Source organism: Bufo gargarizans, chromosome 9 (genome assembly GCF_014858855.1).
Source record: "Bufo gargarizans isolate SCDJY-AF-19 chromosome 9, ASM1485885v1, whole genome shotgun sequence".
Lineage (NCBI taxonomy): Eukaryota > Metazoa > Chordata > Amphibia > Anura > Bufonidae > Bufo > Bufo gargarizans.
The window spans coordinates 104,876,785-104,948,873 of NC_058088.1; the positions used below are offsets into that span (position 1 = coordinate 104,876,785).

General features: G+C 43.9%; 2 protein-coding genes across 3 annotated transcripts in view; both read left to right on the forward strand.

Annotated features, from left to right (window-relative positions):
* Positions 1-595: 595 nt before the first annotated feature.
* Positions 596-17,112, forward strand: LOC122946426 (ankyrin repeat and SOCS box protein 12-like). Of its 2 annotated transcripts, none has more exons than XM_044306052.1 (3): positions 596-708; positions 8,956-9,722; positions 14,634-17,112. In XM_044306052.1, the coding sequence occupies exons 1-3, from the start codon at positions 602-604 to the stop codon at positions 14,822-14,824; spliced, it is 1,065 nt and encodes a 354-aa protein (XP_044161987.1). In that variant the 5' UTR covers positions 596-601; the 3' UTR covers positions 14,825-17,112. The 2 variants fall into 2 exon arrangements, with proteins under 2 accessions (XP_044161987.1, XP_044161988.1); XM_044306053.1 differs by lacking the exon at positions 596-708 and adding an exon at positions 3,380-3,515.
* Positions 17,113-65,168: 48,056 nt separating this feature from the next.
* LOC122919373 (APC membrane recruitment protein 1-like) overlaps positions 65,169-72,089 on the forward strand; it is a 13,625-nt gene continuing 6,704 nt past the window's right edge. The window contains exons 1-2 of the mRNA XM_044268364.1: positions 65,169-65,270; positions 70,444-70,594. The gene's annotated coding sequence lies outside the window, so the exon portion shown is untranslated. The remainder of the gene's footprint in view (positions 65,271-70,443; positions 70,595-72,089) is intronic.

Below are 72,089 nucleotides of genomic sequence, written 5' to 3' on the forward strand. Positions count from 1 at the left end.
GGCCTGGCATGCCACTATGGCTGACATAATTTTATCAGTTTGAGGCATATCATCAGGTTGATTTGTAGCTGTGTCCTCCTCCTCTGTTTGACTCATGTTGTCTATCAGAAGTTTGCCAGAAGCATGGGAAGGCATTGAAGTTGTTTTTTGCCCCATATACAGCTGTGTGTGAAGTAAAGAATCTTGCAGAAGGACACTAGTAACTGAAAACCATTCATATACTGTATAGCCTATGTCTGTCAGCTTTATCTCGTAGTAACCCGTCCCAGTAACTGTTTGGCTTAGCACAGCAGGTTTCTCAGCACTATAGGGGTTAATGCAGCTCAAAGCTCTGAGTGATGTGCCCAAGCTGCTAACTTTGTTTGCACTGTTATCTGCAGCCTCCTGACCCTGCTGATAAGATGGCTGGTCTCAGTCTCTGCTCCACCTTATCTCCAGAGAGTGATTATCTCTCTCCCCAAACAGCAGGAACAGTTCTGTAATGTCCCAATTACTTTTATTACAGTAGGAATAGGTGGCCTCTCACCCCCTCCACACTGTTCCTCCTCTGCTTGTCTTTCTCTCTCCTCTTCTCCTGCAATGGCAGGCACAGTATCCTCAGATGCAGTGCATTTGGTGTGGACCTCCTGTTCCCTCCTCACCACCGATCAGCTCAAACGCCACAGGCTTTTCAGGAGGTCTCTTCCAGGGATGTAGCACAAGTAGCAGGTAAGATGGAGATGGGAATGAGCAGGATTATTGTCTTCAATGCATCCTCACACCATGCCTGCAAGGCCACTCCCCTAATAGCATTCTTTCATTCAGAATGCTATGTAAAAGGTCCATTGTGTTGTTAAAAAATAAAATAAAAATGTAACTCACCTCATCCACTTGATCGAGCGCAGCCGGGCTCGTCTTCTTTCTTCTTTTTCTTGCAGGACCTGGCTGGAAAATGACCTTCGGTGACGTCATCGCGCTCACTGCGTGGTGAGCACGGTGACGTCAGTGCAGGTCCTCCTGAATGAAGATAGAATTTGTCTATCTTCATTCAGCAGGACCTGCATTGACGTCACTGAAGGTCCTTTTTCAGCCCACCAACTGTTCAGGAACATTACTTTTGGGGGGCATTACTGTGGGGTAGGTATTACTGTTAGAGGGCATTATTGTTGGAGAGCATTACTTTTGGGGTGCATAACTGTTGGAGGCATTAATGTGGGGAACAATTACTGTGCGGGGGACATTACTGTGGGGTACTGTGAGGGACATTACTGGCAGCACTATAGGGGGCATTACTGGGGGCACTATGAGGGAATAGCGACAAAAGGATTTGGCTCCATTATGACATTTATTGCGCGACATGAATGTCACGCAACATTTCGTATAATGTAATGCAACAAGCTGCATCTTTGATAATTTTTTTCCGACTGTTTTGTCGCAGTGTAGAAATTAATTGGGAGATCTCTGGATCCATGTGAGGTACAAGGCTGGTTCTAGCTTTGTTAGAAAGAGATTGTCGTGTACTATATGATGTCTGATTTTTTATTTTTTTACATTAATCATGGGAAAACCCTTTGAATGTAAATGTGCATCAGTTGTCTCATGATCAGGTTATTTTGGGCATTCAGGTGAGGGAATAAAGATTGAACTGAAGTCTGGGTTTCCATATATGCCAGTTGTTTTATGCTGGAGCTGGACACAATTTGTGACATTTGTGTGCATACCCCCAAAGTGCTTGGCAGAAAATTCCACATGCTACATTTTGCTGTCTTGCGCTGGGAGATACCCACAGTTAAAACTGAACTATCCTATAAAAAACATTGGAACAGTTCTGGCATATATAGGAACCCAGCCTTAGTGTGCTGCCCGTGCTGTGAACTGGGGACTGTATTGCCAGCGCTAACTTGTCTTGTCTAGTCTGCATGTGAGATGGGAAACAGCTCTCATTGTTTGAACACTGTTTGTGTGAATTAAATTAATTGTTATGGATTGACATTCTGCTGTTTGGCCACAAGATGTCACTGTTTCTTAAACAGCTAACAGACTGCAGATATTTGAATATTCAAAGAAGGTGGGGTTTTGAGAACCTGCTAGCATGGAGACACAGCAGCCATATTAGAATCAGAGCTGAGACTGAGGAATGATGTGTGAGCAGAGAATCTGATGGATCCAGTAGTGAGAAGACCCTTCAGTGACCACAGCCGCAGCTGAGTAAAGCTGATAGTTGTCCAAGACCCAGATCCTGTCCAGGGAAAGTAAGACGGTTTACAGGAAGGCTGATAAGAGCTGAGGAACAAGCTGCATACCCTGCAGGACCTCATGTTTGCTGGAGAGACTGGTTGTTCGGTTCAGAGTCATCAGTGGATAAAGAGCAGACCCGGGTCAGTAAGATCGTGCACGCACCTCATTGTGAGTTGCCGCTTAGAGACGGAGACCAAGTCTGTAGTTAGCTAGTCAGGGTCTCTGACCCAAAGTGTTGCTACTGTTACTACAAGGACTCCAATACTTAAAGGGACATTGCACATTTGAGAGCTGATAAACACCCCCACGAACTCAATCCAGTTCAACGTTTTGCTCAGGAATAATAATCAGGCACATGCCACCAGACTAGTTATGGGAGGGGGAATACTATAGAGCACGGTAAGATTGTAAACTGTTGTGTTGCACCACAGGCTAGCATGTAATAATCACCCAAACAATTGTTCGTGTTTGCTTTAGGGTAATAATAGGTACGGCAAGGCAGTTTTTATTGTGCCCACCAGTAGGTAAATTACCTCAAAATTTCCTCCGGCATCCATCAGACACAGGGGTCTCCGCCTTTAGGCTGGGTGTATGTAAATTTATTTTATGTTCTTAGAATTTGTGGTTGTGTTCAGTACCACATGTTAGTAAAATTCTGTTTTTGCAAAACGGGTGTCGGAGTTGCTTTCCTCGTTCGTGACTTCGCTGTATCCTGGGTAGCCAACCCCAGTACACGGCTTACATGCACTGCAAAAAAATAGAGCATGTTCTACTTTTTGCAGTGCAGAAGCATGGAAGCATGGAACGAAATGCCACGGAAGCGCTCCCTAGTGCTTCCGTGGCCTTAAGCTCTGTGCCTCCGATCCGTATCCTATGGATTGTGGACCCATTCAAGCTGTTTGCAGGATGCAATACGAGCAAGGCCGAGACACGTTCGTGTGCATGAGCACTTGTTCAGTCATTTTCTGAGGTCTGTATTAAGACGCACAATTAGGGACTGACATAACCTCAGACAGATGGAAATGTTAGTAAATTGCGCCATCTGCTGGGAAAACCTGTAAGCGTATAGTTTCTATATCTGACAATGTGTTGTGTAGGCAGACTCCTGTGTGAAGCAGTGTATATAATAGCAGAGCCGTACACAGTCCTGAATGAGGTCATGCAGCACTGCCGGCATGTGATGGGTAGCTGGCAGGAAGCAGTCAGATGTAATGCACTTCCTTTCTAAATGCTCATTGCTTCTTGTTGCTGTCAGTCATTGGGACCAGGAAGTGCTGGGACTGCTGCATAGGATTCAGGTATGTAGAAGACAATCACTACAATTAGTGTTGAGCAAATTGACCTTCAGATCCTAGATCCGAAGTCGATTTGCTCCAAACTTCATTTTAATGCTGTACGGACATGGGTCTGTGTACAGCACTAAAATGTATGGGCTCTGGCGAGGCAAAGTGAGGTATTCCTGAAGTCTCTCGAGACTTTGGTGAAAAACTTCGACCATTGATTTTTAAACTTTAAAACCATTTTAAAACATGGATCTGAAGTCGGCTTCGGTACCGACTGGTATCTTGGTACTGAAGCTGACTTCGGATCCATGTTTTAAACTGGTTTAAAACTCTAAATCCTGAAGTTATTCACCGAAGCCCCGCGAGACTTCAGTGGTAACGAATTTGCCTCGCGGAGCTCATACATTTGAATGATGTGCAGAGAAGAATCACCATACAGCAATCAAACAAAGTTTTAAACAAATCGACTTTGGATCTATGATCCTAAGCTCGCTTTACTCAACACTAACTACAATATTCTTCTAGAAATGTTCTCAGAGTGACCTTATTCCACACGGGGCAGATGCACTACAGATTTTCTGTCTGGATTTTCCAGACACTGTGCATCCCACATCACGGATGCAGACCCATTCACTTAAATGGGTCCACAAATCCGGAGTTGCAATGCGGAACAGAACGTAAGCACAGAACAGAACCACTATGTAGTGCTTCTGTGGTGTTCCTTTCCGTGCTTCCGTTCGCAAAAAGATGGAATATGTTCAATATTTTTGCGAAACGGACGGGTTCCACATGCGGCTGCCCCACGGATGGTGCCTATGCATTGCGGACCGCAATTTGCGGCCCGCAGCGCGGGCACGGAGCCCTTGCATTCGTGTGCAAGAGGCCTTAGGGTACCTGCACACATTGTGGAATATGTGCATTTTTTTTATGTGGAAAAAATGCAGTGTAGTGAAGTACCAACAAAGTGTATGAGATTAAAAAAATCTCATGTGGGCTTTGTGAATTTTTTTCTGCACGGAAACTGATCTGCAAGGCGGATTGCCAAATATTTTTTCGGTTTTAGATGCGGATTTCACCCTTTTCAAATAAAGGGTAACACCTGTAGCAAAATCACATCAAATCTGTACCAACAAACACTATTAGAAATTACGGTTTTTGGTGCTGTCTGGGTGACAAAAATGCATAGAAATCCTCACAGAAATTCGGGCGGATCTTCTGTGCATTCACCGCACACGTGTGCAGGTACCCTTTTTCTGTCCCTTGCATCAAATGCGCAGCTGCAGTCAACCAGGTGAGATTGAATACAGGGATCTCAACTCTCCCGGAGGTTCAGGGAGTCTCCCGCTATTAGATAGTGGCTCCCTGACACCCGCATGTGAAACAATATCTCCCGGAAAGGTTTATCTCAGTCAGATAGCAGAGAAGTGACAGGACAGAGTTTAGATTACAGGTTGAATTAACCCTTTAGGGTCAAATTGGCTTCTCAAGGAGATATATATGTTAAAGGCATCCCTTCTGTCTCATTCAGTAGCTATATAACTATTGAGAGAGATGCTTTTTTTTTTTTTTAAATACATTTACACATTTAACCCTCCATTTTAATTTATATTATTTACCCCAGTGTTAAATTCACACCCCCTGGATGCTTTAATCATATATATAAATATGATAATTTGGGGCAGGGTAATGAGCCCGGTCCTCCACACCATAGAGCAAAGTGTGCAGATACTTCATATGTTTGGAAAATGTAATAAAAAGTTCGTGAAAAAAAACAAAAAAAAACCTCCCTGAAATGAGAAGTGCACCTCCCTGAAATGAGTTTTTGCAGGTTGGGATGTCTGTGAATAGCAGGTGTGCTGTACTGCTGCCTGCACTACAATGTGAAGCAATACTAGGAGAGATTTATCAAATTGGTGTAAAGTAAAAACTGGCCTAGTTGTTTATAGCCACCAATCAGATTCCGCCTTTCATTTTCCAAAGGAGATTAAAAAAATTAACGGTGGAATCTGGTTGCTATGGGCAACTAGGACAGTTTTCCTTTGCACCCGTTTTTATAAATCTGCCCCACTCCACATCATGTTTGCTCTGTACAGGCTCAGGGGAGTTGTGAGTACTAGCCTCTGGATGATCTACATTACATTGGCCCATCAGAACCAACCAGGCCAACAATGTCCATCCAGAGCAGAACCTTTGTTTGACTGGGGTCCAGAAGTTCAGAACAGTGATAATTAACAGTCACTGACACAGACAGCCTGCCTTGTTTAAACTGTTGGGGTCATTTATCAAACTGGTTTAAAGTAGAACTGGGTTAGTTGCCCAAAGCAACCAATCAGTTCCCACCTTTCATTTTTGACAGCTCCTTTTGAAAATGAAAGAAGGACTCTGATTGGTTGCTATGGGCAACTAAGCCAGTACTACTATACCAGTTTGATAAATGACCCCATATCTGCTGTGTACAACCTCATGCACACGACCATTATGCAAAACACGGATAGCGTCTGTGTGCGTTCCGCCATTTGCGGAACGGCACGGACAGCCATTGATATAACTGCCTATACTTGTCCGCAAAACGGGCAACAATGGGACAGGTTATATTTTTTTGGTGGACCACGGAACGGAGCAACGGATGCGGAGTGCTATCCGCATCTTTTGCGGCCCCATTGTAGTGAATGGGTCCGCATCCAAGCTGCAAAAACTGCGGCTCGGATGCGGACCAAAACAACCGTCGTGTGCATGAGGCCTAAGCCTCATTTACACTTCAGTGATTGTGAGCTAGAACCAGGTGTGGCTCAGAATAGGTGCAGATCTTTCCCATAAGCTTCATGCACATGACCGTTCTGTCTTTTGAGGCCCGCAAAACACAGATACCAGTCGTGTGCATTCCGCATTTTATGGAATGGAACGTCCCCACTTATGATAGAAATGCCTATTCTGGTCTGCACCTCTGGTGGTTCTTTTTCAGTTAGGCTACTTTCACACTTGCGTTGCCCGGATCCGGAAATCCGTATGCAAATGGGTAGCATTTGCATTTGAAATACCGGATCCGTCTCTCCAGTGTCATCCGGAAAATGGCTCCGGTATTATTATTTTTACATTTTTAAAGGTAGACCGGATCCTTCAATGCAGCAATTTTAATGCACTACGGCACTAAATTTACAGCACTAATACATTACATTCTGCCAAATGTTCCAGAATTTTGACTGGAGAGAAAAATGCAGCATGCTGCAGTTTTTTCTCCGTCCAAATACCGTAAAAGAACTGAACTGAAGACATCCTGATCCATACTGAACAGATCGCTCTCTATTCAGAATGCATTAGGATAAAACTGATCAGTTTTTTCTGGTATTGAGCCCCTAGGACGGAACTCAATACCGGAAAACTTTAAGGCAAGTGTGAAAAATTAGACTGGTGTAATTTATTTGCAAATGAAAAAAAGGCGCAAATGAGCTTTAAGGCCTCATGCACATAAACGTATTTTCTTTCCACGTCCGTTCAGTTTTTTTTTTTTGCGTATACGGAACCATTCATTTCAATGGGTCCGCAAAAAAAGACTGAGTTACTCTGTGTGCATTCCCTTTCCGTATGTCCGTATTTCCGTTCCTCAAAAAAATAGATTGTCCACATTACGGACAAGGATAGCACTGTTCTATTAGGGGCCAGCTATTCCGTTCCGCAAAATACGGAATGCACACGGATGTCATCTGTATTTTTTGCAGATCCGTTTTTGTGGACCTCAAAATACATACGGTCGTGTGCATAAGGCCTAAAAGTCGCATGTCTCCTGGAAAGTGCGACCTCTAATGCAAAAAATGTTACTCTTTACCACTAAAAACAGACGAAGAAAAGTAAACAGAAATTAGACTGTTTTTGTGACAAATTCAGGCACATAAAAGGTTCACCTAGATAACTAGGTCGAAAAGAGTCACAAAAGTTAGAAAACTTCTGAATTAGGGCTCTCTGCTTTCTGGGGTTCCGTTCGGTGCCTCTGCACCGCAAAAAAGATAGAACATGCTCTATCTTTTTGCGGAACGGAGGGATCGCGGACCCATTCAAGTGAATGGGTCTGCGATCCCCATGCGCCTACCCAACGGAAGGTGCCTGTGCATTGCAGACCGCAATTTGCGGTTCACAGCACGGGCACAGGACACCAACCTTAGTCTAAAAAAAAATCTATATAGTCGAACGAGGCGCGAAAGCCTCCGAAACAGGTGCAATTTCAGTAGTAAATGCTTCTAAAAAAAATAACACTGTCTAGGGCCTCATGTACACAGCAGTTGTTGGCCGATTCCCGTGCCCCGCATCACAGATGTGGACCTATTCACTTGAATTGGTCCGGACGGTGTGGTGCGGAATAGAGGCACGGAACCGCATGGAAGCACTACGGAGGGCTGCTGTGGGTTTTCTGTCTGTGCCTCTTCATGCACTACTTTTTTGTAGTGCGGTCCGTCGGATTCAGATCAGGCGCAAACACTTTAGTAAATGTGCCCCATTGTGTCAGGATCTGTTCAGGGAAAGACTGATGGGGACAGATTTATCAAAACTGGTGCAAAGAAAAGCTGGCTTAGTTGCCCATAGCAACCAATCAGATTCTACCTTTCATTTTCCAAAGGTGGTCTGAAAAATCAAAGGTGGAATCTGATTGGTTGCTGTGGGCAACTAAGCCAGCTTTTCTTTGCACCAGTTTTGATAAATCTGCCCTATGGTTTTGAAATGAATGGGTCAGGATTCAGTCCGGGTGCTATGAGTTCACTGCACACATTGCATCCGCACGGAAAACTCACTCATGTGAAAGAGCCCTAAGGCTCTTTTTAATTATGACCTGTGGCAGTGCTTGTTTTAGGCTAGGTCTACACGACGACATGTGTCGCGTCAATAAGTCGTGCGACATTTAGGGCACAACTACACTGCAACATTTGTCGCGCGACATTTTGTCGCACCAATGTCACGCAACAATTTTTATAATGACAGTCTATGGTGTCGCAATGCAACATGCTGCGACACGACAGTCGCTGAAAAATCCATCTCAAATGGATTTTTTGCGACTGTCGCAGTCGCAGCATGTCGCATGTTGCATTGCGACACCATAGACTATCATTATAAAAATTGTTGCGCAACATTGGTGCGACAAAATGTCGTCGTGTAGACCTAGTCTTATTCTTAATTTTAAATTCATTGGGACAGTAAAAAACTGACAAAGCCTCTAATATGGAAAAACAATGGCTGAGATTTATCAAAACCGATGCAAAGGAAAATTGTGTTAGTTGGCCACAGCAACCAATCAGATTCCACCTTTAATTTTCCAAAGGAGCTCTGAAAAATTAAAGGAGGAATCTGATTGGTTGCTATGGGCAACTAAGCCAGTTTTCCTTTGCATCAGTTTTGATAAATCTCCCCCAAGATCTTGTTCCTTTTTAATTGTAAATGATGTGACCTGGTTACATTTTTTTCATTGCAGACTCTTTATGCTAAAATACAGAGGAGATGAAGATGACCATGCAGAGAGCTGTGAGCTCCACCTTGCAGTGCAGATGGACAAACCACAACACCTATCTGAGTTGCTGTGCCAGGACAGATATAAGAAGTATATTGAGAGCAGAAGTGGGTGGGGGGTCCCAGTAACTCCCCTCCGCCTGGCGGCTTCTCAGGGCTCTCTGGGGTGTGTGAAGATACTTCTAGCCAATGGAGCAGAGGTGGACTGCTTAGATGTTAAAGCACAGACTCCACTCTTTGCAGCTGTGAGTGCTGGGCACTTTGAGTGTGTGAGGGCATTATTAAAAGCTGGTGCCAACCCCTGTGGCAGTCCTTATAATAACTGCTCCCCTGTGCTGACAGCATCTCGGGAGGGTCGAGTCAAAATTTTGGAGGAACTTCTGGATTATGGTGCAGATACTAATATTAGATCAAAGAAAACACCAAGGAGGGCATTATCTAGTACAGGATGTAGCGGACCCTTATACCTTGCTGCTGTGTATGGCCACTTGGAATGCTTCAGAACTCTTCTTCTTTATGGAGCAGAACCTAATTACAACTGTACAGACAAGGTTATTTTAGGAAGAATGAAGCACCCTGTGTCTGTGCTAGAGATATGTCTGAAGCATGGCTGTGACCCAGAGTTTGTAAGTCTTCTCATTGATTTTGGAGCACATATATATCTACCCAACATGCATGCATACCAGTCATTGGCACTCCGCCAAGCCTTGGAGCTTCTACAGAGAGAAAAAGGTAAAGCTGCTTAGTATTCAACACATTCATAACTTTTAACAGGCAGTCTGTTACCCTATTTTAGTTGGATTCACACAATGTTGTCTATTTATGAAATCTCCAACCCCTTTCTTTTGGTGTCAAAAAGTCACACATTTTGACACAAGCCCACATGCAAATAAACTTGCGACCTACAGTGCCTTGCAAAAGTATTCACCCCCTTGACTTTGTTCGTATTTTGGTGCCTCACAACCTGGAATTAACATGGATTGTTTGAGGATTTGCATCATTTAATTTACAGAACATGCCCACAACTATGAAGATTTTTTTTGTGAAGCAAACAACAAATAGGACAAAATAACAGAAAAAGTCAATGTGCATAACTATTCACCCCCCTAAAGTCAATACTTGTAGAGCCACCTTTTCCTCCAAGCCGCTTTGGATAAGTTTCTATGAGCTTGCCACATCATACCACTGGGATTTTTGCCCATTCCTCCTTCAAAACTGCTCCAGCTCCTTCAAGTTGGATGGTTTGCGCTTGTGAACAGCAACCTTTAAGTCTGACCACAGATTTTCTATTGGATTGAGATCTGGGCTTTGACTAGGCCATTCCATCACATTTACATGTTTCCCCTTAAACTACTCAAGTGTGGCTTTAGCAGTGTGTCATTGTCTGGCTGGAAGGTGAACCTTCATCCTAGCCTCAAATCACGCACAAAGTGGTACAGGTTTTGCTCAAGAATATCCCTGTATTTAGCACCATCCATCTTTCCCTCAACTCTGCCCAGTTTCCCAGTCCCAGCTGCTGAAAAACATCCCCAAAGCATGATGCTGCCACCACCATGTTTCACTGTGGGGATGGTGTTCTTTGGGTGATGTGATGTGTTGGGTTTGCAGAAGACATAGCATTTTCTTTGATGGCCGAAAAGTTCAATTTTAGTCTCATCAGACCAGAGCACCTTCCTCCATACATTTTTGGAGTCTCCCACGTGCCTTTTTGCAAACTCACAGCGTGCCTTTTTGTTTTTTGCTGAAAGTAATGGCTTTCTTCTGGCCACTCTGCCATAAAGCCCAACTCTATGGAGCGTACGGCTTATTGTCGTCCTATGTACAGATACTCCAATCTCTGCTGTGGAACTCTGCAGCTCCTCCAGGGTTACCTTAGTTCTCTATGCTGCCTCTCTGATTAATGCCCTCTTTGCCCAGTCCGTGAGTTTTGGTGGTCGGTAGTGATGAGCTGCATAGGCAATATTCAAATTCGCAATATTCTGCGAATTTTCAGCCGAATATTCGCCATAAATTAGAAAATTTGAGAATTTGTGATCTCCAGTCATTATTTACTTGAAAATCGGCAATGTAATATATTTGCGATAAAAATTGGCAATTAGAATATTCACGATCAACACTATTCGCGAATACAAATATACAGCACTATATTTTAAATATTCGCGAATTCTCGAAGTGGTGATATTCACGAATAAAATTCACAATTCGAATATTTGCGCTCAACAATAGTGAGCGGCCGTCTCTTGGCAGGTTTGATGTTGTTAATGAGAGTTTTTGGAACCGCGCTGCTCTGGACTATAATCTCCGGTCAATGGTGGATGGTGCCGGGCTCCAACACCTTTCCTTTCCACCCAAAAAAGGTCCAATCTTCCACAGATGGTTTCCTCTATAGGGTTCAAGGAAATTGATACAATAGTGAAGCACCCTTTGGCTTGATGTTATTAAAAGGTTTTATTATACTCACAAGAGTCGATCAACAAAAGGCATATATCAATAGATACAATCGTCTGGTTTCTGCCCGACCCGGGTTTCGCTGCCTCGCTTCTTCAGGGGCGACCCTGAAGAAGCGAGGCAGCGAAACCCGGGTCGGGCAGAAACCAGACGATTGTATCTATTGATATATGCCTTTTGTTGATCGACTCTTGTGAGTATAATAAAACCTTTTAATAACATCAAGCCAAAGGGTGCTTCACTATTGTATCAATTTCCTTGAACCCTATAGAGGAAACCATCTGTGGAAGATTGGACCTTTTTTGGGTGGAAAGGAAAGGTGTTGGAGCCCGGCACCATCCACCATTGACCGGAGATTATAGTCCAGAGCAGCGCGGTTCCAAAAACTCTCATTACCTGCATTTCCAGTGTGATACACCTACCACACTACTCCGGAACCAGCAGCAGCACAAGCAATCTGTCCGTGTGAGGATACAGGACTGACTCTTTTATTGTTGATTTAGGTTTGATGTTGTGCCATGTTCTTTCCATTTGGTTATGATAGATTTGATGGTGCTCCTGGGGATCATCAAAGATTTAGATTTTTTTTATAACCTAACCCTGACTTGTACTTCTCAACATCATTGTCCCTTACTTGTTTGGAGAGTTCCTTGGTCTTCATGGCAGTGTTTGGTTAGTGATGCCTCTTGCTTAGGTCTTGCAGCCTCTGGGGCCTTTCAAAAAAGGTGTGTACATGTAATGACAGATCATGTGACACTTAGATTACACACAGGTAAATATCCTTTCACTAATGATGTGACTTCTGAAGGTGTAATTGGTTGCACCAGAGCTTTTTATGGGTTTTCTAACAAAGGGGGTGAATACATACGCACATGCCAATTTTCTGTTTTCTATTTCTAAACAATAGTTTTATTTATATATTTTTCTCATTTCACTTTACCGACTTAGACTATTGTGTTCTGATCCATCACATACAATTCAGATTAACAAAAATTCAATTTAAGGCTGTAATGTACCAAAATACGAAAAAAGTCAAGGGAGGTGAATACTTTTGCAAGGCACTGTATTAGCGGGTTTGCACTTTGTTCGCCACATAAAAAAAAAATTGACATGTGGGACCTAGGGGTACAACACATTTACTATAATTTCTGGTGTACAGACATCCCAAGATCCGCCACAATTATTAGGAAGCATGCACCTCTTAATAATTGCGGTTCACAGATTATGGCCAATGTATATATCACTGACCCCCACAGTGTTTAGTTAGTTTTTTATGTCTGATATTTATCTATGCCCAGATGTTTTCTGATAGCATAAGTACAGTCATAGTAGCTATAGCAGCTGCCATGGGACCTTAAGCTCTGGGGGCCCATGCAAGTGCAGGGGTGTCATTCTTTTGTGTGGTAGAAAACGCAATCATACATTTGTAATGCTAGGTGTGAACATGTAGCCATAATTTATTTACAAATAACAACAGAGTTGCATAATAACTGGCATATAATTGTAACAATAAGGGTCTATTCACACGTCCGTATGTGTTTTGCGGATCCGCAAAACACGGACACCGGAAATGTGTGTTCAGCATTTTGCAGACCGCATATCGCCGTCACTCTCACAGAAATTGCCTTTTCTTGTCCACAGTTGGATATGTTATATTTTTAGCGGTAGCGGAATGGAAGTGCGGATCCGGAAATGAGGATCCGCAAATGCGGATGCGGACAACACATTCCGGCCCCATTGAAAATTAATGGGTTCGCACCTTCATTCCGTTTCCATATGTCCTTTTCGCAAAAAGATAGAACTTGTACGTAATGTGGACAATAATAGAACAAGGATAGTACTGTTCTATTAGGGGCCAGGTATTCTGTTACGAAAAATACGGAATGCACGCGGACATGATCCGTTTTTTTTGCAGACCGCAAAATACATACGGTCGTGTGCATGAGCCCTTAATTTACAGCTTTTTCACACGGGAATCCACACAGAAAAACTGTGCATATTCCGCAACATGTGCAGAGACCCCTTTAGGGTATGATTTTTTAAATCCGCCTACAAAATTCTGTGTCTTTTTTTTTTTGCATTTTCTTGTGGGGTTTTATTTAACCAATGGGTGTTTACTGCAGCACAAAACTACATTTTCAGCTTGTGACTTTTGGTGCAGATCAATGCCAAAAACCATGCAGAAGATGTGCAAAAAACATATGGACCCGTATGGAGCGTTTTTTTTTTTTTTTTTTGCTGCTTCCCATTTATTTCAATAGGAGATTCAGCACAGATTCCGTCTCAAGATTATGCTGCTTCTTTTTCTATGCGGAAATGCGCCAAAATCAGTGCCAAGAGTTGCTGCTGCTTCTCCTTGCACACGGATGAAAACATCCGGTGTTGGGGGGAGCAGCCAACTAGCATCGCTGGTGACACTAGGGAGGCTCGTCCCCGCCTGCCATTGGCTGCTCCCCCGACAGCGGGTGTTTTTATCCGTGTGCAAGGAGAAGCAGCAGCGTCGGTGTGGGGACCAGGAGTGGCGCCGGGAGCAGGGTAAGGGGCCCGGAAACGGGAACGGGACGGATCCGTTTTGCAGCTGATAGACTTCTATTATGTCGGAATGAATAATGGAATGCCTCTAAAGCAGGCATGTCCAAACTGCGGCCCTCCAGCTGTTACAAAACTACAACTCCCAGCATGCCTGGATAGCTTACAGCTATTAGGGCATGCTGGGAGTTGTAGTTTTGCAACAGCTGGAGGGCCGCAGTTTGGACATGCCTGCTCTAAAGGCATTCCGTTATGCATTCCGTCCTAGAATTGCGTTATGGTCCGTGGTAAGGGAATCAATAACGCAATTCACCTTTAACCAACAAACGAAGTGTGAATGAGTTTCTAATTGTGAGCCAAAACCAGGATTGGAGCCTCCACGGAGATAAGGTATAAGGGAAAGATCTGCACCTGTTCTGTGTTTAGAGCCGCACCTGGTTTTGGATAGAAATCACTTACTAAAATACTGACGTGTGAATGAGGCATTAGTCTGGGTGCTGTCCGTTCTGTACTTGGACAGCACCCAGATGTGAACATCGCCTGTCTGAAACAGTCCTTCTGGCAAAAGAATATAAAAGAACATAAAAAAAAACTATTAAATGTATTGAATATAGATGAGCGAATGGACTATTGAACCTTGATTAATATATGTATATTACTTTGCAGAATATCCCAGATCCCTGATGTCTCAGTGTCGTCTCTCCATAAGAAGGCAGCTAAACCAAATGGGAAGGTTACGTCTCATTGATCAGCTGAAGATCCCACTAAGGATAATAAAATACTTACAGCATCAAACTGACTACTGCTGGGAAGAGACTGTCAGGGGTGATAAGGAATATGTGGGCAACAATACATAAAAGAAACGTTTTTTAAATAGTTAAGTTGTCCGATCATACATATAGGAAGAGGAGACTTGTTGACTTTTTTTCAACAAGAGAAATATATTCATATGGGATTTCCAACATAGAAATGTGCAGGCATTTCATTTTGTTGCAACTGTGCTAAAACATCAGTCATTTGACCGTTACGGTTCACGAAAAGTAATTGGCCAAAGTCTTGTGACTGCTTTATGGTACGGAAGGTTCACATCGCAAAATTCACAGCAAAAAAAACTCTGTAGCAGAATCAGCAGCTGAAAACAGGTGGTTTTTGGTGGCAGATTTGTAAGTCACTGGTAGTTTTAGTGGCGTTTCAAAAGGGTTTTTTAAATGAGGTTTCTCTGATTATTCTGAGCTTAATGGTCATATGGGCAGTGGTATCAGTGATTGCCAGCCTTCTCTGGATGACTTGTGCAGATAGAGATAGAGATACTTACTCAAAAGGGTTTTAACCTAACTTTCCCAGGACACCGAAAGCCAAAACTATGACCCTTTTTGGGAGTAAGGAGAAGAATTTATTTAGGTAGTCTTATTATTTAGCAGTCCCAGTTACAGGTCCACATAATTTGTTACCCACCTTTCCTGGGAGCCTGAATGACAAATCTGTCTAGCTATGCTACAGCATGGAGGATTAGTCACAGGATTCTTACTTTCTGTGGGGCAGTGATGGGGGGACATATGGGTTACATAAAATGTACATAATACTGCCCTCACACATTATGTGAATCTATCATGTGGTACCAGAGCAACGTAATCTGCTGTCACCAATGCAGATGTACAGTACTGTCACCCAACTCTTCCTGGACCCTGAACGCAGAGGTGGTCTAGCAATATGAAGGGAATTCATCAGTCTGGGGAAGCTGGGTAACAACCTCTGAAGAGATGTAATGAAGATGCTTGGTATATACATTCTACATATATACTACACCATAAGTATATGAGGACATACTGTATATACTGTACTACAGTATATGTAGTTTGGCCTCCAGTAGGCAAATCAAATCAAGCTTCGTATCATAGATCTGAAGTCGATTTGTTCAAAAACGTTGCTGTTAATGATGTTTCCGTCCAGCATTAAAGGGAGTCTGAGCGTTTAAAACCCCTCAGATTGCATCATAGAAAGTTTGCCCCCATCTCTTGTGTCTGTCTCTTGTAGAGATCCTAAACAAAATTACTTTATAAAGTTATGCAAGTTAGATGTTGCAAGTGCCCAGGGATGGAGTTACAGCCGCAATTGCCCCGGCCCCCCAGCTATGTGCCCAGATAACAGCTTCCCTTGCAGTCCTCTGGCCCGCACTCCTCTCCTACTTTTTTTCCTCCTCCTCTGGCTTGGAGATCTCGTGCGAGTGCTGGCCAGAGGAGGAGGACTGCAAGGGGAGCGGTTATCTGGGCACATAGATGAGGGGCCTGGGCATTCGCGGCCATAACTCTGTCCCTGGGCACTTCTGACAGCTAATTTGCATAATGTTATAAAGTACTTTTTTTCAGGATCTCTACGTAGGACAGAAACAAAAGAGGTACTATTTTAATGGGGGGCAAGCGTTCTTTAACACAATCTGAGCAGTCTAAAAGTAGGTGACAGACTCCCTTTAAAATGCATTGGCTCAGTGTAGCCGAACTTTGTTTCACCCAAAGTTGCGCAGGACTTTGTTGAATTACTACAGTATACCTATGTGCATATTGAAAAACATTTTAAAATAGGAATTGGAAGTGTGCTTTGGTACTGAGGTAACAGCCAGTACCAAAGCCCACTTCGGATTCCTATTTTAAAATGTTTTTAAATACGCAGATAGGAATGCCGTAGTAACTTACCGAAGTCTCTTGCAACACTGGGAGAGAGGAAGTTTGGCTACATTAAGCCAATCCAATTAATTGATGTATGAAAACAGCATTAAAAACAAAGTTGTTGAACAAATCAACTTCTGATCTATGGTCCGAAGATTGATTCGCTAAAGCCTAGTCTCCAGCATATGTCCACATGCTAGTCAGCTTACCAATGCTGCTAAAAGGCACATCTGTACAATTAAGCAATGAAGCACAGAATTATCACTGCATAACTAGGAAGAGTAGCTATTCAGCTGTAAGTACTATAACTAGTATCATATATCTACTCTGGCTGGTAGTATGTAGTGCTTTGCGCAAAGCATCCAACTTGAAGGAGCTAGAGCAGTTTTGCAAGGAGAAATGGGCAAAAATCCCAGTGGTAAGATGTGGCAAGCTCATAATAGAGACTTATCCAAAGTGACTTGGAGCTGTGATTGCATCAAAAGGTGGCTCTACAAAGTATTGACTTTAGGGGGGTGAATAATTATGCACATTAACTTTTTCTGTTATTTTGTCCTATTTGTTGTTTGCTTCACAATATAAAAAAAATAAAAACATCTTCAAAGTTGTGGGCATGTTCTGTAAATTAAATTGTGCAAATCCTCAAACAATCCATGTTAATTCCAGGTTGTGAGGCACCAAAACACAAAAAAGTCAAAGGGGGGGGGGGGGGTGAATACTTTTACAAGGCACTGTATGTACTATCACTGGTACTATTACCAAATAGGATTTTTCTTCCAACAAAATGTCCATGCTTACAGTGCAAAAGGTACACATCCTCAGCCACCTACTCCTAAATGTTCTGGCTCACGTGCACTAGCATCAGAGGGAGGAAACGGAGGTGGACAAGACATGGTTGCAGCCTAAGAGAAGACTGTAATACATTTCTGTTTTATTTTTCATGGTCAGAAATGTGATATCAGAAAAAACAAGAAATATAAGGTGTTTGGTCAGGTTTTGTAGGATGTTCTTTTGTTTGGATTCTGTGCTTAGTGTTCCTTGAATAAATAAAGTTTTGGGAGAGCTGCATATTAGGTGCTGCATGTTGAATGTTTTTTATGCTTTTTTATTTTAAAGCCCGTTGGTAAATAAAATATTACATGCTTCAATTAACTAAAGAAAATGTAAACACTTTTGTGCGTATAATAAAACTTTTAAAGATTTAATCTTTGGTGGTTCTTCAATATGTGCACGACTCTAACCTCCTCAGAAGAATCGTTTTGTGATGAGACTATCCCTGTTGGAACTCGGATGTTCAGTTGCTGTCACGGATGGTGTTGCAGGAAGCTGGAACTTATAAACAATCATCCGACTGGCTTGATCCCAAACTAAGGAGCATATGGGTGAGCCCTATAAAACCCCTAGAGCTCTTCCTGACTGCTATGCCCATGCAAAGGTCTTAATGGTAGACAATTGCATGCCCTCGTACCTTATACTATGTGACACCTGAAAACCCTACAATAGTGAGGGGACACGTCTCGCAGGCACCCACAAAACCCTCAACCGTCTTACGAAGAGCCGGCCACCAGAATCTCCGAACAATGAGATCCACTGTGGCTCTACTCCATGGGTGCCCAGCAAGGACAGTATCGTGGTGCTTCTTAAAAACCTTGTGTCGTAAAGCGAGAGGCACAAACAACCTCCCAGGGGGACAAAGATCAGGAGCCTCTGCCTGGGCTGCCTGAACCTCTGCCTCCAAATCAGGATAAAGGGCAGAGACGACCACCCCTTCAGCCAAAATGGGACCCAGGTCTTCAAAGTTCCCCCCTCCCAGAAAACAACATGACAGGGCATCCGCCTTCACATTTTTAACCCGAGGGCGGAACGTAACAACAAAATTAAAGCTAGAAAAGAACAAAGAGCATCTGGCTTGTCTCGGGTTCAGACGCTTGGCCGATTCCAAGTAGGCCAGATTCTTATGGTCTGTAAACACAGTAATAAGGTGTCTGGCTCTCTCTAACCAATGACGCCATTCCTCAAAAGCTAATTTGATGGCCAACAACTCCCTATCTCCCACATCGTAATTTCTCTCTGCAGAGGAGAGTTTTCTTGAGAAAAAAGCACACGGTCGCCATTTGGCAGGAGAGGGACCCTGAGATAAGACCGCACCCACACCCACCTCAGAAGCGTCCACCTCAACAATAAAAGGTAGAGAGACATCAGGTTGTACTAAAATGGGAGCGGCAGCAAAACTCTCTTTGATAGTAGAAAAGGCTTTAAGCGCATCTTAAATTTTAGTCATATCAGTGAGTGGCTTAACAACAGAGGAATAATTCAAAATGAACTTTCTGTAATAATTGGCAAAACCCAAAAACCGTATCAGTGCCTTCTGATTCTCAGGAAGCTCCCAATCAAGCACAGCGTGGACCTTCTCAGGGTCCATGCGAAAACCAGAAGCGGAGAGAAGAAAACCAAGAAATTAAATCTCCAGAGCCGCAAACACACATTTTTCCAGTTTAACGTACATTTTATTATCCCGCAAAATCAGCAAGACCTGACGTAGGTGGTCCCAATGAGTTATGAAATCAGGACAAAAAAATCAAAATGTCATCCAGTTACACCAGTACAAATTTCCCCATTAAATGATGAAAAATGCTGTTCACAAAATGTTGGAAGACGGCCAGAGCATTCATCAAACCAAAAGGTATAACCAAATTCTCGAAATGACCATCAGGGGTATTGAAGGCCATCTTCCATTCGTCCCCTTCCCTGACCCTGACTAGGTTGTATGCCCCTCTTAAATCCAACTTAGAAAAAACCTTAGCCCCAACAATCTGGTTAAACAGGTCCAGGATCAGAGGAAGCGGATATGGGTCACGAAGTTCCGTTTAAAGGCTCTCACAAGCGGGCCCGAACGCATCCGTCCAGCCCTAATGCATTCTGAGTGTATGCGGATCCGCTCAGAATGCATCAGTCTGGCAGCGTTTGGGCTCCGCTCCGCTCAGCAGGCAGACACCTGAACGCTGCTTGCAGCATTCGGGTGTCCGCCTGGCCGTGCGGAGGCAAACGGATCCGTCCAGACTTACAATGTAAGTCAATGGGGGCGAATCCGTTTGAATTTGACACAATATGGCTCAATTTTCTAACGGATCCGTCCCCCATTGACTTTCAATGTAAAGTCTGGACGGATCCGTCTGCGGCTACTTTCACACTTAGTATTTTTTTTACAATATAATGCAGACGGATCCGTTCTGAACGGATCCATCGTCTGCATTATATGAGCGGATCCGTCTCAGACGGATCCGCTCTGAACGCAAGTGTGAAAGTAGCCTTAGAGAACCATCTTTTTTCTTAACAAAAAAAAACCTGCATCAACAGGTGACTTCGAGGGTCGGATGTGTCCCTTTCTCAGGCTCTCAGAGATACGCATAGCGACTCTTTCAGGTTGGGAGAGATTGTATAAACGTGATTTTGGCAGTTTGGCGCCTGGGATGAGATTAATAGAGCAGTTGTATTCCCGGTGCGGGGGCAACTCCTGGACACCACTCTTGGAAAACACATCCAAATATTCAGAGAGAAAAGATGGCACAGTCTTGGTAGAAATCTCTGAAAGAGACGCCGTGAGGCAATTCTCTCTGCAAAACTCACTCCAACCATTTATTTGCCTTGCTTGCCAATCAATGGTGGGGTTATGTTTAGTGAGCCAGGGTAGCCCCAACACTAGAGGAGTAGGTAATCCGCTTAAGACGAAACATGACATATCCGCAACATGAGCGTCACCCACAGTCAAACAGATATTGTGAACTATGCCCTTTAACGATCTTTGAGAAAGTGGAGCGGAATCGATAGCAAAAACAGGTATATCCTGGAAACCATGCGTTATTGCAAATTGATTATCAATGAGATTGACTGCTGCTTCACTATCTACAAAAATCTCACAATGTTCTTGCTGTCTAGCGCCACCCTGGAAGGTAGGCGAAAACGGGAACTACAAGTAAATGACAACCCTTCAATTTCCGCGTCAACCTTGCCAATAGTAACAAATGGAAAGTTTTTAGAGGGTTTTTTTTTTGGTTTTTTTATTACCCTCAGAAAACTCCATGAATCTCCTAGAGGGGCAAACATTAGCCAAATGATTTATACCCCCACAACAGAAACAAACCCTCCTCTGAGAGCTGAATCCTCTACTATCAGAGGCAAGCAAACCCAGCTGCATGGCCTCCTCCTCAGAGGGGATTGAGAGAGACTGAGACCCCTGTGCACTCAATGAGACAGCGCCACTGTCCTTGGACTGAATATGACAGGAAGGAGTAGTCTCCTCTCTCTCTCTCTCTCTCAGACGCCTGTCAATACGAACAGCTTGAGACATGGCAGATTCTAACGAGGCTGATCTCTCACGAAAAGCAAATGCATCTTTCAATCTTTCCGAAAGACCATTGCAAAATTGACTTCGGAGTGCAGCATCATTCCAACCAGTATCAGCTGCCCATCCCAGAAATTCTGAACAATATATCTCTGCGGACTGTTTACCCTGGCATAAAAGACGCAGTTTAGATTCAGCCAGAACAATACGATCCGGGTCATCATATATCTGTCCCAGGGCTACAAACAATTAATCCACCGATCGGAGGGGCCGTGCCCCGACCGGCAGCGAAAAGGCCCAAGACTGAGTGTTATACCTGAGCAGCGAGATGATGATTCCAACCCTCTGCTCCTCATCACCAGAGGAATGGGGAAGTAGGCGAAAATGGAGTTTGCAAGCCTCTCTAAAGTGAACAAAATTCTCACTAACCCCAGAGAACGTATCCGGAAGCGAGATCTTAGGCTCGGAACAAACTTCATGAACGCAAGCAGAACCGGTCACCTGAAACTGAGACACAGTTTTACGGAGATCTGCTACCTCCAGTGAAAGACCTTGCATGCGGTCAATCAAGGCTGAAACCGGATCCATGCTTAAGACGGTTATGGCGGTTTATAATGTCACGGATGGTGTTGCAGAAAGCTAGAACTTATAAACAAACACGACTGGCTTTATCCCAAACTAAGGAGCATATGGGTGAGCCCTATAAAACCCCTAGAGCTCTCCCTGACTGCTATGCCCATGCAAAGGTCTTAATGGTAGACAATTGCATGCCCTCGTACCTTATACTATGTGACACCTGAAAACCCTGCAATAGTGAGGGGACCCTACCACCGGCTCCCTGCACTTAATCCGGACGGAGTCAGGGTCACCTACAATCAAGCCAGCAAGAAAACACAAATAAAGGAAACAGACTTATCTGAGGAATCAGGAGCAGGAGCAGGAGCCTCCAGCAGTGAACACAATCCAGGAAGAAGTATAAACCACAAAGTGAGGCAGTATGGGAGGGAATATAAAGGGAGACAACCAGTGCAAATAGATGACAGCTGGGAGAAAGAAAGGAGATAGAAAGTGAAACCAAAACAAAGAACATCATACAACAGGTAGAGAAGAACGTCTGCCAGATCTTCTCACAGAGCTGGCGGTGACAGTTGCATAAAAAGAGCCTGATTTGAATCTGATCTATTTTGAAGCCTTTACTTATATCTGGCAGCGCGATCACCTTTATGGAATAAGTACTGTTGAATGTGAACTGAGCCTACTTCACATGGACATCTGCAGCACCCAAAGGACACCATTTCCAACATAAAAGAGGACTTTAGTCTTTTTCTTTTTATTGTTTTCTTTTTTTATTATATTTTTTTGCCTTTATTTTTTTTGCCTTTTTATTTTTATTTTTTATATTTATTTTACTTATTGTGTGTGGGTTTATCTTACGTTGAAATATTTGTGACTTTAGAACCAACTTTAGATGTGATATATAATCTCTGTTCCCCTAGACATGTGGAGAAAAAAGTCCTGATTACTTGGAAGGGATTTTTTCAGAGCTTGAGAGAGATCTCATTTAGGAGGTCAAAACCACCTGGGATATTAAAGCCCTGAAAAAATATCTTAGTTAAGAAAAAATCCCTGAGGGTCTCAGATGGCAGCTGCCCCTGAATTCAGAGGAAAGGGGTGATCTTGAAGAGTGGGAAGCACTCATGAATGAATGCGGTTTAAAAGTGATGCGATTCATTATAGAAAAAGGGAAAAACAAAATGAGATAAATCCATGTAAACATTGAAAATCTCAGATGCACTTTGGAACCGCATAGGGATAAAAAGGAATATGGTGATTTATCAAAAAATGTCAGGATAGTCTCCTAAAAACGAAGGTACGGAAGAGGTACGTATAGACCTAGTAATTATTTTAATCATACCTATCCTAGGTATCTATATAAACAACAGTGTCATTATAATAGTTATGATCCCCACAAGATAGTGAATACAGAAACATAACCAGGCCGAAATGAGACCTGTTGCGAATACCCCGCAAAATTTTCCTCATCAAGCCATAAAGGGGGTACAAAGGGACACTGTGATAGAGAGAAAAACAATAGGGACCCCCGGAACCAAAGTGAGCACTCCATTGAAAAGAAATCTAGTAGAGGAAAAAGGAAAAACCAGCCCCAAATTAAAGAACAGCAGGGAGGGATAAAGGGTATTTATAACCTGAGCTCCTATCAATTAACAGAAATGGAGGAAAAGGCCTTAAATTTGCCCCAACAAAAAAAACTTATAAATTTGGCTTATTTCTTGATATACATAAATATATCAGGAAACTTTATATGGCTAAATATGCCATTAATAATTATTAATGCAAATAACACTTTTTTTTTTTTTCAAGAGCTGTTTTGCTTATTCCACATAATCTTTATGTTTTCCGGTGCGCTGAATCCGAAAATGACCTCCATTTTGTCATAGAACATCACGTTTCCTGACAATTTAGGTAACTATGTTAAACAAGCAATACCTCAAAATAAATGGAGTTGAAATGAGCTCACCTACACACACTAAACTCGATTCTTCTTCCCTGTGAGGCTCCTTTTGGTGCATTTACGCTTGTGAGTAGCATCTGGAATGTCTCTCTGAAGCATCCAACAGTAGTCTGCCATCATTGTAATGCTTCATTTTCCCTGGTATCTCTTTAATGTCTTGGTGGAATCGTTCACCTTGTTCCTCCCTCACAGCCCCCAAATTTTCAGGAAAGTAGTCAAGGTGGGACTGGAGGAAATGCACTACTTTTTGTAGTGAGGATCTTTGTTATTGCCTAAAAATTTCTGTACGACTTCTTTAAATGCAATCCACCCTTCTTTTTGAGGATCCGTCATGGTATTGACAAACTCTTGATCAACTATAAGCCTTCTAATGTCTGGTTCGACGAATACACCTTCCTTCAGTTTTGCCTCCGACAGGCCTGGAAACTTGGTGACCAAGTATTTGAAGCATTCTCCATCTCTTGGAAGTGATTTTACGAATTGCTTCATCAATCCCAATTTTATGTGGAGAGGTGGTAGAAGAACTTTATGGGAAGGTACCAAAGTTTCTCGGTGGACGTTTTTTTCACCGACTGTTAGCCCCCTCGGCTGCCAACTCTTCTTGGTCCAGTGATTTTGTCGGTCTCGACTGTCCCATAGACACAGAAAACAAGTATACCCAGCTTGTTGCCCGAGCAGCATGCACAAGACCTACAAGTCCCCACACACTTGCCAACCATGGTCTTCATATTTAAGTTTACAAAGAACCAATTCCAAGTTCTCATAGGTTTCCTTCAAGTGTACGGAATGACCTACAGGTATGGAAGAGTAAAAACCACCGTTGTGGAGTAAAACTGCATTAAGACTTCTTTTTGTAGAATCTATAAAAAGACGCCATTGCTCTGAATCATATTGTATTTTAAATTGACCCATCAGACCTTCGACATCGATGCAATAAACCAACTTGTCTTCCTGGGCCAAGTAAGGAACAAACTCCTTTTCATGATGTCTGAACCATGAAGATGACACTCCTGGCAACAATAAATTCCAGCTTTTCAGCCTTGATCCGAGTAACTCAGCCAAATCATATCTTACCAAATCTTACCAAATCATTCATCTCCTCCTGAGAAAACAATTTTGGTCTTGTATCATCTTCAAAGTCAGATTCTTCAGGAAAGATTAACCCCTTCTACCATTAGAAGCACATACTCAGGGCTGAGGCTTACACATACAGCATGCTGCTGAGTATCCCACTAGTCAGAAATGTCACTCAGAGCAGCACTTGTATTCACCTCCTTTGCAGGGGGGGGGGGGGGGGGGTGAGGGGCAGAGATTGTTTACCTGCAAATAACAACAAAGGGCCAAGAAGAGAACTAGGGAAATGAGGAAATATAATTTTTTTCCCCTAAAACTTGCTTAGCTTATGTATATATTGCTGACCATCAGATTTACAGTGCTATATTATTATTATTTTTTATAACTCGGACAACCCCTTTAAGTTTTTTGGCATTTTATATCTTAAATGCACTTATGAGAATTAATTAATAGTAATTTGGACTTAAATTTGGTTAAAAAACAATAATATAAAAAAATACCAACTTTTTTTTAAAAATTGATAAATTTGAAGACAATTTAGCATCTTGTGACAAATCATGACGTTTATGATTTTTTTTCAATATTTTATTTGTTTTCAGCACAACAAAATACATGGAAATTAGATGAAAATAATCAAACAGCTTTTTAGTCACAGACCTGTGTAATCAAAAGATCAATGTGGAGGTACCCCAATCTGTTGACTCTATAATACACACGAATCTATGGGAGAAAACTAAATTCTTTCCTCATAATAAAGAGAATGACTGTATAGAGGCATTTAAAAGGGGCTTATTGAAGGGACTTGAAAATCTGGACGATGACCCTAGATACCATAAGCTTACGTTGGAAGAGAAGAAAGCCCTAAAAAATTTCGAATTAAATTCTAATATAATAATCAAGCCAGCAGACAAGGGAGGAGGAGTAGTGGTGCTGGTAGGTAAAGAAAAATATGAGAGGGAAATGCATAGATTGTTGTCTAATAGGAGCACCTATATGATTATGAAAAAAGACCCTACTACAGACTTTAAATACGAACTAGACAAATTGCTTCAGGAAGGTTTTAAAAGGGGGATTAACGAAAGGGAGTTTGATTACTTGAAAGTGAAATTTCCCAGAGTCCCAGTGATATATCAGTTGCCAAAAAAGAGTATGATAGACCCACCGGTAAGACCGATAGTGTCGGGGATCGGCTGTTTGACAAGCAGACTGACCGAGCATGTGGATTATTTCTTGCAAAAATACGTAACTCGAATGCCATCGTATTTAAGAGACACCGGTAGTGTGTTGGACATAATCAACAACTATGGTCCGATATCTAAACATACCTGGCTGGCCACAGCAGATGTGGCATCCTTATATACTGTTATCCCTAAAGGGTTAGGATTAAAAGCGATAAAATAACAATTGGATAGTGATCCGGCTATGTCCGAGCAGTAGGGGAATTTTATTTGTTAATGTCTAGATTTCTTTTTGAGTAAAAACTATTTTTGTTTTCAAAACTCTTTATTTAAACTATTATTTACAGCGCACTGGGGCAGTGAAATTCACGCCCAGTTTCGCTAATCTTTTTATGTCATCATGGGAAAATGTCACTATTAACCCCCTTTTGCAAAAGGTACAACGGGGAGGCAGACTTATGTTATGGAAACGCTACATAGACGATTGCTTGATAATATGGGAGGGCGACCGTCAGGGTCTCGAGGACTTCATAACTGACATAAATAGAAACAATTGGAACTTGTCTTTAACCAGAGAAATTAGCTCAGAGCACATTAATTTTCTTGACCTCACTTTCTTTGTTGAAAAAAATAAGACTAAAAGAAAACCTTTTTTTTTTAAAACAGATGGATGGATATATCGACGTAAAAAGTTGCCATCACACTCCTCGGATAAAGGATATCCCTAAGGGTCAATTTGTTAGAAAACGTAGGAATTGTACAGATACAAAAGATTATAATGAGCAGAGCCTGACTATTCAAGAATGTTTTGAGGAAAAAGGGTATAATAAGGAGGATCTAAATAGAGAATGAAAAGAAGTAGAGTTTTGGGACAAAAATACTGCTAAAAAAACTAATAGGGAACAGAAAGATTATAGATTTACTTTTTTTACCCAATTTAATGCCATTATAAGACCCTTGAAAAACACTCTTGGAAAAAATTGGACAGTCTTAAAAAAAGGACCCCACTCTAGGCACCTTGATTCCAGCTAGACCAGAAGTATTATACAGAAAAGCTCCTAATATGTGCAGTGGCGGATCCAGAGCCTGGTCTCAGGAGGGGCACTTCCAGATTATTTTCTGTCCGTCGCCACAAAACAATGGTGCTTATAGAACAGACTACACAGTGTAGAGGTATACTGTATATTATGTGGCACAGTGTATGCTATATGTATATAAAAAACATATTTCACATGAAAACTTACAACTACTTGGGTTGGCCCTTGGGGATCTCGGACACCACTTCAAAACTTTGGCTGGGGGGCTCGACGGAGCTGATGTGTTTTATTCTAATGAGAAATATTTCATAATAAGGATTTGGAGAAGGGACAAAGGAATAGCAGAGCAGGGAGAGGCTGGTGCTGCTACTAGGGGCCTCATACCATGGGGGAGTAATAAAGCCCACCATAATGCCCCCCCCAGTAGAAATAATTATCCTTATAATGTGCAAAAAATACCCCCTTGTAATGCCCCCAGATGAGCTAATGTCCCCATAGTGCCCCCATAATGTGCCAGTATAAAATACTCCTATATAGTGCCCCCATAGTGATCCTCTCCCCCCTACCTCCTAGTGCCCCCCATAATGTACCAGTATAAAATGTCCCATATATAGTGCCCCAGTAGATGCCCTCAGTATCCGCCATAATTTGCAAGTTTAAAATACCCCTTCTTAGTGCCCCCTGTAGATGACCCCATAGTACTCCTCTCCCCCCTTCCCCATAGTACCCACTATAATGTGTCCCAGTATAAAATGCCACTGTACAGAGCCCCCCATATAAAATACTCCTTCTTTGTGGCCTCAGTAGATGCCCCTATAGTGCCCACCAATAATGAGCCAGTAAAATGTGCCACCATAGATGCCTCCCAATCATGTGCCAGTAATAAGAGCCCCCCATCATGTGCCAGTAATAAGAGCCGCCACATCATGTGCCAGTAATAAGAGCCCCCCATCATGTGCCAGTAATAAGAGCCCCCCATTATGTACTAGTAATAAGAGCCCCCCATCATGTGCCAGTAACAAGAGGCCCCCCATCATGTGCCAGTAACAAGAGCCCCCCCAATGTGCCAGTAACAAGAGCCCCCCAATGTGCCAGTAACAAGAGCCGCCCCAATGTGCCAGTAACAAGAGCCCCCCCAATGTGCCAGTAACAAGAGGCCCCCCCAATGTTCCAGTAAAACTATTGGACACATCTAAAAAAAAATAAAACACTTATACTTACCTCCATGTCAGCGATGCGATGCAGGCCTCTTCTGGCCTGTGGCCCGTGCTGTACGGCTCAGGCGGCACGATGACGTCAAGGCGCCGCCTGCACCGGCCTCTGATAGGCTGCCGGCCTAGTGCCTACTACAACCTATCATAGAAAGGGGAAGGGACACGCCTCTCCCTCCCCTGCCCCACAGCACAGGCATCTGTATCGGTGTCCTGAGTATGGCAATACAAATGACTATGGAGATGAGTGCTTGCATAATGGAAGCGCTCATCTCCCTGTGCCCTGCCGCCGCCGCCCCTACTTCTGAGCAGCTCAGGGGGAAGGGTACTTGCCCCGTTGCCCCCCCCCCCCCCCAATCTGCCAGTGTATATACGAGACCACACACAGCCACATCCCCATGAAAATAGAAAAGAAAGAAAAAATACAGTTCACATGCTGCAGTTTTTGCATTCCTTGCAGAAACCGCACCATGAAAGATAAAAAGAAGAAAAATATGCAAGTACTACAATCAAAGAAGGGGTTAATTTGTAAAATTAAAGGAGAAATGACCTGTGAGCATATGGGGGTTGTTTACCTATTGGAATGCCCTTGCGGGCTCCAGTATGTAGTGAGGACTATGCGCAAACTAAAAACTAGGATACAAGAGCATATTAGAAATATAAAGAAAGGCTTCGAAATTCATAGCGCGTCGTTGCATTTTAAAAGATTTCATGGAAAAGATCCTAAAGGACTGATGCTTGAAGGCATTGAAAAGGTGAAGACAAATTCACGTGGCGGGGATCCGGTGGCTAATATCAACCGCCTCGAGGTTGAATGGATATACAGAATGGATACTTTACAGCCAAACAGGCTGAACATTGATTTTGACCTAAAACCCTGCTTAGTGGAGTAGATAAATAGGGGTAATTTACCTGTAACATTGTAGCTGTGTCTGTACTATGCACTTTGAGCGAGGAATATTTCATTGGGTGAAAGACATTATATGACTAAATCATGAATGAAATAAAATTGAATGGTAGTAGAGACGGACTTAGGGTTGAAGCGGACATGTGACCTTTTCATGAATGAAAACCTAGGGGTTTTAGAAAACAGATTTTGCAATGTTTGCATTACAGTATGGGTGAAGTGTTTTCTATATATAAAATGTAAAACTTTTTAAATCTATTTTGTATTTAAATGAAGGTGATATGTAAGAAAAAAGAAAAAATAACTGTGAGGAGGGATTTCCTGTGCCAAATCCGTTCCTATATAAATATCACGCCCCTGACAAAGCTAACTGGGTGAAACCTGGGTCAGACGGGTCCACAATTTTGGATGTTTGTTCACTCTTGTGAGTATAATAAAACGTTTAAAGATTTAATCTTTGGTGGTTCTTCAGTATGTGCACTACCCTCTAACCTCCGTAGAAGGGTCGTTTTTAGTGTTAATCGGGCACCAAAGTGCTTGTGTGCTCGAGTAGAACACTTCGCAATGCTCTGGTGTTCTACTGAGCACCCGAGCACAATGGAAGTCAATGGGAGAACCCCAGGCACCCCCTGCTATGAAGAGGGGAGGGTATCAGGATTCTAGTTGGCTTAGGAGTCCCTGCTCTGACTCCATATACAGCTATATCCATATATGGAGTCTGTGCTTGGGGACACCCCGGTGTATTTAAATCTAATTTCTGAAAGGTTTCTGACAGGATTTGAACTCCCAACATTGTACATTAGAGGCAAGGACCTTATCCACTCAGCTATAAAGATGAATGCTAAACTGTGTCAGAAAAACCTCATAGTAGTTTCTGATGTAGTGAGTATTCCTATTTAGAGATGGCCTTGCGGTTCGCCCGGCGGTCGTTTCGCGGCGAACTTTGCGTGTTCACGATTCAGCGAACATGCGGACATATGGAGAAATTTGCGTCCGCCATATTCTTTTACATTGTGAAGAACTTTGACCAATAACACATCCATCAGGTGGTACAGGACAGCCAATTGAGACATTTCAGCACATGGACATACCCCCTACCTTATAAATAAACCTGATCTGGCCGCCATTTTACATTCAGTGTTTTGCCAGTGTAGGGAGAGGTCGCTGTGTGGTGCAGGGACAGTTAGGGACACCAGACACTAGCTAATAGGGCCACAAAAGTCATTTTAAACACTAGTATAGGTGTGCTATCGATAGGTGTGATACACAGAGGGGTGCGATATACTTATAATATACTTTTATAATGAGTTAAAAACACATAGATCTATATAGTGATCACCTGGAAGTCAAGGGCCTAGGGGCTTACTAGGGCCATTTTTATATAGGGTAAGGATCCGGATGGGGTCGCTCTTATCAGGGCGGGTGGTCTGTGGTTAGGCTATCAGGGCCAGAATAGCACCCCCCTGTAGGGCAATATCAGGGACAGTTCTTTGTCCACCCTGTCCTTCAATACCACATCATCATCTAGCCCAGGGATGAATGTTTTTTTGCTTTCCCTCCTGGATTCATCGATGTGCACTGGAACCCCCTGGATTGTGGTAGGACATATGGTTTCTGATTTGGTGCCGCCGAGCACCTGATTTAGTGCAGTGCCGCCGAGCACTTGTTATTGCCTACCACATCTATGTTTTTTGCTTAACTTTAATAATTTATTTTCATTTTGAAGGATATCTTTTCCATTCACACGTCCGCAAAATGGGTCCGCATCCGTTCCGCAATTTTGCGGAACGGGTGCTGACCTATTCATTTTCAATGGGGCCAAAATGTGCTGATATTTCGCATTGAAAAAAAAACATTATGGAGATCGCAAATTCGAATAATACATCTGGTATGTCACTGTCCATGTTGTGGGACTATTTGTGCACTTCTAGTAATTATTTCTTGGCTGCAAATATGTGCTGAAGGTTTTTTAGGTTCGCCTGTCATTAAAATGAATGGGACCCGACGCGAACTTGCGGTTCGCAAACATTTTATCGCGTTCGCGTCCCGGCAGATGTTCGTCCATCACTATTCATATTTAGCAGAAGACTTATTTTATATTTCTGTGCAGGTTAAGGCTACTTTCACACCTGCGTTCAGGTGTCCGCTCGTGAGCTCCGTTTGAAGGGGCTCACAAGCGGCCCTGAACGCAGCCGTCTGGCCCTAATGCATTCTCAGTGGAGGCGGATCCACTGAGAATGCATCCGTCTGCCAGCGCTCAGCCTCCGCTCCGCTCAGTGAGCGGACACCTGAACGCTGCAAGCAGCATTCGGGTGTCCGCCTGGCCGTGCGGAGGCGAGCGGATCCGTTCCGACTTATAATGTAAGTCAATGGGGACGGATCCGCTTGAAGATGACACCATATGGCTCAATCTTCAAGCAGATCCGTCCCCCATTGACTTTCAATGTAAAGTCTGAACGGATCCGCTCAGGCTACTTTCACACTTAGAAATTTTTCTAAGTTATAATGCAGACGGATCCGTTCTGAACGGATGCAAACGTCTGCATTATAGGAGCGTATCCGTCTGACGAAACATCAGACGGACCCGCTCCGAACGCTAGTGTGAAAGTAGCCTAATATGTACCTCTGTAGTGTAGTGGTTAACACCCTTGCCTCTAATGTGCAAGGTTGGGCGTTTGAATCCTGGCAGAAACCTTTCAGAAATAGAGATTAAATGTATATAGTTTATATTTTATATAAAATCATACTTCTGATATATATGAATGCATAATATGTGGGAAACTACTACTGATGGTTTTTAGCCATAATATATTTACATATATTAGAATATATTATATATTCTAAATATATAATAATATATGTAAATATATTATGGCTAAAAACATTGTTTAAATTAAATTTTGACTCTATTTCTGACGGGATTCAAACTCACAAGCTTCTACATTACAGCCCAGAATGTTAACCACTACACTATAGAGCTGCATGGCCAATTGCTAAAAAAACAAAACATATAAGACTTCTGCTGTATAGGAACACTTACTACTAATAAGTATTCCTATACAGCAGAAGTCTCATATATAGTACAGACCAAAAGTTTGGACACACCTTCTCATTTAAAGAGTTTTCTATATTTTCATGACTATGAAAATTGTAGATTCACACTGAAGGCATCAAAACTATGAATTAACACATGTGGAATTATATACATAACAAAAAAAGTGTGAAACAACTGAAAATATTTCATATTCTAGGTTCTTCAAAGTAGCCACCTTTTTCTTTGATTACTGCTTTGCACACTCTTGCACCCCCTGCTCTGAAGGGGGGGGGGGGGGCTGGTTCATAGGAAAAGGTCAGAAATTGATGGAAACACCACCGAAATAGTTCAGGAACAGCATGGGGAGGATGTCTACATGCCACTTTTACAGACTGACAATAATACGCACAAAACCAAACATAAAATCATTTTTAGAGGAAACATTGCTAGGAAACATTCTTTCCTGTATATTTACTTGCAAATAAAGTGCAAGTGATGCCAAAAAACAGCCGAGGGCATCCATATTGCGCGGCTAGAGGTGAAATTCTTGGACCGGTGCAAGGCGAACCACAGCGAAAGCATTTGCCAAGAATGTTTTCATTAATCAAGAACGAAAGTCGGAGGTTCGAAGACGATAAGATACCATCGTAGTTCCGACCATAAACGATGTCAACCGGCGATTCGGCGGCGTTATTATCATGACCCGCCGAACAGCTTCCGGGAAACCAAAGTCTTTAGGTTCCGGGGAAACTTAAAGGAATTGACGGACGGGCACCACCAGGAGTGGAGCCTGCAGCTTATATTGACTTAACATGGGAAACCTCACCTGGCCCGGACACGGAAAGGATTGACAGATAGCTCTTTCTTGATTCTGTGGGTGGAGGTGCATTGCGGTTCTTAGTTGGTGGATAAATTTTTCTGGGTAATTCGGATAATGAACGAGCCTCTGCCGTGGTAACTAGTTACGTGACCACCGGTGGTGAGCATTTTGTTGACCAGACTTTTGGATAGGGAGACTGGAGTTGTAGGTGAGGGACTGCTGGTGAGCTGACCCTGTTAAAGATTGTAGGTGAGGGCCTGCTGGTGATCTGACCCTCTAAAAAATTATATGTGAGGGCCTGCAGGTGAGCGAACCATCGACAACATTATGGGCGAGGGCCTGCTGCCGCTTTGTTGACTCTAGATAATTTCTGGTTGATCGCACGTCCCCGTGACATCAAAGATCCATTTGGATGTCTGCCCTATCAACTTTCGATGGTAGTTTCTGCGCCTACCATAGTGACCACGGGTAAATGGGAATCAGGGTTCATTCTGGAGAGGGAGTTTGAGAAACGGCTACCACATCCAAGGAAGGCAGCAGTTACGCATATTACCCACTCTCGACTCACAGAGGTAGTGACGATAAATAACAATACAGGACTCTTAACCCTTTGAGGACCAAGGGACGTATTTGTCCCATGTTTTTAATTGCCTGTATCGTCTGATTAAGAACTTAAAATACTTTTTTTTTTATTTGAGTCAAAATATTAGTTCTTATCAACAAATGGATCTAGCTTTTTGCCAGTTATTTCATGAAATGGCTTAGTTACAGCAACTGAAGTGTACGAACTTCAGTTGCTGTAACAAAAACAATTTAGCTTCTTTTGGCCTTCCATTGAAAGTAATGTAAAAAGTCACATTTGTCCTGTGTCATAACTCCTCCCCCAAAAATGACACAAGTGTGGAAATGGTTTTATTTATTGTTCAAATACATTCTTAAATGGAAAAAAATATAATTATTTTTATATTGATGACGGTAATCTTATGGTCCTCAAAGGGTTAAGAGCTCCTATTATTGTAATGAGTACCCTATTAAATCCTTTAACTGCGTTGGTCAGGGCACATGTGATGTTACAGGACAGATGTTGGTGTAAGGCGGGCACACGTTACACTGGAGATGGTACTAGAAATGTCATTGTCAGAAGTGCACACTGTCTATTCAAAAAGTACACTGTATGTCACAGATAAATTTTTTCAGCGCACATGTTACACTGGAGATGTGGCACTGGTAATGTCACGGTCAGAAGCGGACACCGTCTATTGAAAAAGTACACTGTATGTCACAGAATTATTATTTTTTTAACGCACACTAGTGTTGAGCGAGCCTGCTTGATCTAACTGCTGTTCGGCTCGAGCATCGCTATGCTCGGCACATTGCAGTGCTCGGCCAAATACTTTGGGTGCTCGAGTATAATTTAATACAATGGAAGTCAAAGGGAGACCCGAGCATCAAACCATGGGGTGCTCTGAAGAGTAGAGGGTGTCTGGTTCACAAAAAAACTGTTAGAAATTGATGGAAACCCCATCAAAATGGTTTGGAAACAGTATTAAGAGGATGGCTGGATGTGTCTTGGACTCCTATTATCTATGACATACAATAGACAACCACACAAAGGCTACAGTCAGGTCCATAAATATTGGGATATTGACACAATTCTAACATTTTTGGCTCTATACACCACCACAATGGATTTGAAATGAAACTAACAAGATGTGCTTTAACCACCTCCGGACCGCCTAACGCAGATGTGCGGTCCGGAGGTGGCGGCCCTGCGCAGAGTCACGCATATATGCGTCATCTCGCGAGGGCCGGGATTTTCTGTGAACGCGCGCACACAGGCGCGTGCGCTCACAGGAACGGAAAGTAAGCGAGTGGATCTCCAGCCTGCCAGCGGCGATCGCTCGCTGGCAGGCTGGAGATCCGAATTTTTTAACCCCTAACAGGTATATTAGACGCTGTTTTTATAACAGCGTCTAATATACCTCCTACCTGGTCCTCTGGTGGTCCCTTTTGTTAGGATCGACCACCAGAGGACACAGGTAGGTCAGTAAAGTCGCACCAAACACTACACTACACTACACCCCCCCCCGTCACTTATTAACCCTTTATGAACCCCTGATCACCCCATATAAACTCCCTGATCACCCCCCTGTCATTGATCACCCCCCTGTCAGGCTCCGTTCAGACGTCCGTATGATTTTTACGGATCCACGGATACATGGATCGGATCCGCAAAACACATGCGGACGTCTGAATGGAGCCTTACAGGGGGGTGATCAATGACAGGCGGGTGATCACCCATATACACTCCCTGATCACCCCCTGTCATTGATCACCCCCCTGTCATTGATCACCCCCCTGTAAGGCTCCATTCAGACGTCCGCATGATTTTTATGGATCCATGGATACATGGATCGGATCCGCAAAACACATGCGGACGTCTGAATGGAGCCTTACAGGGGGTGATCAATGACAGGCGGGTGATCACCCATATACACTCCCTGATCACCCCCCTGTCATTGATCACCCCCCTGTAAGGCTCCATTCAGACTTCCGCATGTGTTTTGTGGATCCGATCCATGTATCCATGGATCCGTAAAAATCATGCGGACGTCTGAATGGAGCCTTACAGGGGGGGTGATCAGTGACAGGGGGGTGATCACCCTGATCACCCCCTGTCATTGATCACCCCCCTGTAAAGCTCCATTCAGACGTCCGCATGTGTTTTGTGGATCCGATCCATGTATCCATGGATCCGTAAAAATCATGCGGACGTCTGAATGGAGCCTTACAGGGGGGGTGATCAGTGACAGGGGGGTGATCACCCTGATCACCCCCTGTCATTGATCACCCCCCTGTAAGGCTCCATTCAGACGTCCGCATGTGTTTTGTGGATCCGATCCATGTATCCATGGATCCGTAAAAATCATGCGGACGTCTGAATGGAGCCTTACAGGGGGGGTGATCAGTGACAGGGGGGTGATCACCCTGATCACCCTGATCACCCCCTGTCATTGATCACCCCCCTGTAAGGCTCCATTCAGACGTCCGCATGTGTTTTGTGGATCCGATCCATGTATCCATGGATCCGTAAAAATCATGCGGACGTCTGAATGGAGCCTTACAGGGGGGGTGATCAGTGACAGGGGGGTGATCACCCTGATCACCCCCTGTCATTGATCACCCCCCTGTAAGGCTCCATTCAGACGTCCGCATGTGTTTTGTGGATCCGATCCATGTATCCATGGATCCGTAAAAATCATGCGGACGTCTGAATGGAGCCTTACAGGGGGGGTGATCAGTGACAGGGGGGTGATCACCCTGATCACCCCCTGTCATTGATCACCCCCCTGTAAGGCTCCATTCAGACGTCCGCATGTGTTTTGTGGATCCGATCCATGTATCCATGGATCCGTAAAAATCATGCGGACGTCTGAATGGAGCCTTACAGGGGAGGTGATCAGTGACAGGGGGGTGATCACCCTGATCACCCCCCTGTCATTGATCACCCCCCATGTTATTGATCACCCCCCTGGTAAGGCTCCATTCAGACATTTTTTTTGGCACAAGTTAGCGGAAATTTTTTGTTTGTTTTTGTTTTTTCTTACTAAGTCTCATATTCCACTAACTTGTGTCAAAAAATAAAATCTCACATGAACTCACCATACCCCTCACGGAATCCAAATGCGTAAACATTTTTAGACATCTATATTCCAGACTTCTTCTCACGCTTTAGGGCCCCTAAAAAGCCAGGGCAGTATAAATACCCCACATGTGACCCCATTTCGGAAAGAAGACACCCAAGGTATTCCGTGAGGGGCATATTGAGTCCATGAAAGATTGAAATTTTTGTCCTAAGTTAGCGGAAAGTGAGACTTTGTGAGAAAAAAACAAAAAAAATCAATATCCGCTAACTTATGCAAAAAAATAAAAAATTCTAGGAACTCGCCAGGCCCCTCATTGAATACCTTGGGGTGTCTTCTTTCCAAAGTGGGGTCACATGTGGGGTATTTATACTGCCCTGGCTTTTTAGGGGCCCGAAAGTGTGAGAAGAAGTCTGGGATCCAAATGTCTAAAAATGCCCTCCTAAAAGGAATTTGGGCCCCTTTGCGCATCTAGGCTGCAAAAAAGTGTCACACATGTGGTATCGCCGTACTCAGGAGAAGTTGGGCAATGTGTTTTGGGGTGTCATTTTACATATACCCATGCTGGGTGAGATAAAAAAAAACACATAGATCTACAGTGGGATGTGAAAGTTTGGGCAACCTTGTTAATCGTCATGATTTTCCTGTATAAATCGTTGGTTGTTACAATAAAAAATGTCAGTTAAGAACTTCCGGTTCCGGCGCTGTGATGCAGGGCACGGAGGACTAGAGCTCCGGACACCGTCCACTGAAACCGAGCCCCTGCTCCAACACCAAGGCATTTTTCAGGGGCTGGAACGTGAGAGGTCCAGTCTGCTGTTCCCGTGCACAAAGTGGTCCATGGACCGATACCTTCTACGGAGCGGGAGTAGAATAATGACCGGAGGCAAAGGCGCACGTGCAGTGACTACCCCGGACAACATGGAGGATTCCCGCCCGATCACATCGGAGACCCTGCCGCACTCACAAGCGGAGGTGCAAGCACCTACTTCATCTCAGCCGGATGCCTCAGCAATCAACTACCAGATGCTGGCAATAGAAGTGGCAAGGTATTTGGCGCCGGATATTAGAGAGACGCTGGCAAAGACTCTAACGCAGTCCCTGCATGAATTCCGGGAGACATTGTCCCAGCATGAGTCGCGCATAGAAGAGGTGGAAAAGAGGTTAGTGCGGGTGGAAGAGGCGCTTGAGAGAAATGATGGCGAGGCCCAAGAACTGTTCAGGCAGAACATTATTTTAAAAGACCGCCTGGAAGACCTCGAGAATAGGTCTAGACGGAACAATGTTAGACTCCTGGGCTTACCTGAGAGCGTGAAACCTCAGGATCTGATGGAAATCTGTGAGAGGGAGTTACCAGAGGCTCTTGGCCTTGTGGGCAAACATAAAGTGGAAAGGGCACACCGAATAGGCCCGATGCTGGATAATGTTAATAACCACAGGGGAAGCAGTAAAGCAACCGCGGGTGGCAGGCCGCGACAAGTGATAATGCGGTACTTAGATTACTGTGACAAAGAGGCAATCCTACGTGCCTTTCGCACCCGCAAACGGCCACTTAAATTCCGGGGCCAGATGATCCTTTTATTTGCGGACTATTCAGCGGCGGTTGCTCGCCAACGCAGGGACTTCAGCCGAGTGTGTTCGGAACTTTATAAGCGGGAGATCCGCTTCCAATTGCAATATCCAGCCCGCTTGAAAGTGGTCATGCGTGATGGCTCCGTACGTTTTTTCAGAGACCCTCAGGAAGCAGAACAGGTGTTATTGCGGTCCAGGGAGAGTCGGGACTATCAACGGGGGATGGACTATTCTGGACCTAGATCTCCGAGCGCTCCCTCGGGAGGACAGGAAGGGGACCCATCCCGGGACCAGAACCGGGAGATGCAAGACGGAGGAAGCCCATCGAGAGATCATAGTTCCCAGAGAGGCCGCAAAATGGCGGCGAGTAAAAGCTGATCATGTCAACAAGTGTTACACGTGAGAAGCTGTGTGCTGTGATATGTCATACTATTGCTTTGTTTAGTGTGATGGGTTAAGCTTAAGGGACCTGGCAGTTCACGGTCCTAAGTTTATTAATGGGAGAGGGGTATGTCGGATATGAGAGCTGTGAGTTAATGGCCCATGGGGGGAATATTGAATATTGAAACTGGATGTTTCAGCATAACCGAAGGTCGAGACACGGTCGAGAAGTGGCGGTTATGCTCCTGCAGCTCAGAAAAAAGGGAGTTATAAGTCATAAGTTACTGTGGTGAGGGAGGGAGAAGTGTAGTTTTACGGGTGACACATTTCTACGCTTAGGGTATTTTGTTACTCAGAGGTTGGGGGAGTTTATTATAAGTTTGGTTTATCAGAACAGCCTAGGAGGTGCTCAGTCTAGATTACTCTACTTAGCTCATTTTAGCTAGTTAAAATGAAGGTGGTCACTTGGAACGTTCATGGTTTACGTTCACCGCAGAAGCGTTGGAGAATACTTAGACACCTTAAGAAGATGAAGCCCGTTATTGCTCTAATTCAAGAGTCGCATTTAGGCCAGGAGGATTTTTTTAGGATAAGAAATTGTGGGTCATGGAGGTGCTGGGCTCACCAGCTATTGGCAAAAAGGCGGGGGTGTTGATCCTTATTAATGAGCAATTTAACTGTCAAATTCTGAATACTGAGTCGGATAATCAGGGCAGATGGGCTCATGTGCTGCTGAAGGTGCAGGAGACCCAGTATAGCTTGTATAATATATATGGCCCGAACCATAGCAACACGCGATTTTACAGGGACCTTGAGGAGCAGATTTTGCGTGATAGTTGCCCCAACAAGATAATAGGGGGGGACTTCAACACGGTCCTCAGTACGCTAGAGGACAGAAAGAGTAATGCTGGTGGGAGGTTGGGCGTCGGTCATCGGGATGGAGTACTGTCAAAACTGATGCAAAATACTGGGATGGTGGACCCCTGGCGACAGCTCCATCCTGATGAAAGATGTTATTCCTTCTATTCGCATGCAAAAGATTCTTGGTCGCGAATAGATTACATCCTAGTACATGGCTCACTGAGAGGGAAGGTGGAACAGGCAACGATAGGAGACCTGGTGATAACGGATCATGCGCCCGTAGAACTAGTCCTGAGTGAGGATTATCCTAGGGGCCCGGATTACTTGTGGAGATTCCCTTCCCAGCTATTATCTCGAGAGGATTTCCAAAACAAGTTGGTGGGTTGGTGGGAGGAGTACCAGGAGGCTAATCAGGAACATTTGGAGGACCCAGGGCTATTTTGGCGCGCCTCTAAAGCAGTGATGAGAGGAAGAATAATGAATTTTGTGTTTGGGATTAAGAAGAAGGTGGCTGGTCAACAGGAGATTGCAAGCGCAAAGGTCAGGTCCTCTTATACGTCTTTTTTAGGGAATCCCACTGAAGAAAATAGGAAAAATTGGATGGAAGCGAGACGTGATTTTGACGGGATCACTAGGGAGAGAGAATCATTATGGTTTGTGGCTTTTGAAGCTATCCTACACAAGTTCGGTAACAAATCAGGTCGTCTGCTAGCAAACCTGGCAAAGGGTAGGAAGCGCCCACAATTCATCTCGGCCCTCAAAGATTCTGATAGTAAGGTGATCAGTGATCCGGAGGGAATTAGCAAATTAGTAGGGGAATATTACAAAAATCTGTATGTGGACCAGACCAGGCCTAACCTGGTGGATACCCTTTTAGACAAGGTACAATTACCATTAGTTACAAAAGATCAGGTGGCACAGTTGAATGCTGAAATATCCAAAGAGGAACTCCAAGCGGTTATTAGCAATCTGAGTAACTCCAAAGCCCCAGGCCCTGATGGATATACAGGGGAATACTATAAAGCGCTGCTCACTCAGGTATCTCCAGTCTTGCTAAATTTTTTCAACAAGGTGTTAGAGGGGAAAGAGCTTCCTGACAAAGAGAATATGTCCTATATAAAATTACTACCAAAGGCAGGGAAAGACACGCTGCATCCAGGGTCATATAGGCCCATCTCCCTCATTAATGTGGATACAAAAATATTGTCAAAGGTAATGGCGGATCGTTTAGCGACCATAATGCCTACACTTATCGCCCCTGAGCAAGTTGGGTTTGTGCAGGGACGGTCTGCGGTCACAAATCTGCGGACTGTATTAACAGTATTAGATAGGGTGAGCCAGGTTCAGGAAAAGGGAGAGACTCCAGCCATGCTCACTATCGATGCGGAAAAGGCTTTTGATAATGTCAGGTGGGCATGGCTGGAGGCGGTGCTAGATAAGATGGGGTTTGTGGGCCATTTCAGGAATTTTATATCTAACCTATATGTTAATCCCAAAGCTAGAGTATACACACAGGGTTTTCTTTCAAATCCTTTCTCCTTACAGAAAGGCACACGCCAGGGCTGCCCCTTATCCCCTCTCCTTTTCAATTTGGCTTTAGAGCCGTTAGCCAGAAGATTGAACCATTCGGATCTCTTCGAGGGGATCAGGGTGGGGAAAAAATGTATAAAGGCTGCCCTGTTTGCGGACGACATTATTCTTTTTTTAAATAAGCCCAAAGAACAGGTAATGACAATTTTTGAGGAACTCGAAAAGTTTGGTGCTTACTCAGGATACAGAGTTAATTTTGCAAAATGTGAATTGTTAATGTTGCACCATGATGCGAGAAAAACTCAGCTCTGGATAGAAAAACTCCCTGTAACCAAGGCCAAATCATATATTACGTACTTGGGCATCAAGGTGGGAAAGCAGCCTCACTCGTTATATCAGCTGAACTTTCCGGCATTGATTGCTAAGATATTAGCAGATCTAGATAGATGGATCAACCTTCCGCTTTCCTTGATGGGGCGATGTCACCTCATAAAGATGATGGGGATGTCCAGATTACTTTATCCGCTGCAGACCATTCCCCTCCTACTTAGACATGCTGATGTACGAAGATTGGAAAAGGGATTCACAAGGTTTTTGTGGAGAGGAAAAAGACCACGTATCTCTTTAGACAAGCTAAAGTTGAGAAAGGAGCATGGGGGACTGAATTTCCCTGATGTGAGGGGCTATAATCTGACATGCCTGAGCCGTCACCTGCTTGATTGGGCTAACAAAACCTCCTATTATTCTAATCTAAAATTGGAGGAGCAATTGGCCTCACCTTGGGACCTTATGGCTTTAGTGCACACGAGTATACCCAAGCTCCCAATATTCATTAAGAGGTCACTTATGTTAAGGGACACTATCCTTACATGGAAAATTTTGAGGAAGCAGTTTCAGTTATGCTATCAATTTTCCAAGCATTTTCCGCTCTCTCATAACCCGGGATTCCAAGCAGGTGACGGCAACAGGTTAATTGGTATGTGGATCCAGAAGGGACTAACTAAGGCAGGGGATCTGTTCAGAGAAGGAGAGAATCGATGGGCCACCTTACAGGAACTAGAGGAGAAGTGGGACCTACAGAAGTCAAATTTTCTGCCTTATTTACAGATTAGGGGGTATAGCGAAAGTCTAGTGAGGGATTTGACTAGGGAGTGGAATAAGAATGAGTTTGATATGTTCCTCAAGCCCTCAGGCAGACCCACAATTTCTTTACTGTATCAGGCACTTAGGGACAAGTGGAGAGCGAAAGATAGGAAAAAGATATTCGATAAATGGAAAGTCTGGTTGGGTGGGGAAGATATTTATCCTCACATATGTGCAGGTTTAGCTGACCTATATCGAGCAGTTACTAACGAGCAGTGGCGTGAGACGCAGTTCAAAATACTTCATCATGCAATCTATGGCTTTAACATACCAGCTAGACAGGGTGATACAGACAGGTTGACAGCCTGCCCCAAGTGTAAACTAGTGGGGTCAGATTTGTTTCATGGGCTTTGGACGTGCCCGTCGCTTGAGGATTTCTGGGTGCATATGGGTAAAATTTTGAATGACATTAGCAGCTTTAAAGGGAAAATTTCTCCAGGGCTGGCCATCACCCACACAATCGTCCGATCTAGCCCGGCAGCAGAGGAGGGCAGAGAGGGTGGAACTTTGCACCTAACGATACTAGGCCATAAACTTCTGATGGTGGCAAAGCGTTGCATTTTGAAACTATGGTTAGAACCAACAACCCCATCAAGGGACATGGTTATTGCTCAATTGAAGCATGTTTTTCACTTAGAGTGGCTTGAAGCATTAAAGAATAAGGAACTCCTGGGAAGGAAACTCTATCAGGGATGGAGAAAATTCTTGGCGGTTTTTGTTCCCGTTTCAGAATACCCCCGCATCATGACTCCCTTCAAATTAACCGCCTGGTATCTGACGGAGGATTTGAGGGGAGGTTTAGGGCATCTAAAGGTAGACTGATCTAGGCTGAGTATTGGAGTGGTTAGGCTTGTTCTACTAGGTTAGGGCTGTGGATGGGGAAGGGGGGAGGGGGTGGTTTTAGATTGGGAGGGGCAGAGGGAGGATGTGGGGGGGGGGGGGGAGAGGGGGTATCTTTAATGACAATTGTATTCAGAATGTATATGTGATTAATATATGTTCATTGAATGACTTGCTATTGATGTGAAATTGACATGAGTATTGGTATGTCAATGATTCATGGATGATTTAAAGGAAAATCCAATAAAGAATTGTGAAAAAAAAAAAAAAAAAATGTCAGTTAAATATATCATATAGGAGACACACACAGTGATATTTCACAAGTGAAATGAAGTTTATTGGATTTACAGAAAGTGTGCTATAATTGTTTAAACAAAATTAGGCAGGTGCATAAATTTGGGCACTGTTGTCATTTTATTGATTCCAAAACCTTTAGAACTAAATATTGGAACTCAAATTGGCTTGGTAAGCTCAGTGACCCATGACCTACATACACAGGTGAATACAATTATGAGAGAGTATTTAAGGGGGTCAATTGTAAGTTTCCCTCCTCTTTTCATTTTCTCTGAAGAGTAGCAACATGGGGGTCTCAAAACAACTCTCAAATGACCTGAAGACAAAGATTGTTCACCATCATGGTTTAGGGGAAGGATACAGAAAGCTGTCTCAGAGATTTCAGCTGTCTGTTTCCACAGTTAGGAACATATTGAGGAAATGGAAGACCACAGGCTCAGTTCAAGTTAAGGCTCGAAGTGGCAGATCAAGAAAAATCTTGGATAGACAGAAGCGACGAATGGTGAGAACAGTCAGAGTCAACTCACAGACCAGCATCAAAGACCTACAACATCATCTTGCTGCAGATGGAGTCACTGTGCATCGTTCAACCATTCGCCGCACTTTACACAAGAACATGCTGTATGCAGAGGAAGCCTTTTCTACGCCCACAGCACAAAAAGTGCCGCTTGAGGTGGGCTAAAGAACATTTGGACAAGCAAGCTTCATTTTGGAATAAGGTGCTGTGGACTGATGAAACTAAAATTGAGTTATTTGGCCATAACAAGGGGCATTATGCATGGAGGAAAAAGAACACAGCATTCCAAGAAAAAAAACTGCTACCTACAGTAAAATATGGTGGTGGTTCCATCATGCTGTGGGGCTGTGTGGCCAGTGCAGGGACTAGGAATCTTGTCAAAGTTGAGGGACACATGGACTCCACTCATTATCAGCAGATTCTGGAGACCAATGTCCAGGAATCAGTGACAAAGCTGAAGCTGTGCCGGGGCTAGATCTTTCAACAAGACAACGACCCTAAACACTGCTCAAAATCCACTAAGGCATTTATGCAGAGGAACATGTACAACGTTCTGGAATGGCCATCTCAGTCCCCAGACCTGAATATAATTGAAAATTTGTGGTGTCACTTAAAGAGAGCTGTCCATGCTCGGAAGCCATCAAACCTGAAAGAACTAAAGATGTTTTGTAAGGCGGAATGGTCCAAAAACCTTCAACCAGAATCCAGACTCTCATTGGAACCTACAGGAAGCATTTAGAGGCTGTAATTTCTGCAAAAGGAGGATCTACTAAATATTGATTTCATTTTTTTTGTGGTGCCCAAATTTATGCACCTGTCTAATTTTGTTTAAACAATTATAGCACACTTTCTGTAAATCCAATAAACTTCATTTTACTTCTCAAATATCACTGTGTGTCTCCTATAGGATATATTTAACTGAAATGTTTTATCGTAACAACCAACGATTTATACAGGAAAATCATGATGATTAACAACGTAGCCCAAACTTATGCATCCCACTGTATATAGTGATCATCTGGAAGTCAGGGGCCTAGGGGCTTACTAGGGCCATTTTTATATAGGGTAGGGTTCCGGACGGGGTCGCTCTTATCAGGGTGGGTGGTCTGTGGTTAAGCTATCAGGGCCAGAATAGCACCCCCCTGTAGGGCAATTACAGGGACAGTTCTTTGCCCACCCTGTCCTTTAATACCACATCATCATCTAGCCCAGGGATTGATGTTTTTTGCTTTCCCTCCGGGATTCATGGATGTGCACTGGAACCCCCCGGATTGTGGTAGGACATATGGTTTCTGATTTGGTGCCGCCGAGCACTTGTTATTGCCTACCACATCTATGCTTTTTGCTTAACTTTAATAATTTTATTTATTTTCATTTTAAAGAATATCTTTTCCATTCACATGTACGCAAAATGGGTCCGCATCCGTTCCGCAATTTTGCGGAACGGGTGCAGACCCATTCATTTTTTAATGGGGCCGGAATATGCTGTCCGCATCCGCATTTTCGGATCCACAACCAAATTTGCGGATCCACACTTCTGCATCCATGCTTCCTTTTCCTAAAAAAAATAGAACATGTCCTATTCTTGTCCGCAATTGCAGACAAGATTAGGCATTTTCTATTATAGTGCCGGCGATGTGCGGTCCACAAATTGCGGAATGCATCTTGCTGGTGTCCGTGTTTTGCGGATCCGCAAAACACTTAAAGGGATTCTGTCACCTCCCCTCAGCCAAAAAACGATTTAAAAGCAGCCATGCAGCACAGCTTACCTGGATTAAGCTGTGCTGTTTAATCTTGAAATCCGTCCAGCAGTTACTTTAAAAAACGACTTTGATCAATAAGGAAATGCGTCCTGAAGGTGCCCAGAGGGGCGTTTTTTTCTTCCTAGTGAGCCCAGTACCGCCCCTCTTTCAGTGCCCAGCCCGCCTTCCTTGTATTTTCTAACTGCCGCCCCCAGCCTGCCACAGCCTCTCCTGCCTCTCCTCCCCCTCCCTCACGCCGAACGAAGTCTCGCACAGGCGCAGTACCCACTGAGGGCTGCGCCTGTGCGATCAGCAGGAGACTGAGGACGGCAGCTTCATCTTCGTCACTGGGCATGCGCCGAGCCCAGTGACGTCCGATGCTCGCTCTTCCCTCAGTCAGCAGGGAAGAGCGAGCATCGGACGTCACTGGGCTCGGCGCATGCCCAGTGACGAAGATGAAGCTGCCGCCCTCAGTCTCCTGCTGATCGCACAGGCGCAGCCCTCAGTGGGTACTGCGCCTGTGCGAGACTTCGTTCGGCAAGAGGGAGGGGGAGGAGAGGAAGGGGAGGCTGTGGCAGGCTGGGGGCGGCAGTTAGAAAATACAAGGAAGGCGGGCTGGGCACTGAAAGAGGGGCGGTACTGGGCTCACTAGGAAGAAAAAAACGCCCCTCTGGGCACCTTCAGGACGCATTTCCTTATTGATCAAAGTCGTTTTTTAAAGTAACTGCTGGACGGATTTCAAGATTAAACAGCACAGCCTAATCCAGGTAAGCTGTGCTGCATGGCTGCTTTTAAATCGTTTTTTGGCTGAGGGGAGGTGACAGAATCCCTTTAAGGACGTGTGAATGGACCCTCATAGTGACATTACGTTTTATCTTTATGTATATTCTAATGGATTGCCTTCCTTCTACAATGTTATAATATACTTTCTATTTTAGAAAGTATATTATTGTGCATTTGTATTGTGCGCCAGTTGTGTGCGGTTCTGCTGCGATACTGCAGGTATATAGAGGGACAAGCGTTATTGGAACAAATAATTTTTAAGGTGTGATATAGCAATCGTCCTCCCAAAAAACTGATTGAAGCGGGGTGTTATATACCAATATACTTTCTTTATAGTGCATTTGGGTATTGTATAGTGCAATTGCGCACGCGCGTGAAAATTATATTGACGATATTTTGCATTGAAAAAAATTATGAATGGAGATCGCAAATTCGAATAATACATCTGGTATTTCACTGTCTATGTTGTGGGACTATTTGTGCACTTCTAGTAATTATTTCTTGGCTGCAAATATAAGCTGAAGGTTTTTCAGGTTCGCCTGCCATTAAAATGAATGGGATCCGCCACAAACTTGTGGTTCCCAAACATTTGATCGCGCTCGAGCGATCGCGGTCGCGGACCGTCCCGGCAGATGTGCGTCCATCACTACATGTGAACATATGGCGATATTAGCACCCGCCATATTCTTTTACATTGTGAAGAACTTTGACCCATGGCACATCCATCAGGTGGTACAGGACAGCCAATTGAGACGTTTTAGCACATGGACATACCCTCAACCTCTAAAAAAAAAAAAGAGCTGGCAGACATTTAACATTCAGTCTTTTGCCAGTGTAGGGAGAGGTTGCTGTATGGAGCAGGGACAGACTGTTAGGGACACCAAACGCTAGCTAATAGGGCCACAAAAGTCCTTTTAAGGACTGGTATAAGTGTGCTATTGATAGATTTGACTTACTGAGGGGTGTAATATACTTATAATATATCGTCCCGGCCGATGTTCGTCCATCACTAATAGGAATATTTACGATCTATCACTCATAAACGTTCCATCCCATCATCATCGGACTTTATTGCATACTTCCGTATCAAGTTCTATCACTCCTAAATGTTCCATCCTGTCTGAGGAATTCCAAACCAGCTCTCATCTGACTGAGAGCCAGTAGGCCTCAAAATTGCTTCACATCTGTTAGATGGGTTCGGTGGACCTGCGTACCTAGATCAATATCTTTAGGGTGACAAAAAGTTTTCTGATTGTCCTAACATAATATTCAATAACCTTTCCATACAGTTTTGTCATGTAAAAACTCATTTGCATAAATATGGGCATTTGGGAAAGACATGTAAATAAGCAGAATCTGCCTTGTTTTTTTAGCTGAAAAAACATTTGAATTGAAAATTTGTGATCTACACTACTTATGAACAGCGCCATCTATTGGATTCATAGTCTTATGACAAGACTATTAGACAATGAGTCTTATGGCAAGACTATTAGTCTTGTCATAAGACTATGAAACCAATAGATGGCGCTGTTCATGAGTCATTACAAGCAGAGGCAACAGTCCTCAGATACACCCTAACAAGCTTATATTACCGCAGATAAAGTGCTAGAAGATGCATGAATTATAGCAGCAATCCAATATACACCTCAGTGTTAGCGTAGGCTATTATAGGCTGAGTGCTACATGGTGTGTGGACTCTGTTGAGCAGGCATATAAATACCCCCCCACATTAAAAAACACACCCCACATTGCATCAACATAGCCAATTACTATAATGGAAAGAATCTGTGCAAGTTGCTACTTACTGAAGCCGGCATGGCCTCCATCTCCGTCATGTGCGCCACGGCGTGTTATCACCTCCAATGCGCAGTCGCGGCTCACCGGCTTCGCATGCCGGAAGTGTCATCAGTCACCATGATTGCGGCCGGCACTGACGTCTCCAACCAATGCGCAGCTAGAAGCAAACACTGTCGTCATCGCCTGCGCGACTCTCACGTGACATCCCATATGGTGCGCACAGCCGTGCGTCAATCTCATAGGTCACATGGATAGCGCAGCCAATGGAGACACAGTAATATCAATCCAGCCACCTTTGTACATTGACTATGTACATGCTATCATATGGATTATGCACATCTCTTTATGTTAAGTTGCGCTGGTCACGGCGTTGCGGTTACCATGGCTCCGGTGTTTACACTGTGTCTCCATTGACTGCGCTATCCATGTGACCTATGAGATTGACGCACGGCTGTGCGCACCATATGGGATGTCACGTGAGAGTCGCGCAGGCGATGACGACAGTGTTTGCTTCTAGCTGCGCATTGGTTGGAGACGTCAGTGCCGGCCGTAGTCATGGTGACTGATGACACTTCCGGCATGCGAAGCCGGTGAGCCGCGACTGCGCATTGGAGGTGATAACACGCCGTGGCGCACATGACGGAGATGGAGGCCATGCCGGCTTCAGTAAGTAGCAACTTGCACAGATTCTTTCCATTATAGTAATTGGCTATGTTGATGCAATGTGGGGTGTGTTTTTTAATGTGGGGGGGTATTTATATGCCTACCAACACTGATGTCATTAGGCTTGATAAAGACTGGTGAACAGTCGAAACGTTGCCATTTGTGTCTGGAGGTACGAATAAAGAAATTTTGATACTGCTACATGCTGCCGGAGCCATCTTCCTTTCTACACATGTATTCCAAGGCCTGATGGATCAAGGGCCTACGGCTAGGCTGCTGCATTGATCAACGCATTATCTTGAGACCATAAGGTGCTGCTTCTACACTTTCACGCTTATCTGTTGAGCAGGGTGCCTCACTTACTAGCCCACCAAGAAGATGAACAGCGCCATCTATTGGTTTAAAAATCTTATGACAAGACTAATAGTCTTGCCATAAGACTCATTGTCTAATAGTCTTGTCATAAGACTATGAATCCAATAGATGGCGCTGGTCATGATTAGTGTAGATTGCAAATTTTCCATGCAAATGGTTTTTGAACTGTGCACAATTTACAAAGGAGCTATGGCACAGATAATTTAACTGTCCACTGCGGACACCGTCAACTGAAAACGTACACTGGATGTCACTGATATTTTTTAGATCCACCCACTTTACACAGGAGATTTGGCGCAGCTAATGTCACTGTCTGCAGTGGACACCATCTACGGAAAAAGTACACTGGATGTCACTGATATTTTTTTAGATCCGCACACTTTACACAGGAGATTTGGCGCAGCTAATGTCACTGTCTGCAGCAGACACAGTCTATGGAAAAAGTACACTGGATGTCACTGATATTTTTTGGGATGCGCACAATTTACACAGGAGATATGGCACGGATTATTTACCTGTCCACTGCGGACACCGTCTACGGAAAAAGTACACTGGATGTCACTGATATTTTTTTAATGTGCACAATTTACGTTTGTAAATGGGGCGAATACTAATAAAGCACTTCCATTGTTTCATTAGTACCGGAGGACCGGGAAGCGGTTAAGGATGTGTACTCACGGCTTCCTGGTCCTCCGCTTGGCTGTCTGCTGTGCAGGGCTGCGCACCATGTGACCTCTGTGCGCCGCCTTCACAACTGACAGCCGAGAACCAGGAAGAAGAGAGAGAGCGCTGGTGGTGAGGAGCAGCGGCGTCCACGAGCAGGAGAGGTAAGTTATATTTTTTTAGTTTATTTGCGCTGATGGCTGACATGGGGGGGCATGATGGCTGACATGGGGGCATGATGGCTGACATTAGGCATAATGGGTGACATGGGGGCTGATGGCTGACATGGGGGGCTGGTCTGAGGCATTAGGGGTCTGATCTGAGGTCTGATTAACATTGGGGGTCTGATTGGGGCTGTGAGCTGAGGTCTGATTAACATTGGGTGTCTGATTGCTGATCTGACCTGAGGTGTAATGGAAAATATTTTTTTCCTATTATCTTCCTCTAAAACCTAGGTGCGTCTTATGGGCCGGTGCGTCTTATAGGGTGAAAAATACGGTACTTCCTTCGCTACGTCCCATTCACTTCAGAAAAAAATATTGTATTCTGCGTTAAGCGCTGCACCGATATGCGCTAAAATCTCTTTTAAAATATTTTGGTGGCAAAAAATATTGTATTCAGTGTTAAGCCCACCCAGCTATACACTCACCTAAAGAATTATTAGGAACACCATACTAATACGGTGTTGGACCCCCTTTTGCCTTCAGAACTGCCTTAATTCTACGTGGCATTGATTCAACAAGGTGCTGATAGCATTCTTTAGAAATGTTGGCCCATATTGATAGGATAACATCTTGCAGTTGATGGAGATTTGAGGGATGCACATCCAGGGCACGAAGCTCCCGTTCCACTACATCCCAAAGATGCTCTATTGGGTTGAGATCTGGTGACTGTGGGGGCCATTTTAGTACAGTGAACTAGTTGTCATGTTCAAGAAACCAATTTGAAATGATTCGAGCTTTGTGACATGGTGCATTATCCTGCTGGAAGTAGCCATCAGAGGATGGGTACATGGTGGTCATGAAGGGATGGACATGGTCAGAAACAATGCTCAGGTAGCCCGTGGCATTTAAACGATGGCCAATTGGCACTAAGGGGCCTAAAGTGTGCCCAGAAAACATCCCCCACACCATTACACCACCACCACCAGCCTGCACAGTGGTAACAAGTCATGATGGATAAATGTTCTCATTCTGTTTACGCCAAATTCGGACTCTACCATTTGAATGTCTCAACAGAAATCAAGACTCATCAGACCAGGCAACATTTTTCCAGTCTTCAACAGTCCAATTTTGGTGAGCTCGTGCAAATTGTAGCCTCTTTTTCCTATTTGTAGTGGAGATGAGTGGTACCAGGTGGGGTCTTCTGCTGTTGTAGCCCACCTTTCTTTCCCATTCTGACATTCAGTTTGGAGTTCAGGAGATTGTCTTGACCAGGACCACAACCCTACATGCATTGAAGCAACTGCCATGTGATTAGTTGACCAGATAATTGCATTAATGAGAAATAGAACAGGTGTTCCTAATAATTATTTAGGTGAGTGTATATCTAAGTGGTTCCTGCACTACTTAGGAGCGAATAAAGGTAAATGATACTGCCTGCTAGTGTTGAGCGGGAGGTGCCATATTCGATTTCACAATATTTCACCAATATGTGCTTGAATATTCGTCTTATATAAATCGAATATTCATCATTTTTGTATTTATCGCGATTAATATGCGATTTAATCATTCGCATATTGCGATTTTTAAGCTTAGAATTAGAAGTTATAAATTATAACTTCTAATTACCTTATAACTTAATAATAAGGCAACTTTCCTATTCTTTAATCTTGGAGATCTAGATTTAACACGAATATAGCTCTATATTCTATGTCTTTATATTAATAAAAGAATCAAGATAGCGAAGTATTCTTTATTCTACAGTACATGAACGAAGATAGCGAAGTATTCTACATCAACGAAGATAGCGAAGTATTCTACAATGTAGAATACTTCACTATCTTAGTTGATGTATAATACTTCGCTATGTTCGTTGATGTAGAATACTTTGCTATCTTCGTTGATGTAGAATACTTCGTTATCTTCGTTGATGTAGAATCTATATCAACGAAGATAGCGAAGTATTCTACATCTTCCTCAATTTAAGTTATCACATTGCGATTACAACGTAGGCGATTTTGATAATGGTGGTATTGGGAGAATTAACGGTCGGATAACGAATATAGTACTATATCTAAGAATAGTGGATTATAAAAGTTGGATTCCCAATGCGGTTAATAATAGCAAATATTATCGCATTGGGATTACAAATTAGCACTGCTAGATTCCATATTCGTTAACTTCGTTAATTCTAGCAAGCTGACCCATTCCATTAAAGACCCAGCAGCAGCTACAAGTTAAAATCGCAATGCGATTAATATAACTTGAATTAATTGCATTGGGATTTCAACTTAGACCTGGTTTACTAAATTACTTCAAAACAAAATTAGTCAAAACAAAATATTCTCCATCTTCGCTAATTCAAGAAAGCCAACCATTGTAAACCAGGTACAAGTTAAAATCGTTATGTGATTTATTCAAGTTATATTATTCGCATTGCGATTGCAACTTGATTCTCAAATCCAAAAGTACATTCTAGCATGGAGGCGTTCCCATGGTGATGGATAGAGGCGGCAACAGGCACTGACTTGAGCGGGCAAGGAGCAGGGAATCATCTCTTAAAAGTACAACCTTTTGAAAAGCTAGAGTAACAATAAAAAAAATAAAAAAATTAAAATATTCGAAATAACAAATATATAGCACTGTATTAGAAATATTCGCAAATTAGCGAAGTGCCGATATTCGCAAAAAAATTCGATATTCGAATATTCGCGCTCAACACTACTGCCTGCCTGTTAAAGGGAACTACATCATGATACCACAATACATTTGATATGAAATTTAGCAAGAGTTTAAAGTGCCCATATATGGCACATAGTGGGACACTGCATGAAACAGGCGTGGATCAGCCAGGATTTCAACACACCAATGCCTGATGCATTAGACTAGATCATCCACACCAACATTTTGACTAAAGAGACCGTTTTCTTCTGGCTACCTGCCTCAGCTACTATTCTGATACTGTTACCCGCCTGATGCTAAACATCTGATGCCAAGTGCTCCTTCTTTCACCCACCATCTTCAGCGAGTACTAGTATTGCCACCCACCTCCACATTGTCACCTTGCCACTTTGTGGCCTACTGATGCTGCCATGTCCACACTATGTCACCTTGCCACTCTGTGGCCTCCTGGTGCTGCCATATCTACACTATGTCATCGTGCCACTCTGTTGTATCATGCTGCTGCCATGTCCACAGTATGTCACAGTGCCACTCTGTTGTATCATGCTGCTGCCATGTCCACAGTATGTCACAGTGCCACTCTGTTGTATCATGCTGCTGCCATCTCCACACTATGCAATCTGGCCACTCGCTGGCCTCCACATACTGCTGCCGACTACATACTCTGTGATTGTGCCACTCGGTGGCCTTCTGATGCTGCCCCCACCTCATGCTGCTTCCACGTCACCACTCTGTCATAGGGACACTCTGTGGACTTCATGCAGTTCACACCCTCCCCACTTCATGACAGGTCCACTATTTTGGCTTTCGGCCTGGCTGACATAATTTATTTGACCTTTCTTCTGATCTGTCATAAAGAAGGAAAAATGAGACTCGCAACAGATCCTGTCTGTGTAGCAGCTGTAAGGCCTGTATGGTCCCATCAGAAATGGCTTATGATTTGGTAGACAAAACCAGGAGTGGGTAGAAAACACAGAAGACATTAAAATATTCCATTGATGTGTCATCTCTGTTTTAGATCCACTCTTGTTTTTATTGGCATTAGCAATACTGATGGATTACTGAGCAAATGCTGACCGAGTGAAGCCGTATGTTCCAAAGACAGGATCCATTTTTTGTGGGTTATTGTTCTAACGGATCAGAGGAAGGCAAATTAATCAGTGACGTCAACACAAACTTACTGCTGACATCCTCTCCACTCTGTCAGGGGGGCTCTACTTGTATAAGTGTGTAATAGAACAGGTTCTGTAGTATCTATGTGGAATCAGTTGACAAGGGTGTAAAAGAAGTGCGCTTCTTCTTGACACGAACATCGACCTATAAGGCAGAGTTCATACTTGAGTTATTAGGCCAGGTTTGGCAAATCTAAGTATACTTTCTTATAATTTTAATCGAGTTTTGGTTTAATAAAATTATTGTTAAAATATTTAATAAATTTAATAATAAAAATTTAATGTTGCGTAAGACGGGAGAGAATCGGCCAGTCTTCTGTTTATTCAACAACGTGATGTTGCGATGGAGAAAGTATAAAAAAAAAAATATACTCTCCACCTGGAGCCGAATCCTGTCAAGATTGATGCAAGTACGGTATTGGCTGCTCATCCAGCAAGATACTTCTGGCATGCTTAGGCCTCTACTAGCGACAGAGAGGATGACAAAGCTTTAAGATTGCTTGGAGCCCGGAAGAGTTGCGAATTTAACCAAGATTCAAACAAACCAGGGTGCAGTCTCTTTGTCAGGGGTTCCCAGTCATCATGGAATGGAAAGGAGGCATCCTTATTATATTTAATAAATTTAATAATACAAAAAAAAAAAATCCTAACACAGGAGCAGGAGGACATCCTGTGGTGCACAGAGATGGAGATGGTCTTTGGATTCCCACACAGACGTCTCAGAAATGAACCGCAGCTCCCAAAAGCAGCTCCTGGGAAGATCATGGAGCGTCCCAATTATCCGTCATCTTTTCACCCCACTTTATTTTGGAACTGTGTAAAACCTGTGTGGGACCCCCATGCTGCAGATTGATCATGGAGACACCAAATTTTATTATATATATGGAATAAATTTTATAATAAAATGTTTAAAAAATGTTATAATAACTTTTTTTTTTCTTAACAGAGAATCGGTCAGTCTCCAGTTTTTTCAACCCATGGAGGGTGTTGCGATGGAGAAAGCATTCCAAAAAAACTATTCCTCTACACCTGGAGCCGAATCCTGTCAAGATTGATGCAAGTGCGGTATTGGCTGCTTATCCAGCAAGATACTTCTGGGGGAACCTGCCTGGCATGCTTAGGCCTTGTTCTTTTCTGTCCGGTGAATGCCTAATGTTTGGGGCCTGTACTCCCATGGCCTAAAATAAACATTTTCAAGGCTCCAGCAGGTCACGTTTTTGAGAGTTTCAATTTAAGACGCATAAAAATGGCCCCTGATTAAAATACATATTTTTTGTGGGAATTTTTGCCATTGATTCCCCTCTGGTATGTCACTGTCTATGTTGTGGGATGATTTGTGCACTTCTTGTAATTATTTGGTGGCTGCAAATATGAGCTGAAGGTATTTCAGGTTTGCCTGCCATTAAAGAGAATGGGGCCCGCCGCGAACTTGCGGTTCGCAAACATTTGATCGCGTTTGCGAACTGTCCCGGCCGATGTTCGTCAATCACTACTGGAAAGAACAGAACAACTTGTCTCCAGAGCACTTATCCATCCTGAAGAGCAGCGGCCAGGACGGCATCCTGGACGATGACATCATTAACAAGGCCCAGGATCTCCTGCAGAATCAGTTTGGGGACTTTGATGGCCTGCAGCCCCCCGCAGCTATTCTTTTTCCAGGGTACAGTGTGCTAAAGAAGACTGTACAAATCCACTACGATGAGGACAGGGTGCACTGGCTGACCACCTACTTCAAAAATGTCGAGATCCTAGTGGCCGACAGCATCAAGACCAGCAATTTGCCTCTATCTGTTTGTGAGCAGATTAATATCATCTACAGTGTAGTGGTCTATGAGGCCCTAAAACATCTAAAATTTCTCAACGTGGATCAGCAGAGAAACACCTATGACTGTGGGGTGTTCGCCATAGCATTTGCTTTTGAGTTTCTGGCAGATGACGGTGAATAGAGATGGCCTTGCGGTTCGCCCTGCGGTCGTTTCACGGCGAACTTTGCGCGGTCGCGATTCGCCAAACGTGAACATATGGTGATATTCGCGCCCGCCATATTCTTTTACATTGTGAAGAACTTTAACCCATGACACATCCATTAGGTAGTACAGGACAGCCAATTGAGACGTTTCAGCACATGGACATACCCCCAACCTATAAAAGAACCTGATCTGGCAGGCATTTTACATTCAGTCTTTTGCCAGTGTAGGGAGAGGTTGCTGTGTGGAGCAGGGACAGGCTGTTAGGGCCACCAAACGCTAGCTTATAGGGCCACAAAAGTCTCTTTAAGGACTGGTATAGATGTGCTATCGATAGGTGTGACAAACTGAGGGGTGTAATATACCGTACTTATAATATACTTTCTAACATAGAAAGTATATCATAGTGCATTTGTATTGTGCAGCAGTTGTGTGCGGTTCTGCTGCGATACTGCAGCTAGATAGAGGGACAAACACTATTGGAACAAATAATTTCTACCTGTGTGATATGCCAGTTTCTCCCCAAAAAACTGATTGAAGCAGGGGTGTTATATACCAATTATATACTTTCTATATAGTGAAGTTGGAAATTGTGATATACCAGTTGCCCCCCCCCCCAAAAAAAAAAAGTGGCCTACATTAAAATTATTCAGTGACCACATAATGTACCACGAGCCACGTAATCACAATTTCTGTTATGTCAGGTGAATGTCTAATTTTTATGGCCCGTACTCCTGTGGCCTAAAATAAAAATTTTCTAGGCTCCAGCAGGGCACATTTCTGAGAATTTCCCTTTAAGATGCATTAAAATGTCCCCTGATTAAGATACATATTTTTTGTTGGAATTTTTGTCATTGATCCCCTTCTAGTATGTCACTGTCCATGTTGTGGGACTATTTGTACACTTCTACTAAGTATTTGGTGGCTGCAAATATGACCTGAAGGTTTTTCAAGTTCGCCTGCCATTAAAGTAAATGGGGCCCGCTGCGAACTTGCAGTTCGCGCACATTTGATCACGTTTGCAAACCCTCCCGGCTGATGTTCGTCTATCACTAATGGTGAACCTACGGCAATCCTCCAGCACAACGTGATGAGAGACCATCTAATATCCTACCTGCAGAATGGCAGGATCACAGGCTTTCCCAAAAAAGTCAATTAGCGACTCCATGTCTTTCATGACCTGTTGAGTCTATGATGGTCCAAGAGATTGCCATGACCAGAAGCCTGATATTACCGAAACAGACCTGGATCCTCTACGTCAGTGGTCCCCAACCTTTTTTACACCAAGGACCAGTTTCATGCAAGACAATTTTCCCAGGGACCGGGTGGGGTGTGGGGGTTCTGGGGTGGGGCTTAGGGGGTTGGTGGGACTTAGGGGGTGCTGGTCGGCGCTGACTGATTCACACGCATAACAAAACGCAAGGTGCATATTAAAATATATAACACTATATAACGACTATATAAACTGACTAGGGTCTCTGCTGCACTGTACCGTATTTTTCGCCCTATAAAATGCACCAGCCCATAAGATGCACCTAGGTTTTAGAGGAGAACAATAAGAAAAAATATTTTCCATTACACCTCAGGTCAGACCAGTAATCAGACCCCCAATGCCTCAGATCAAACCCCCAACCCATGCCAGCCAGCCATCAACCCCATGTCAGCCAGCCATCATCCCCCATGTCAGCCATCCATCACCCCCATGTCAGCCAGCCATCAGCCCCATGTCAGCCAGCTGTCAGCCCCCATGTCAGCCAGCCATCAGCCCCCATGTCAGCCAGCCGTCAGCCCCCATGTCAGCCAGCCATCAGCCCCATGTCAGACAGCCATCAGCCCCCAGCCCTTATGTCAGCCATCTGCCCTCATGTCAGCCATCAGCCCTCATGTCAGCCGTCAGCCCTATGTCAGACCCCAACCATCAGCGCAAATAAAACACTTACCTCTCCTGCTCCTGGATGCCACTGCTCCTCACCATCGCGATCCTCTTCATCCTGCTGTCAGCTGTGTATCACGGGCGCAGCACACAGTGTGAGGTCACAGTGCACCCTCACGCTGTGTGCAGCCGACAGCCAAGCCGCGAACCAGGAAGCGGTGAGTACAGATTCTTCACTGCTTCCTGGTCCTCCGGTACTAATGAAGTGCTTCCATAATGGAAGCGCTTCATTAGTACCGAGTTAAAGACATCCCTGATTGCCGCGGACCGGCAAACAATCTTCCAGGGTACAAAGCTGCAGTCTCTACCGAACCCCAGATTACAATTGCTCAGGCCTAGAACCCACAGACTTGTTGGCATCAGTAAGTAGCCAGTGACTTTTCTAAGTTTTATCATATTCATGTACTGATTGTCCTAATGTCTTCTCATGTGATAATATATGTATATGAAGTAAGTACTTAGACAACCACCAAAGGTTCGGGATAATCACACCCCACAAACATTGGCCTTTTAGCCTATGGGGCCCATAACTTTGCTATGTCTATAGTTATACCTATTAATGAGGGGTGTAACGGATCTCCTGGCACCCCGACCTCCGTCGATAGATGCTCCTAGTGCTTCCGGAGGACTCCAAACACTCCACTTGACACCGTAAGCACTGCAGACCCCACGAACCGCTGAAGCTTGGTTGAGGTCTCGCCAGCTCCTACCCAACCTGGACCTATGACAAGGCTCCAGGCTCCCGTGGGTGAACCTCCCCTAAAGCAGGAACAGCTCTTACAAGAGCTAATAGTATAACCACGGGAGTATAGCAAATCTTCAGCGTATAGCAATCCCCAGTGTCGATCAGTTACCAAAACACCAGCCTCAACATGATGAAGGATAAAAACAGGAACTCTTTATTGAACACACAGCATTGACCTATATACACATGACATACTGAGGACATGACATAGCAGCCAATCCTGTACAGTTTAAACACAAAACTAACTCTATTCAACAAACACAATAGCATTGTCTGTGACACAATTAACAAACACACTGTATTTAGGGTGGGGGGGGGGTATTTTTAGGGAAGAGGGGACGTGGTTTTGTGTTTTTTCTTTTTTTTTCTTCTTTCTTTCTTTTCTTTCCCTCTCTGCTAGATGGTTAGGATTCTTTAGTTTAATGTGAGAGGTTTTACAAGAGAGAGTAAAGAGATATGCTATCCTTGAGTGGATGAAGAGGTTCTTTCCAGCCATCGTCTGCCTCCAAGAGACACATCTAGGAATCTTTAAGGTGGTTGGAGAAGAGATGGATAGTGGAAGGGTACCATTCGGTATATACTACCTATTCTAGAGGGGTCTCAATTTGGATACATAATAAGATTAAATTCGAGCGTGTTGCATGTGAGGCCGATAACTGTGGCAGGTACCTTTTTTACAATGCAATATAGAAGGGGTTAAAATGGTAATCGCAAATATATATATTCCACCACCATATAAGCCAGATGTCTTGTATGAATTGCATAGATTCATGTTGTATAGACAAGAGTGTATAATGTAAGTAAAGTATACAGAGGCTCTACTGTCAAAAATTCACGGATAGGTGCTCTCTCCGAATAGGCAGCACCTTTTGCCAAAGTGGTAGATAAACAAATAATTATAAAATGGAGGGCACTCAAATGTCTAGATACACCTAAATTATTTATTTAGGATAAAATTTAATTTATAAAATTATACACCACAGAGGTGTAGAAAAGTGGTTCCAAATGAGTGGCGTAGGTGGTCCCAAATGAGTGGCGTCAGAGTTATTTGAACCACAGTTGTCGTATGTAGACCACAAGTTCTTATATGTTAAAAGTTAGTACTAGTACAGGTGATCAGTCTACTTGGCAAGTATAATAAGAAATGATAAGGAGTTGAAAGGCTTTCAATATGCAGAAGGAGACGAAAAATTATTAATGTACGCAGACGATATTTTATTATTTATGCACAATACTGGGGATCAGTTTAATAGAGTAATAGATATAATAGATAAATTTGGTTCTTTTTCTGGTTTAAATATTAATTGGGGGAAATCCCATATGATGATATTAGGAGATGTCCAACCACAGGGAGATTTAAGGGTGCATGTGCTTGAAAAACACGAGAGTTTTAAATATTTAGGTATACAAATCTCCGGAAGCATAGAAGATTGTGAAAAGCTAAATGTACTCCCCGTAATAAAAGAACGTAGAACCAAAATACATATTTGGAAAAGACTATCATTATCAATTCAGGGTCGGGTAAATCTAATAAAAATGGTTTTCCTCCCAAAAATACTCTATGTTCTACAAAATGCCCCATTGAGACTACCGCAGAAGATTTTTAGGCTATTTGATAGCCTAATGGGGGATTTTATTTGGAAAGGCGCTATCCCTAGGATAAAAAAAGAAGTGCTACAGCTCCCAGTAAGAGAGGGTGGATTAGCTGTTCCAAATTGTTTTTTCTATTATTTAATAACACAATACAGTCAGATAAAAGGTAGCTTGAACGGTTTGGTGGGAAGGCAGGAATTAAATAAATTGGGTTGGAGAGAGGAATGGAATCACTTAGAGGTATTGGAATCAGGCACACTAGGGAAAAATAATACAATAAATAGAATATTAAATTCACTGGAGTATATATGGGTGGAAGTTAAAAAAATATTAGAGATTAAAGGCTTTTTGCACTACACACCTATTTGGAAAAATTTCAATTTAAAGGAATTGCAAACGATTAGGATTTATATAGACTCGAAAAAAAGGGGATGAACTATCTAGGCCAGATATTTGAGGAAGAAATTGAAGGACTTCAATACATTGGTTAGGAAGTTTGGGATCCCCAAAAGGATTTCTACAAATATTTCCAGCTTAAGAATGAGTTGAGGACAGTGGTGCAGGTAGACAAATATAGAAAGGAACAATCAGATAGATTATATAAATTTACCAATGGAGGAGAAAAAAAAAGGAACAACTGCAAAAAGATATAGGATTTTGATGGAGGGAAAAAAAAACGGATTATAATACTTGCCAGAAAAAAACGGGAAAAGGAATTACAGTCTTTTACGGAAGAGAAATGGAAAGATGCCCTTAGAAGTTATGTTATGGTCTCAGATATCAGATATGGTTCACATAAGTTATCACAGTTTTTTAATAGTGCATAGATTACATCGATCCCCTTGGATGTTAAAGAGAATCGGCATGAGAGCTTCAGATAAGTGCCCAAAATGTAGGGGACAGAAAGCAGACCTAATACAATGTTTTTGGAGATGTCCTAGATTGTTTAGATATTGGAAAGAAATAGCAGAGATAGTATTAGTACTTTTGGAGGTTCAAGTGTTTGAAGATCCAATATTTTGTATATTAGGGGCAACTGAACATCTGAAGGTAAATAAAGAGACACGATTGGTTTTGGGTAAAGTACTTTTCCAAGCTAGACTCCTTATATTAAGGAAATGGGTAAAGGAAGACCCCCCCCCGACAGTGGGACAGTGGCGAGAAGCAGTTGTTAATTTGATTAAAATGGAACGGGTTACCGAGAGTTATATAAAAAAAATCAGAAAAACTTGATGAAATATGGAAAAATGGCTATATTAGGGCTGGAAGTTATTTTTGTTTTGTTTTTTCCCATCCCTCTCCCTCCCCCTTGGGGTGGTGGGTGGGTATTGGGGGGAAAGAAAGAAAAGAAAAAAGAGTTACTATAATATTTATTAATGTGTAATATGGATTTTCCTATTGTCGAACTGTTGTGATCCGTGTATAAACGTATATGTTTTTTTATAAAATTGAAATAAAAAGAATAAAAAAAACAAACAAACACACTGGCATTGTCTGTAACACAATTAACAAACACACTGGCATTGTCTCTGACGCAATCAACAAAATACAATTACCAACATAATGGGCTAACTTAATCACTCACAGACAGAAACCACACATTTTTCCCAAAACACAGAAAACACCTCAAAACCCCACATATCCCCATAATGTATACGTCCATGGATAGCTCTGATCTGGGTGAACAACATATCCAAAAATCACCCAGATCCAAGCAGGGGTTTCCGAATTCCATGGAAGTCACATTTGGCCGGCCGCAAGCATGGCTTTCCTGCTTAAAACAGTTCCACAAATTTAAGCTGTGCGGCCGGTCTGTCTTCTCCTTCAAAGTTAGTATGGGCCATAATCCTGAAGCAAGGGGCTGGTAGTAAGGCTTTTCCACCACCCAGTGGCGAGGTTGGTTTTGTCACAAGGGGGGTATCCTAATTTATTATATTAACTCTGTCCTGGAGACCTGATTATCAGGCAGTTGTGTCCTGGGAATGTGTCAGACTATCAGATGATAGGGACCGCATCCATGAGAAGGCCTTGTGTCTTCATTGGGTATATTGATGATTTGTGATTTTTCTGTTTCTTGATATTTATGTTTTCTGTATAACTTGGACACACCAGTATCTACTGGTCACAACTGGAAATAAAAACAGCCTGGGGTTAAGAAGGCAACTGCAGCAGATCGGATCACCAGAGGTCTCAGACAAAATGAGGCGCAGATAAACCAAGGTATTGGTCTTAAGAACCAAAAAGATACCTAAATAAGGTAAGATCCTTGTTACCGGAGTAATAAAATGGAATGTGATTTATGACAGGAGCTCATAATAATAACAGACATGATGCCAAGTTCTGGAGACACCAGAATGATAACACAGAATAATTTAGGGTTTAGATTCTTCATGAAGATGAGTAGAGCAGTGGCCATTAGTGGAAAATCATCCAAATCTCCTGATACATGGCGTATAAGTATGATAAAATTTGAACTGCCTGCAGTCAACCCCATGAGGAGCTCCCATTGACCTTAATATGTAGATCACATTGAGCAATGGCTCCCAGAATTTTAACTATGGAAGTGTGTAAGGAAGCAGGGGTTTTGGTGATTTGTATAAAAAATAACCCTATAAAAAATATATGAAAATAAATCAGCCCACAATTATAAGGTGTATTCTGTTTATTTTGGTGCAGCAGTGGGTCCCAGAACAGGAATAACAGCTCTAACACTCAATGACAATAATAAGCAGTGTATTGATGTTAGAAATATGGGCCCAAGTTTATTACAGTTAAAGGGATTACAAGGACCCACAGTGACCGGGAGTAAATTGTGTGTCACTTACATCTAATTTTCAGTTGTTCCATGTTCAGTCATAATTAGTTATATTTTTTTGTATCTTCAGATCTTTGTACCAGAGCAGGGGTCTCACTGTGCCCCAATGAATATGGGATAAAGCTGGAGGTGATGACGGTGGCCACCATGTCAGGATCAGATGACCTGCGCTTCAGCAAGAGGCAGATTCCGGGTTCGGTCTCTGCACTCACCCCCCAGACTTTCTGCAGTCTGACGTATTCACTAAAGAAGTGAATTTCCTGCTGCATCAGAGGCAGATTCCAGGCTTGGTCTCTGCATTCACCACTAGACTTGTCATTCACCGGACTTTCTGCAGTCCGACGTATTCACTAAAGAAGTGAATTTCCTGCTACATCAAAAGGCAGATTCTGGGCACGGGCTCTGCATTCAACACTAGACTTGTCATTCACTGGACTTACAGCAGTCAGATGTATTCACCGAAAAAGTGAGTTTTCTGCTGCATCAAAAGGCAGATTCTGGGCTTGGTCTCTGCAGAAGTCAACACACTTGACATTCACCCTTGATTCAAGGAAAAATCTACCGTCCTTGTCACGTGCCATTGTTTTCCTCCACCACCTAGGGGAAGGGCAATCCTTCAGCCTTGGTTCCCTGGTTGTTTCCTCCACTGGGGTTTTTTCCTCTCCTGACTCTTCATGAGTCAAAGGCCCATCAAAAACAGGGCCACATTTAAGACTAGTGCCCTGACCTCTAAAGAGAACATCTACTGTATATTTGATACCTTGCAGTTAATAAAAAAGTCAATGTATATTAAATAGTGGTGTGTCTGAGGCTCTTTTTATAATTCTTCATAGTCAACTGGATGGGGTGCAGGGAGTCAAACCCCCGCTGATTAGATAGTGATGGCCTTTATTGGTTTTACAGCTCAGCTTATTTTTTTTATCCCCTACCTACAGGATAGGGGATAAGTATCTGATCGATGGGGACTGCTGTGTCCCTCATGATCATGAGAATGGGGATCCTGTGTCCCCAAAGAAATGGAATGGTAGGTCAACCATGTTCCCTTCTGCTTCATTTAATGCGCAGTGGACACTGTAGTTGGCGCCCGTGCGGACTACTGGCACCGGCTTCAACGAGTCAACTGCGCATATGCCGACTCCATCTGCGCAAAATTACGGCACTAAGAAGAACTGACGTCAGGGATAGTGGAGTGAATAAATTAAGTGGTAGGCGGTGCTGGGCTCCGGATCGATGGGCGCTGCTGGGCTCCAACATATCGTGGGACAACCCCTTGGGCTCCTGACAGAGGTGATTTACATATCAATAAGATCGTTTTTTATAAGAATCCAACACACACAGAGCATAAACAGTGGGATCGTTTTAAACACTGCATGGAGACTAATGGGCACATATAAATATCACTATATCGTTAATCCTGGTGACAGAATCCCTTTAAAGGCCATGAGGTGCTCCATATGCTGAATGGGTCCATAAGGCTACTTTCACACTAGCGTTTTTTTTGCAGATCCGTCATGGATCTGCAAAAACGCTTCCGTTACAATAATACAACCGCATGCATCCATCGTGAACTGATTCGGTTGTATTATGTCTTCTATAGCCATGACGGATGGGGGACGGATCAGTTTTCTATTGTGCCAGAGAAAATGGATCCGTCCTGGTACACAATGTAAGTCAATGGGGTGGGATCCGTTTGGCTCAGTTTCGTCAGGCGGACAGTAAAACACTACAAGCAGCGTTTTGGTGTCCGCCTCCAGAGCGTTATGGTGACTGAACGGAGGCAAACTGATGCATTCTGAGCGGATCCTTTTCCATTCAGAATACATTAGGGCAAACCTGATCCGTCTTGGACCGCTTGTGAGAGCCCTGGACGGATCTGACAAACGGAAAGCCAAATGCCAGTGTGAAAGTAGCCGTTCCCTATACACTGGTATACATCAGTATCTGGTTTTTACTGTATAAGACGCACAACCTGCAGTTTTTTTTCTTCTATAAACCACATAACTATTGGCCACTCAATGTACTTTTTTGCATATGGGCCTGTGGATGGCATATGTCACTGTACACAGCAGCACACTCAGGGGAATTATATACAATGTACACATAACACAGTGTGGACATATACCACGCCATGCAGCATCACAGCAGCCTATATAGCTCACCGCACATGCCTCCTCATAGGTCAATAGGCAAAATAGCACAAAGTTACATGGACCAAAATGTGTAAAAGTAGCGACCCCAGAACGTGGCAGCAGGTGTCTATCCCCCCCCCCTGTGTCCGCACAGTGACTTCCCCTCACAGAGGCTGAACCCATTCACATGACGCCGCTCTACTACACTCACATAGCCTACTCACACGGACGGCAAACTGATTTTCTTTTCTCATTGGCTGTAGCTATTGTCAATCATCAGAGGAGCCAATCAGAGGAGTGTTTGCGGTTCTACGGCTGGTAGGCGATTGGTTAAGCGAAGGTGTTTTTGCGTGCTTTGATTGGTTCGCTTGCACGTCACTCAGCGCAAGCTGGGGGTGGTGGTCAGGTAGAGGCCGCACTGGTACAGGAGCATCAGTCTGCGGTGCTGGGAGTCTGGGCAGGAGGCTGCGGAGGCACCGAGGCCTACACCAAAACACAGCTGGTAAGAGGCACACAAGCGCCGCGTACGGTTCCTATGTGCAGGGGGGAAGGCTGCGGTTTTATGTATGGAGTGCTGCGAATCCCTCCCGCTGATGTATTGACTACAGTAGTAAATAAGGCCACTACAATGGGGGCTGGGACTGTGCGCATTATACTGTGCCCCTGCACGCCAGTGCCAGCCTACTAGTGTAGCAGATGGCAGGGCTCAGGCTGGCATGGGCTGTAATAACATGGAGTGGGAGAAGATTGTAAGAGATCTGCCATAAGTGACTGGGGTGTGTGCGCCTCTTGCCAAAACTTTTTGGGGTCTGCGGGGCACTGTGTATTGTGATCAGCAGCTTTTACACCAGTGCTGGGCCCCTCTCTATGACCTAGTGCCCCCTGGCACCATGGCATTGGCAGGGACCGTAGGGTAGGTCTTTTTTTTCTTGTTTCTCCCTACAGGTTAGATTTGATGCTTTCTCACACTGACAGTAATTCTATGGCAGCCATGTGCATACCGGGCATATGAGCTGTTGGAGGATAGGACAATCCCTTTCAGTCGACCACTTCTCTGGCGGTAGCAGGGGTATTAACGTGTTGTGCAGTCAATTCATGACACGTGAAGGGGTCGCCGACAGCCCCCTGTGCTATGGACACTAAAATAACTCACCTGTCTGTGACCCCACCAATGGTGTGTGACCAGGAAGCACTATGGTCCCGTGACTGCTGTGACCAATCACTGGACTCAGCAGTCACAGCAGTGATGTACCATTCAAGCCTCTGTGACTGCTGAGACCCAGCCGCTTTCTCATCCTGCCAGGACTCGCAGCAATGGTGGGACCACAGGCGGATGGGGCATTTTTTTATTTTTTCTGGACTTCCATAAGGACTGAAAGCGGCTGAGAATGGAGCAGTTTTGGCAGGACACCTCCTTAAAGGCCCTTTACACAGGCAGGCAATTATCGGAAACTGTTGTGAATAATTGCCTGCTCTTTACAGGAGGTGAGAGCTGCGTTTGCATGCAGTAATCACCTGCGCTGTATGGGGGTGAGCAAACTCTAGTCCTCCATGCACGTTCATTGGTTTGGGTCAGCAGATTGGCAGGACGGTTTGCTGCCCAGAAACATTTAGGTGCCCACATCAGCGATGTTTTCACGGGGTGATCGGCAGCACCGATACACGGGGTAGTTATCAGTTACAAACGTCCCAATCAGTGGCCCATGTAAAGGGGCCTTCAGGTTTAGCATTCCATGTTTTTCTCACTCCCATGAATAGAATTGGCTATTCTCGTCCGCAATACAAAGTATAACAGGACATTTTCTATAGCGGTACTTTCACACTAGCGTTTTTCTTTTCCGGCACTGAGTTCCATCCTAGGGGCTCAATACCGGAAGAAAAAACTGATTCATGCATTCTGAATGGAGAGTAATCTGTTGGGGATGTCTTCAGTTCCGTCTTTTTACTTTTCAGCATGCTGAAGTTTTATCTCCGTCCAAAATTCCGGAACACTTGCTGGAATGCCGGATCTGGCATTAACTTACATTCAAATGTATTAGGGCCGGATCCGTCCTTCTGGTCTGCGCATGCGCAGACCTTTTAAAAATGTGAGAAAAAAATCAGTTCTTGCAATGCATTTGTGAGACGGATCTGCTTCCGGATCCATCTACAAATGCTGTCCGTTTGCATGTAGATTGCCTGATCCGGCAGGCAGTTCCGGCGACAGAACTGCTTGCCGGATCACTCTGCCGCAAGTGTTCAAGTTGCCTAATCTGCATCACATGGATATGCAAAAATTCTGGATGTGTGCGCGGTCCCATAGAATTAAATGGGTCTGTGTTCTATCCGCAAAAATGTAAGTAGCACACATGAAAAACATTTTTGTGTGCATGAGGCCTTAGGCTAATTTCACATTTGCGTTCGGGCCTCCGCTTGTGAGTTCCGTTTGAAGGCTCTCACAAGCGGCCCTGAACGCATCCGTACGGCCCTAATGCATTCTAAGTTAATGCGGATCCGCTCAGAATGCATCAGTTTGGCACCGTTTGGCCTCCGCTCCGCTCAGCAGGCGGACACCTGAACGCAGCTTGCAGCGTTCGGGTGTCCGCCTGGCCGTGCGGAGGCAAACGGATCCGTCCAGACTTACAATGTAAGTCAATGGGGACGGATCAGTTTAAAGTTGACACAATATGGCTCAATTTCAAACGGATCCGTCCCCCATTCACTTTCAATGTAAAGTCTGGACGGATCCGTCTGAGCAACTTTCACACTTAGAATTTTTTCTAAACTATAATGCAGACTGATCCGTTCTGAACGGATCCCATCGTCTGCATTATAGGAGCAGATCCGTCTGTGCAGACACCAGACGGATCCGCTCTGAACGCAAGTGTGAAAGTAGCCTTAATCACATGTCAGTGTTTGGTCCGTCATTTCCATCAGTGATTGTGAGCCAAATCCAGGAGTGGTGGCTACAGAGAGATGAGGCATAATGGAAAGATTTGTACTTGTTCTGTGTTTTTTGACCTGTATCTGTTTTTTTTGTTTGTTTCCTCACAATCACTGATGGAAATCGCTGATCAAAAAATTACTGTGTGAACTAAGGTTTATAAGTTCACGTATGCGGCAACTACTCCAGCAGTCTGTTCCGGCAGAGGAACAGGTTAACTGAGTTTACCGAATACGGAATAGCTAGGAACTGCCATACACCGCCAGATCCTCATTCGCTATAATGGGATCCAGCTGCTTTCCGGCGTAAACACTGGATTCCGCCCTGTCAGAAAATACCGTATGCAACATGTATGTGTTCTGAACAAGGGAGAAAGCTGAGAACAAAAGGATGGGACATGTTGAAATCAAACTGCCCAATTATCTCCCGGACATCTGCCACCAGGGGAGAGTCGGGAAGCCCGCATACACTCAACCATCTATGTGGATTTGGCTGACACACATCTAATATGTATTGCTAACATTAGAAAAAGGGTACATTCACACAACCGTAAGTGTTTTGCAGTCCGCAAATTGTGGCTCTGCAAAAGACAGGTACCTGCCACATGCGTTCCACATTGCGGAACTGATGCGGACCCAGAAATACTGTCGTGTGAATGTACCCTAAGGGTGTGTGCCCTCAGTCTGTACCTCATGGATCCGTAATATGACACCCATATCGTCTCCCTATATACTGGTACATACTATCCCTTCTCTGCCTCAGATGTTATACAGCAGTGGTGCCCAACCGACACTAGACATGGCATAAATTTTGCGGGACAGAACTATGTAGCTTTGCCAGAAAGAGATGCAAACACTGTGCAGGGGGCACGTGTAGGCATTACCCCTGTGCAGGGGGCACGCCTGACAATGTGGAGCCAAACTGATCCATTTTTCACTGACACAATATGGTGCAATTAAAAACTGATCCGTCCCCCATTGACTTTCAATGTAAGTCAGGATGGATCCGTTTTGACTTAGACTTTTTTTCTATGAATAATGCAAACGGATCTGTTCTGAATGGATACAAGCGTTTGCATTATCGGTGCAGATACAAGACGGATCCGCCCGAATGCCAGTGTGAAAGTAGCCTAAGACTGACCTGAGTGATGGCCGTGGGTTATGTTCTCACATAGAAAACGCTGTCATTGATGGAAGACTCTTTGGGTAGAAGGGATTTTCACGCCTGGACTTTAGGCAACGCATTTCGCACTTTTTCTTACATCTCCCTATCAGATTGGTTTGTTATGGCTGCAATCAATCCCCGGTTGTTGGAACAGCTGCTGAATGTAGTTTTATGAGGGCCTTACCGTTGCCCAGAATAAATGAAGAATTTCACGTGTTCCTCTCTGGTTTCACAGTCTGTCTCCATGTGCCATTTTTTCCCTTTATGTTTTGTCTCCAGAGAAGTTTTTGTTAGACCTTGTGGAAGAATCCCAGACCCTCCTCCTGCTGCCGCCATTACTTATTTATCATGTTCCTGACATTTCCTTTCTCTAGCTTTATGAGAAATCTGAGTCAGTGCACACTAAAGCTGCCATTGCCCAGGATGTCATTGGGTGCTCACTTATAGGCACCGATTAGCCCAGAGAGTGGGTCTCTGTTGCACCTCTGGTTCCATGTGTTCATAGTCCGAGACCACAGAATCTCTCCACGTGCAGGTCAGACCACGTGTGTACAACTAAGAGCGGCCTAGTCTTTGATATTGAGACCCCAGCCTCGATCACCCCCTGCATTATCTTGTTTAATGAGGTTTGGAGAAGACATTTCTGCAACTGAATATGAATTCCATACGTCTGAATGGTGTTAGTTCTGCAAGTCCCATTCAGATGAGTTTCTGCTGTAAATCTGCTAATATGTATAGGGACCGTCCCAACCCAGTCCAAAAGTTGGGCAGAGAAAGATTGGGTTGTTGGATTTCAACATGCCTGCTCCTTTTTGTTCTGCTAGAGGTGTCTAGTAGCTGCTTACTCCCCTCTCCCCTTTCAGAAGACATGCACGCCTGGCTGAGCGCTAATGTGTATGGGGCAATTCAGTTCAGCCGAATGTTTGGCCAACAACTATCTAAGGCCCCATTCACCAGAGCTTACCGTATCCAGCATTGCCGGCTATAACCAAGTAGCGCCTGATCCTCATTGACAATAATGAGATCCATCCTCTCCCCGGAAAATGTGCCGGGATTTAGGGGAACACAAAACATTGCATGCAGTTGCGGTCCTATATTCCGGGTCCCATTATAGTTGATGGGGATCCAGCGTTGCGTGGTTGCATCCGCCAGTGCTGGATACAGTGAGCTCCAGTAACCTGATCCTCAGCCAAATCACGTTACTGGATTTCAGACGCAACAGTGAACAGGGCCCAAAATGTATGGCCATCTTCAGATTCCATACTTCCATAGAATGAGCAATGTAAAATTCTGGCCAAAACAAAAACCGCTGCTTATCCCCTTGTACAGTAGAGACCCCCGCCCCACTGTTCTGAGACCCAGTGTTAGTCCGTGGGGGTGGGCTGGAGGAAGCGAGCACTGTCAGATCTGGGCCTCGGATGCAGGAGCTCCTGTGTTGCTTATCATGTGCTGATGAAGAATTTGTCTTTGTGTGTAGATGGCCAGCACTTACAGTATTACTCCAGGCCGGTAAACATCTTATCTGTTGATGATTTTTTTTTTTGCATACATTTTCCCATTAACCATCTGTCAATGTTTCTCATCGTAGGTTCAGGATGTGTCCAGAGTAAATGACGGCTCTGTGGTGACAGTGATTGCTTGCAATGTATCAGGTATCTGTTGGGAAAGATGATGAACCTCTGGATTGTTGGGTCCCCTGCGTTCTCCCTGAAGACTCCTGTTGACTTGCATTTCACACAGTAAGCCTGGTTTTAACTTGTATATAATTATTATTTCTGGTTTCAAGTTGTACAGTATAATCAGAAGACATAAGCATGAATTTGATTACCGTATTTTTCGCCCTATAAGATGCACCAGCCCATAAAGACACACCCAGGTTTTTGAGGAGTACAATAAGAAAAAATATTTTTCATTAGACCTCAGGTCAGACCACCAATCAGACTCCCAATGTTAATAAGACCCCAATAAGACCTCTGACTCCAATGTGAAGTAGCCCCAATATAAAAAAAAAAGACCCTCATTCAGACCTCAGATCAGCTCCCATGTCTCATCAGTTACCAGGGCACGTACACAGGAGCAGGCACGTGTGACGTTTTAGAGGCGGAGCAGGCACGTGTGACGTTTTAGAGGCGGAGCAGGCACGTGTGACGTTTTAGAGGCGGAGCAGGCACGTGTGACGTTTTAGAGGCGGAGCAGGCACGTGTGACGTTTTAGAGGCGGAGCAGGCACGTGTGACGTTTTAGAGGCGGAGCAGGCACGTGTGGCTGTTCCCATCAACAAGCGCGCTAGCGTTTCACCCCCACTTTAGGGAGGGAAATGCGTCTTATGGGGGTGAATACAGAGGGGGGGGGGACAAATAAAATGTACGGCGCATTGCTTGTGCTTGGTACCCGACACGGTATATGTTTACCCGCAGTATTTCAGTCCTTGAAATAGTCTTGTAGAACACATACTTTAAATTCTTCCATTTTCATATAGCAAGCGGCTGAGGGAGCGGGGGCGTAAGGCAACTGGCTGGACAAAGTGCACATTTAAATAGCTCTGTGCATGTGTCATGGTTTCCATTCAGAATAAAGGCCACACTATGCCGTTCCATTGTGGGACGGATTACAGCAACTTTTGGTAGACCTCGTTGACTTAAGGGCCCTTTACACGGGCCGAGACCCCGCCAATAATTATCTGGCGGTGTAAGGCTTTTTTCACATGAACGATACAGATTGTCAGGATCTGTTCAGGAAAAAACGGATGGTTTCAGTATTTTCCGCACGGATGCAATCAGTTTTGGATGCATTTATCACACGCACAAAAAAATAAATGACGAATAGCAATTTACATTGGCCAGTGCAAAGGGGCCGTTCCAGTTGGGTCCATGAGGGCACCTTCATTGTCTCAGCCATTTTAGTAGCACATTGTTGCTGTATGCCTTGTTGTTCTTGCAGTCAAAACGGATGGAACTGCACAGGGAGTCCTGAATGTAGATGCAAACATAGCTGTGGTGTACCAGATGTAGTGTGGGGGTGGGGCGTTCCTCTGCAGCTACTTGCCATACAGCCGGTGGGGGTGGGGGGGCTACCATCCTATGTGACTGTTTTCTATAGGATGAAGAGAATACATAGAAACACAAAACTGCTATTCAATAGTCTTGACTTGTACAGAACAATGCTCTAGTGATTGCTTTGTCCTCATGTTTGAGCATTGATTAGGTGTCTAGAAGCGCCGTCCATAGCTTGCATG

Coding starts and splice junctions, on each gene's coding strand:
- LOC122946426 (XM_044306052.1), top strand. CDS start 602: ATGCAGTGCATTTGGTGTGGACCTCCTGTTCCCTCCTCACCACCGATC. Junction 709..8,955: donor GGATGTAGCACAAGTAGCAG/GTAAGATGGAGA, acceptor TTTTCATTGCAG/ACTCTTTATGCTAAAATACA. Junction 9,723..14,633: donor GCTTCTACAGAGAGAAAAAG/GTAAAGCTGCTT, acceptor ATTACTTTGCAG/AATATCCCAGATCCCTGATG.